The sequence below is a fragment of the Leucoraja erinacea genome, chromosome 14 (assembly GCF_028641065.1).
Source record: "Leucoraja erinacea ecotype New England chromosome 14, Leri_hhj_1, whole genome shotgun sequence".
Taxonomy (NCBI): domain Eukaryota; kingdom Metazoa; phylum Chordata; class Chondrichthyes; order Rajiformes; family Rajidae; genus Leucoraja; species Leucoraja erinaceus.
Window position 1 is genome coordinate 6453073 of NC_073390.1, and position 72089 is coordinate 6525161.

General features: G+C 43.3%; 1 protein-coding gene across 2 annotated transcripts; it reads left to right on the plus strand.

The window, feature by feature from the left end:
* Positions 1-11924: 11924 nt before the first annotated feature.
* On the plus strand, positions 11925-35901 carry LOC129703223 (adhesion G-protein coupled receptor G7-like). Of its 2 annotated transcripts, none has more exons than XM_055645450.1 (11): positions 11925-12140; positions 15342-15427; positions 17963-18081; positions 19976-20077; positions 21330-21493; positions 22973-23128; positions 26241-26347; positions 27561-27880; positions 32014-32083; positions 33025-33194; positions 33298-35901. In XM_055645450.1, exons 1-10 carry the CDS (start codon positions 12111-12113, stop codon positions 33143-33145), a joined length of 1275 nt encoding a protein of 424 aa, XP_055501425.1. In that variant the 5' UTR covers positions 11925-12110; the 3' UTR covers positions 33146-33194; positions 33298-35901. The 2 variants fall into 2 exon arrangements, 1 of the variants encoding a protein (XP_055501425.1); XR_008724525.1 differs by lacking the exon at positions 11925-12140 and having other exon boundaries at positions 15060-15427; positions 33298-33448; positions 34532-35901.
* Positions 35902-72089: the final 36188 nt, after the last annotated feature.

Below are 72089 nucleotides of genomic sequence, written 5' to 3' on the forward strand. Positions count from 1 at the left end.
GGGTCTCCGGCGCTGCATTCGCTGTAAGGCAGCAACTCTACTGCTGTGCCACTGTGACCGCAAAAGTGATGAAGGCCAACGTGCCAAAAGCGATTTTGACCACTGTAGATTGGCTACAGCATGCTAGCCAATTAGATGCTTAGTAATTATAACCCCGCCTAATTATACCATTCATAGTGTAAGATCCTGCCCACTTTCTACCAGTTAGAGTAGCAGTGTGAACGTGTGATGACCTGCTGTGTAATTAATAACCTCGACAATAAAGATGCCTGTGTTTCAACCCGAGTGAGTTTGAGCTCTTTACATGGTGTCAGATAATCGGGTCTACACTGCCTCTGTTTACTGCGATTTATTTTGTTTACCAGTTGTATTTGCAAGTTTTTTTTGTGACTTGAGGACATGGCTAACTCTTGTCGAAAGCCCAGCCCGCTCGTCTTTGATTCTGATATCGCCGAGCGATAGCGAATGTTTAAGAAGGACTACTCATTATATCCGCACCTATCACCGGAATGATCCTGACGATTTGAAGGCTTCACTGCTGTTGAATTTAGCGGGTCTGGAGGCTATGATCCATGCTGACTCGTTTGAATTTGCACCAGCTCAACTGATGGGAATGGTCTGGTAGTGGTGCCGGCTGAATCTATTGACAACTCGATTGTGTTGCTGATGAAATTTAGAGAACTTTGTGACCTGCCGTCGAACAGAATCATGGAGAGAACAAGATTTTTTGCTCGGATGCAACAGGCTGACGAGCCTGTGGAATGATTCATCAGCGACTTGAGACATATCAGCTCTCGGTGCAGATTTGGTGAATTGACAAATGAGCTAGTTCGTGATAAAATTGTGGGAGGAATGAGCGACCGCAAGCTGCGAGCCGAACTGCTGCGGAACGCTGAACTGACTTTGGAGCAAGCAATTCATGCTTGTTGGATGGCTGAGACTGTAGCACCACTGGCTGATTTTGATAGTGTGAATGCTAATCAACAAATGAATGTGAATCTGGCTAGTTATTCTACACAAAGTCATCTCAATGCGTCCCGCAAAGATCAGAACATGCCTGCCACGAGGTGCACTAACAAACTATTTCCACCCCAGGGGGTGCCAATTTTGCATAGCCCATGGGAAAGTATGTCATAATTGCAAGAAACTCAACCACTTTGCTAATTGTTGTTGATCCAGTTGGAGTACAGCTTCAAGGACAAAGCTGCACCAATACCCGTCTGATTCTGATTCCCATGAACAAGACAAATCTTCCCACGGGAACAACTCTGATAACACAGACACTGAGTCTACCGTACTTTCCCTAAACCTGCGCACCCCAGGCAAAGTGACTGATCCTGCTGTGACCATGATAATCAATAACAAACCCCTGGTCGCCAAAGTCAATACCGGCGCCTGGGTAAATGTCATGTCACTCAAGGTGTTCAACAAGATAAGAACCATTGAGCTCATGAAAAAATACTCCTCCCCTCTACATGCTTACGGAGGAGAAATTCTTCACCTGCTGGGTAAAGCTGATTTCAAATGTACCATCAATGAACAGACCAAGAACTTACTCTTTTACATCGTTCAGCCGAGTTCTGAAACCCTGCTAGGTATCAACGCGTGCCATGACCTGGGTCTGGTCTATTTCGGGCGTGCTATCCACAAACTCTGTTTGACAGAGGAACCAACTAAACAGATGCTATCCAACTACAAAGACCCATTTGACAACAAACTCGGCAAACTACCTACAATATATAAGATCATTGTTGACCCTATGGTCACCACGATCGCACGTGCCCCTCATCGTGTCCCACATAGTATGCTTGAGAAAATACACGATGAACTGAAGCGTATGGTCTCTATCAGAGTTCTTGCCGAAGTCTGCGAACCCTCTGACTGGGTCAACATCATGGTTGTCACCACAAAGAAAGATAAAAATGAGTTACGTATCTGCATCAATCCTAAAGATTTGAACACAGCAATCAAAAGCCAACACTACCCAATGAGGTCCACCGAAGACGTAGCGGCACAAATTGGTAATGCAACAGTGTTCTCAGTCTTCGATGCCAAAAAACTCTTTCTGGCAAATCCCGTTAGACCGTGCCTCATCGGCGTTAACAACCTTTGCCAACCCGTTCGGCCATAACCGATTCCTAAAGGGCCTGTCCCACGAGCATGCGACCTAACGTGGTCGCTTGAGCTGTATGGCCTCGTGGGGCTGATCCCACTTCGATCGCCGTAGCCATATGGAGTTGTGCGGAACTGGTTCCGACATCGCGTGGGGCTCCGAAAAACTGACAGTTCAAAAATTCCATGCGGCAGCGGCCTGCTGGCCCACAGGCTCCTCGATGCCATACGCACCGCCTCAACGGGCAAACGCAGCGTCTCGACGGCGTACGTCACGCGCGAACTTACCGCGGACTTCGCTCGAAGTTCATGTCACTCACATGACCTCCGCACGGCCTACGCTCCCGGTTTGGTAGTGCTCGCCACGTGCAGTCGCATGCTGGTGGGATCGGCCCTGTAAGGGGATCACTCGTCCTCCGCACGACCCCCGGGCGGCCCCAACTTCCGGTTTGGGCGCGCTTGCCGCATGCAGTTGCATGCTCGTGGGACAGGCCCTTAAGAATGCCCTTCGGCATCAACTCTGTTAGCGAAGTTTTCCAGCGTGCAATGGAACAACTGTTTGCAGAATTTCCTTGTGCCATCATCGTTGACGACATCCTAGTTTATGGCCTCGATGCGACCGAGCATGATGCCAACCTACGCAAGGTGCTAGACTGTGCAGAGACATTAATTTAATACTGAACACTTTGAAGTGTAAGTTCAGAGTTCCCGACATCACCTATGTAGGTCACGTGTTCACCAGCAATGGGCTAAAACCTAATCCGCTGAAGACTGCAGCAATCAACGAGCTGCCAGTACCGACTGACGTCACCAGCCTACAACGATTTCTAGGCATGGTCAACAACCTGGGAAAATGTATCCCCAATCTCAGCGAATTGTCAGCCCCTCTGCATCAACTAACCCACAAGGACAGCACCTGGTCCTGGTACCCAAACCACCAGCGAGCTTTCGAGACTTGAAAATTCCAGCTCGCCAGTGCATCCACTCTGTCTTACTTCAATATCAACCTGCCAGTCACAATCACCTGCGATGCATCCCAGTATGGACTAGGTGCTGCATGCCTGCAGACCTCTTTCAACGGCAATGTCATGCTGGTATCCCATCCTTCACGCACCCTGACGGATACTGAACAGCGCTATGCACAGATAGAGAAGGAACTGCTTGCCGTAGTTCTTGCCTACTCCAAATTCAAAGACTTTATTTTCGGCAAAACGTTTATGGTAGAAACTGATCACCAGCTGTTAGTTACCATCCTGAGCAAACCAATCCATGCAGCCCCAGCAAGGCTTCAACGCATGATGATGCAGCTACAACGGTTTGATTTCCGCATTGTCTACAAAAAAGGTAAAGACATGCACATCGCAGACACTCTACCTCGAGCTCCACATGCCGCCAGTGAACAACACCCATTTGAACATGATGAATTCTCCGTTCTGAAAGTCTCCTTCGTCCCAACTGATCGCCTGCGCCGCTTAGCCCAACACACTGCTGCAGACAAAACCTCCCAGCTGCTAACTTCAATCATCAAAGGCGGGTAGCCAAACAAACAGTCCAACACTCCTTCTGAACTGCGACCCTACTTTCTGGTACGTGACGAACTTGTATTACATGACGGAGTGATAGTAAAGGGTCACAAGACGGTTATCCCCCCCTTTTGCGAAATGATTACTACGAGGAGGTCCACGGTGGCCACATGGACCCGTTGCAGTTCACATACCGTCCGAACAGGTCCACGGACGATGCGGTCTCCCAGGTCTTGCACACCGCTCTCTCCCATCTGGATAGCCAGAAGGGGGGCTACGTGAGGATGCTGTTCATAGACTACAGTTCAGCCTTCAACACGCTAGTCCCCACCAGACTGGCCGGGAAGCTAATGGAATTTGGGGCTCAACACCTCCCTGTGTGCCTGGGTCCTGGACTTTCTCACCGCCAGGCCCCAGGTAGTCAAGATGGGAGGGAATACATCGAAGTCCCTCACCCTGAGCACAGGATCGCCCCAGGGTTGCGTCCTCAGCCCCCTATTGTACTCATTGTACACACATGACTGTGTGGCTAGGTTCAGCTCCAACTCAATAATTAAGTTTGCTGATGACACTGTGGTGGTGGGCCTGATCTCAGACAACGATGAGAAGGCCTACCGGGAGGAGGTGGCTGATCTAGCACTCTGGTGCCAGGATAACAGCCTCCTCTTGAACATCAAAAAAACGAAGGAGCTGATCATGGACTTTAGGAGGGCACATCATCCGAGGACGTACACTCCATTGAGGATAAATGGGGATCCTGTGGATAGGGTGAACTGTTTTAAATATCCGGGAGTCCACATCTCCGAGGATATGACATGGGCATCACACGCCTCCGCACTCGTGAGTAAGGCAAGGCAGGGCCTTTACCACCTCAGGCAATTGAGGAAATTCAGAGTGTCTCCGAGGATCCTCCAGCGCTTCTACGCAGCGGCGGTGGAAAGCATCTTGTCCGGGAACATTACCATCTGGTTTGGGAATTGCTCTGCCAAGGACAAGAAGGCTCTGCAGAGAGTAGTGCGTTCGGCCGAACGCACTATGGGAACTTCACTCACCCCCCTGCAGGAACTATACAACAGGAGGTACAACTCCAGAGCAAATAAAATCATGGGAGACCCCTTCCACCCCTGCATCGGGCTGTTCCAGCTGCTACGGTCAGGCAAACGCCTCCGTTGCCATGCGGTGAGAACGGAAAGGTTGAGAAGGAGTTTCTTCCCAGAGGCAATTCGGACTGTAAACGCCTATCTCACCAGGAACTAACTCTACTGAACTTTTTTCCTTCCATTATTTATTATGTAAAAGAATATGTGAGTTATGATTGTGTTTATAATTTGTTTGGTTGTTTTGTTGTTTGTCTTTTGCACAAAAGTCCGCGAGCATTGCCACTTTCATTTCACTGCACATCTCGTATGTGTATGTGACAAATAAACTTGACTTGACTTGACTTGACTTGACAGGTGTGGAAGTTACCCTACAGCGCGCTAAATAAATGATCTATTGGCCTGGAATGACCAAGTACATACGAGGAAAAAACAGAATCATGCGCGATCTGTAACAGACAGGCACCACGCCAGCAAAAACAACTTCTGCTGTCCCAACATGCTCGTTCTTTATCATGGTCGTCAGTGGCTGCCGATATCTTCGACTGGCATGGGAAACGCTATCTCGTGTTAGTGGACTTGGTTTGAAATCGATTTTCTGCCAACCATCTCCTCAGAAATAGTTGTCCAGAAACTCCGACAACACTTCTCCGTACATGGCATTCCTGCTCGCCTTCAGACTGACAACGGGACACAATTCACCAGCCAAAAGTTTAAAGACTTTGCTAAATGGTGGAATTGAAAGTTCCACCAATGTCACCAGCAGCCCAGAACACCCACAGTCCAATGGACTTGCCGAACGCGCTGTTCGGAGCGCCAAACAACTCATGGAACGCTCCTATCTGGCTAAATCTGATGTCTACCTGGACCTGTTGAACTTGAGAAATATTGCGAGAGACAATATTTTAGGCTCTCCAGCCCAGCGCTTGATGTCCTGCCAAACGAGACCTCCACTGCCTGTGACACAGGATCAATTAAAGCCCAACGTTTTCAGCCCTGTTGTAGTTCAAAACCGCGTGCAATCCAATCGAGATGCGCAGAAACGTGCTTACGATAAAAGCAGCAAACCACTTAAGCCACTAATCCAAGGCCAAGTGGTCCGACTACAGACAGACAGACAAAGGACAGACCAAACTGGGGTTCATCCATGGCCCCGCAAAGGAACCACGTTCATACCTGGTCGATGTCTGCGGTACCATCTACAGACGCAACCGTCAACACCTCCTTCCAGTGAAGGAATGATGTCCGGTGCTCCAGGGTCCTGACGCACCTCCACTCAACTTTAAAGAGATTGCTGTTCCAGCCATTCCAGTACCTGCAGCTGCTACTCGGCAACACTCCCCGCGTCGGTCTGTTCCCCCTTCCCCTGTTGTAACCGGTTCACCGGTGCCCCCGTGATGGTCTTCTCCTGTGGTGTCTCCCCTAAGCCCCTTGGGCTCACCGAAACATGCCCTCAACTTGTCGGAGGAAAAGGTTGATGAGGCAGCTCCTTACCGTACGAGGACCGGGCGGGTTAGCAAACCACCTGCTGGATATGGCGATTATATTTAACCCCATTATTATTAGATGTGGCATTTTGCATTTAACAATTTACTTACTCAATGTAGTGATAACGCTTTATCTACTTTTCATTTATAGAAGAAGAGATGCAGATTGGCTATAGCATGTTAGCCAATTAGAACGCTTAGTAATTACAACCCCACCTAATTATAACATTCATAGTGTAAGATCCAACCCACTGTCTACCAGTTAGGTTAGCAGTGTGAATGTGTGATGACCTGCTTAGTAGTTAATGACCTGAACAATAAAGATGCCTGTGTTTAAAACTGTGTGAGTTTGAGCTCTTTACAACCACCTTATCTACCTGTGACTCGACCTTCAAGGGACCCTGCACCTGTATTCCTACATCCCTCTGCTCCACAACACTCCACAGAGGCCTACAATTTACTGTGTGGGTCTTGCCCTTGCGAGTTGTCCCAAAATGCAACACTTCACACTTTTCTGTATTAAATTCCATCAACCATTCATCCGCCCACCTGGCCAATCGATCCAGATCCTGCTGCAATTTTTCACAACCATCTTCACAATCGGCAAAACCATTCACGTTTGTATCATCAGCAAACTTGCTAATCTTACCCTGTATGTGCTCATCGAAAAATGAGTACGCTCTGAGGATGCAGGGTGACTTGGACAGGTTGGGTGAGTGGGCAGATGCATGGCAGATGCAGTTTAATGTGGATAAATGTGAGGTTATCCACTTTGGTAGCAAAAACAGGAAGGCAGATTATTATCTAAATGTTGTCAAGTTGGGAAAAGGGGAAGTACAATGGGATCTGGGGGTCCTTGTACATCAGTCAATGAAAGTACGCATGTAGGTACAGCAGCCAGTGAAGAAAGTGAATGGCATGTTAGCCTTCACAAAAAGAGTAGTTGAGTATAGGAGCAAAGAGGCCCTTCTGCAGTTGTACAGGGCCCTAGTGAGACCACACCTGGAGTATTGTGTGCAGTTTTGGTCCCCTAATTTGAGGAAGGGCATTCTTGCTATTGAGGGAGTGCAGCATAGGTTCACAAGGTTAAATCCCGGGATGGCGAGACTGTCATATGCTGAGAGAATGTAGTGGCTGGGATTGTACACTCTGGAATTTAGAAGGATCTTATTGAAACATAAAAGATTATTAAGGGTTTGGATATGCTAGAGACGGGAAACATGTTCCCGATGTTGGGGGAGTCCAGAACCAGGGACCACGGTTTAAGAATAAGGGGTAAGCCATTTAGAACGGTGATGATGAAACACTGAGTGTGTGGAATTCTCTGCCTCAGAGGGCGGTGGAGGCCAGTTCTCTGTGTACTTTCAAGAGAGAGCTTGATCAGGCTCTTAAAGATAGCTGAGTCAGGGGATATGGGGAGAAGGCAGGAACTGATTGTGGATGAACAGCCATGATCACACTGAATGGCGGTGCTGGCTCGAAGGGCCGAATGGCCTACTCCTGCACCTATTCTCTATTGTCTATAACAAACAGTAACGGGCCTCCCACAGAACCCTGAGGCACACTGCTAGTCACAGGCCTCCAGTCCGAGAAGTAACCTTCCACCGTCACCTTCTGCTTCCTTCCATGGAGCCAATTTGCTATCCATTCAGCTATCTCTCCTTGGATCCTATGCGATCTAACCTGAGAGCAGCCTACCATCCATGTCGAATGTCTTACTGAAGTCCATGTACACCATATCTACAGCTCTGCCCTCATCAACCTTTTTGGTCATGTTTTCAAAAAATCAATCAGATTTGTGAGCCGCTACCTCCCACATTCAAAACCATGTTGACTATCCCTAATCTGCTCTTTCCCATCCAAATGCCTGTATAATCTATCCCTCAGAATACTCTCCAGTAATTTACCAAGCACAGATGTTAAGCTCACTGGCCTGTAGTTCCCTGCATTTTCCCTGCAGCCCTTCTTGAAAAGAGGCACAACATTTGCCACCCTCTTGTTTTCCGACACCTCTCCTGTATTTAAGGATGACTCATAAATTTCAACTAGGGCTCCCGCAATTTCCTCTCTAGTTTTCCGCAATGTCCTTGGATATATCTGATCAGGCCCTAGAGATTTGTCTATCTTCATACACGATAGTACCTTTAGTTCTTCTTCGACGGTAACCCTAACTGCTCTCAAGACACTTCCAGTGACTGCCCCAAGTTCCTCCGTCCTACTGTCTTTCCCCTCGGTAAATACAGAGGAGAAATACTCATTGAGGACTTTACCCATCTCTGGTGACTCCACACAGAGGTGACTGCTTTGATTCCTGAGAGGTCCCACTTTCTTTCTAGTTACCCTTTTCCCTCTTATGTATTTATAAAACATTTTGGGATTGTCCTTCCTGCTACCCACCAGAGCTATGTCCTGGCCCCTTTTTGCCCTTCTGATTTCCTTTTTTAGTATCCATGCCCTTAGCTCATCTGCCTTACCCCTCAGGCCCCTTGCATTAAAATACGTGTAGTTCAAACCAACCCTCCTTCCTCACGCTCCACTTTTCACCTGCCTATTCTGTCCACTAACCTTCCCCTCACCATCCTCCATATCAACTTCTAGCCTCTCAAGTGCCTCTGTCCTGTACAAGATCCCACCCCCCTGCCAATCTAGTTTAAACCCTCCCATGCAGCATTAGCCAACCTTCCTGCTAGGATGTGGTGGGTTGGTAGAGTTACTTCCTTACAGCGCCAGAGACCCGGGTTCGATCCGGGAGTGGAGGTGGGGAATAGAGGTGGGAAAGGAAGGAAGCCAACTAGAACTGTCAAACATGGAGTACCATGGAGAATGGGAGAGAGGTGGAGCAGTGGGAGGGTGAACATGAACAAGGGTATGGACAATGAATGCAATTTTAAGAATGAAAGGAAGGGAAATAATTAATGTCAGTGGAATTTAATGAAATAGATATAGGGACAATTCCAATGTAGTTTTGTTTTGTTTAGTTTAGAGATACAGCGCAGAAACAGGCCCACCGAGTCCGCACCGACCAGTGATCCTCGCACACTAACTATTCTACACACACTAGGGACAATTTTTACAACTATATCAAGACAATTTACCTACATATATATCTGTATTTTGAGTGTGGGAGGAAACCGAAGTTCTCTGAGAAAACCCACACACATCATGGGGAGAACGTACAAACTCCGTACAGACAGCAGCTGTAGCCAGGATCGAACCCGGGTCTCTGGCGCTGTAAGGTAGTACCTGTAGCTCTACCGATGCGTAACCATGCTGCCCTGTGTAAACTGGGCAAAGAATCTCTTTACACAACCATGGTAATTTTCAAAACAACTTTATGATCAGATTCACCAAGACAGTACCGATACACACAAATATTCTTCAACATTGTGCAAGAAATGAGAGGAAGAGCCCCAAATTGTTACCACAATTTCTATTGAACTTTATAATCTTTCAAAAGTGAGAGAAGGCCACCCCTCCCTTTCTCACCCACACCCCACCATTTCTTCCTCCCCCCCCCCTCTTGCTTGTGCCCCACCTGGACATGTACTTATTTCTCCACTTCCCCTCTCCCCCTCACACATTCCTTCCTCTGGCTTCACGCAACTCTTCCATTCGTCTGTCACATACCTTCCGTTTTAATCTTTGGCCTTTATTCAAACCATTTGCCTATCAATACTTCCTTTGCCTGGTCCTACCTATTACCTGCCATGCTTTGTTGTGCTTCTCCTTTCTCCCAGCTTTCTCTCCCCCCTCCCACAGTCAGTCTGAGGAAGGGACCTGATCTGAAAAGTCACCATGTGACCCGCTGAGTTACCCCTGCACTTTGTATCCTTTTGTGTAAACCAGCATCTGCAATTCCTTGTCTCCACTATAAAAACGTGTTTCCCATCTTCCTGATATGTTCAGGCCATTCTGTCAAATGGGTATAATCATATAATCATATGTGAGACATGGTTACAAGTAACCAATTTACTAATTTGCATTTACTGTTTAGAAAGTGGTATATATCTGGCATCTCGAAGTTGTGCTTTAAAAAACCAGACATTATTCCTTACGGTTCCAATTCTGACTGATTGTTCTATGAATCTAGAGACTGTCATGGTAAGTGAAAATATCAATCTATAAGCAGTTAATGAACTGTAAATTTATGATGTTAAATATAATATAAATACCGTACTATCTCCTATCAATGATTATATAAAATGTGATAATGATGTTAACACTTGGTATTCAATGGTCTATTATCATGCTGTAAAATACTTCGTAATATTTTTCCACAATGATAAACATATCGAAATAACTTTTGGGAAATATTCCATTGCTGTGATCAGGTCCCTTTCTTAGCTTCAGAACCAGAGACACTAACATGATGTAGGGAGGTCTATGTTATTCCAGTATTTTGTGTCTATGACCAGAACCTAAATGTATTCCTTCCCCTTAAGGTCCTGGATTCTTCTTCCTTGAAGTGCTGGAAATGCTAGTCCTGGTATTTTCTTGATCTGTTGAAAGGAATTATGGATTTCCTTTTCAAGTGCAAGTGAAATTTTATGTCATATGTTGGTGGTTTGCGATCAGTTTAGTTGAGTTTAGTTTAGAGATACAGCGTGGAAACAGAGTTCACACTGACCAGTGACATTAACATGACCTTACACACACTAGGGACAATTTTACTTTTAGACCAAGCCAATTAATCTACAAACCTGTACGTCTTTGGAGTGTGTGAGGAAAGTGAATATCTCGGAGAAAACCCATGCAGGTCACGGGGAGAACATACAAACTCTGTACTATTGACCCCATTACCTCTATAGGGTATTAACAGACGTGTCAAACAAAAGACTCTAAACCAAGATTTAGTACACTTAATCTTTATTAACACTTGAGTAACTTAAACATGCATGCAAACTATTGAATTCCAATAACTTCTCATTTACTTTACTATTTCAACATCACTTCTTAAACTAAATCACAAAACTCATGACTCAGATATTACCCGTATGAATGAATTGGCCAGATTCACTCTGATGGTAGGGGGTAGTCTTCTCTGAGTTACAAACTCGGGTCCCTTATTGTTGCGATGGTTGTCGCTGCCGATGTCTCGAACCGCCCTTCCTTTATACTAATTTTCCCTTCAAACTCCAAAATGAAGCCTTTGTTTTCACCCAAGGCTCTCAAGGCTCTCATTTCAAGTTGTCACTCATCCAAGTGCTGAATAAACAAAATGCATCTCCGTTCCTTATCAGGCTAGAGAGTTCTTACTTATGTTGCCTGTTCATATTTTCATTCTCAATATAGTTCCCTTGCAAAATGGCCGTTCCCAGACACCTTATCTTCTCAAGGCTACACTGCACGGCCATGAAGTTACCTTCATGCTCTCACCAGATGTCCATCACGTGACCATTTTTACAGTGCTTTTTTCTTCTCCTGGTCCCAGCATTTCTCTCCAACCCACTCTAGCTAGTAGCATGCTCCCAACGCTTGTCGGGATATTTGACATCCAGTCTCTGGCTATAGTGCGGACAAGCACCCGTAGTCAGGATAGAACCGGGGTCTCTGGCGCTGTAAAGCCGTAGCTCTACAGCTACGCCACCATGCCGTCCTTTTCACATGACCTGTTTTACTTCTCACTAGTTTAGTCTATGAAGGGATAACATCACCACCTCATTTTAGTGCCTTTGAAGATCACTGCCTGAATTATTAATCTTTTGTCTATTAATTTTTATTTGTTGTATTCCGGAATTGTGGGTTTATTCCATTTTCTCTTACTTTTCCCACAGAAGGATGTGAAAAAGAATGTGAACGTCGCAGCACAACACGTTTTGCTGCTGACATCAAAGCCGGAAAAGTTAAAAACAAAAGATGTGGCAACAGTCACAGAAATTCTAAATGAAGTCATGAATGATCCTAAACTTTTGGATGCCCCGGTTAGTAGAATCATAGTCATAGAGTCATAGTGATACAACGTGGAATCAGGCCCTTCGGCCCAACTTGCCCGCAACATGTCCCAGCTGCACTAGTCCCACCTGCCTCTGTTTGGTCCATATCCCTCCAAACCTGTCCAATCCATGTACCTGACTAACTGTTTCTTAAATGTTGGAATAGTTCCAGCCTCAACTATCTCCTCTTGCAGCTTGTTCCATTCACCAACCACCCTTTGTTTGAAAAAGTTACCCCTTAGTAAGATGTGGTTAAGTTCGAAAAGAAGCAACTTTTCTGTTCTGCGTAAGAACTAGAAAAGAAGGGAGAAAACATTGTTCTTTTAAGTATCAGTGATGACGAGGAGTGAGAGAACAGTGAATATCCGATGGGAGAAGATCAAGGTGTGGACCCAAATAACAATGACTTTGCTAGAGAGAGGGAGAAAGGAAAGAAGATGCTGGAACTGTAAGATGCGGGTCCAGTGGTTGCTGGAGATCAGAGTCGAATGCTGGAAATACTCAGGATGCCAGGCACTAACTTTGGAGTCAGAAAAGTTGTGACCTGATATTAAACTTGTTTCTCTCTGCACTTTTGCCGCCTGACCGCATGAGTATTTCCAGCATTTTCTGTTTTCTGTTTCATGAAAAGGCTGTCTATTTTGCAATGCACATTATCCAGTCTGCAGCACATCACATATCTTGAGATCCCATTGATGCATTACTTCCAGCCTCTAAAAGATTAGGACAGGCATAGCTGCTTGAACATTCTGTTGTCCCAGTGATGTAAATAAAGTCAAATAGACCTTTGACTTATCTCAGATAGACACAAACTGCTGGAGTAACCTAGCAGGACAGGCAGCATCTCTGGATTTAAGGAATGGGTGATGTTTCTTCGGTCTGAAGAAGGGCCTCGACCCGAAACGGCACCTATTCCTTCTCTCCAGAGATGTTGCCTGTCCCGCTGAGTTACCTCAGCTTTTTGTGTCTATCTTTGGTGTAAACCAGCATCTGCAGTTCCTTCCTGCACATTTTTACATTTGGTGCATGGCAAGTGATTTGTGTCTTCCTTCTTGGGTAGAGAATGTCTGTCTATTTATCCAGTGAACAGTCAACCATGAGATGTCAGACATTACCTGCAGCAGCCGGGAATGATTTTGTATCATTGATGAAAGGGACATTGTGATCTTCACTCCCCTTTCCTAGTATGAGGCTCCAGTTGTAGCTTTATTGCTTGCCAGAGTTTGGTTGTAGTCTCCTCAGGAAAGGATTAATTGATAGTGTAAGAAGGAACTGCAGATGCTGGTTTAAACCGAACATAGACCCAAAACGCTGGAGTAACTCCGCGGGACAGGCAGCATCTCTGGTGAGAAGGAATTGGTGATCTTTTTGGGTCGAGACCCTCTTCAGACTTCAGTTGACTGCCTGTTTCTCAATTTGCTCCTGAAGTCAGTTGAAGTCTCCTTGAAAATGATTCCAAGGAAATTACTGTAGAGTGTCACTATTATGCTGTGCTCCATTACAGCTTTTTATGTTTGTTGCAGGTGTTTTTGGTACTTTTCCGCTCCCAGCAGTCTCAAAGGCAGACTGCAAATGCCATTGAAGACTGAAATACATCACATAGGTGGCAAAAGGTTATCCCCAGAACATTTAAAAAAGAAAGCAGAATTGGAGATATTAGTTAGGAATAGGCCCAGAAGGTGACCTGCATTTCAACTAAATGAACCAGTTATTAATAGACATGGAGGAGGTGATCCCTTTGATTTATGGAAAGATTTATTATGTAGACACAAAAAGCTGGAGTAACTCAGCGGGCCAGATAGCATCGGAGAGAAGGAATGGGCGACGTTTCGGGTCGAGACCCTTCTTCAGAGTTACTCTAGCTCTAGTTGCTCCAGTATTTTGTGTCTACCTTTTACCTTCTGATTTTAACCAGCATCTGCAGTTGTTTCTTACACAAGATTTATTATGTGATGAGTTAGAGGTTGAGACAAATCAGTTTCACACTAGCATCCTGGAATAAGCAACAGCCTTTCAATTTAATGTTACGTGTGACGTGTGACGTGTGAGGTGTGATGTGGCTTTGTGATGGGTATACCTTGCAATCAGTGAAAAAACCTAGTTCAAAATGGAAGGAATCATCCATGATGGACACAAAAAGCTGGAGTAACTCAATGGGTTAGACAGCATTACTGGAGAAAAGGAATAGGTGATTTTTTGGGTCGAGAGCCTTCTTCAAACCTGCAATCTCACGACCAACACCACAGCACTGGTCAAGAGAGCCCAGCAGCGACTACACCCTCTCCGAAGACTACGGAAAGCAGGTCTCCCCACTACACACCTCGGAACTTTTTATAGGGGGACAATCGAGAGCACATTAACCTACGGCATCACTTCCTGGTTCGGGAGCTGCAAGGCGTATGAACGGCACCAACTAGACGGGATTGTGAAGACCGCCAGCAGGATTATTGGTGCTCCACTCCCTTTCCTGCTGGACATATACAGGAAGAGATGTATCAGCAGAGCCATCTCCATCATCAAAGACCCCTACCACCCATCACATCACATATTCTCCATCCTGCCATCTGGGAAGAGGTACAGGAGCATTAGCTGCAAAACCAGCAGGATGCTCCTCAGCTTCTTCTCGCAGGCTATAAGACTGATAAATGGACTTTGCCCCCTGCCAAGGTACTGCGCACAAACCACCAACCTGGACACACTGCAGCAGAGCCACTGTCGTGCCGCTGCCGATCGGAACACTAGTTGATATTTAGTAGAGAGTAGAGTGTTTAATTTGTTCATGATATATGTATTTTTATTTCTATTTATTTTTTACTGCACACTGAGTGGACACTGGTTGAGCAACGTTTTTTTGTTTCCTCTGGGTATGTGAGTACTCAGGAAAATGACAATAAAGATATACTATACTACTATACTATACTAATGTCACCTATTCCTTTTCTCCAGATATGCTGTTTGTACCGCTGAGTTACTCCAGCTCCAGTTTGTCTTCGGTTTAAACCAGCATCTGCATTTCCTTCCTCCACTTCATATTATTGTTCACAGATCTATGCAATGGTAATATCACCTGCTTAATGCATTAACTCTGTGCTGTTTGCTTTATTTAAGTTCCTCTCACTACCTGATGATGTATGTAGTTGCAAATTTAGCATGAAATTGAGCTGTGACCTGAGTTATGATTCGTTGCAGGCTTCTAAATACGCAGTTCAAACATTCTGTCAGACACTGGAAGCGAACCGTTCTATCATTAATGATCTACAGAAAAACCTAACAAGGTATTGGGATTGATACTAAATGTGAAACTGTACGGTAATTGGTACTGTGGTTGGTACGGTAATACAGTAATGCTGCACTTGTGTTTGGGAAAATATATAAATTAATTTTCACAGTACATGGTTGGACGCTTGGACTGTGATCTTTTTGATAATGCAGGCCATATAATTTAGTCGGTCGGTTAAAATAAATACGTTAGCCACAAATACATTGAGGCTTTACCTTGTATCAATCTGCACATTGTTATTTTGTCAAGGGTTACGAGAAGGCAGGAGAATGGGGTTAGGAGGGAGAGATAGATCAGCCTTGATTGAATGGCGGAGTATGGGCCAAATGGCCTAATGGGCCCATTGATTGATGGGCCAAATCCTATCACTTATGACCTTATAATTACTTTATTTCTATGCATCAGACCCCATTTCTAGCTTTGGCCTCCTCTGCAGCATGTTAGTACCAACAATAATACTCCACATTCATTGCAACAGGATATGGCATTGCATTTATTGATGAGAAACCTGTAACCATGCATGAAGATAAGAACATATCAAAAAAGAATGAGAATTTTTTCACACTCGCTCACCCATCAATAACATTATAGCTGCTTTTTTTCCCTTATTACTCATTGCACTGAGCTCATATTTCTTGATTTGTTTGCCCCTCAATAAAATCTATCGATCTTGGCCTCAAATATACACAGTAACAGGGCCTTCACAGCAAAATGTGGAAAAAAAGTCCAAAGAGTCACCACCCACAGATGGAATAAACTATTTATCATCTCCATTTGAGAGGCTAACCCTTTATTTTGAATGTACGTAACTTCAGTTCTAACTGCTCCAACAACGGGAAATATCATCCTTGCATCTATAAAAAACCTTGTAAAAAGATAGTAAGTTTCAATGTGGTCTTCTTCCATAAACTAAGGTACAGTCCGAATCCCATTGTGGACATTGCACGTTGTCTCGAACTGTTGCGCTATAATGAACTATATTCTGAGCCCTGTATCTTTGCCTTCACTCTACCTATTGTACTTGAATTTGGCTTGATTGTATTTATGTGTGGTATTATATGATTTGATTGGATAGCATAAATCTTTTCACTGTACCTCAATACTTGGGACAACAATAAACATAAACCTCTAGCTTTCATTATGTTTCATGAAGGATTTTTAGGTCCAGTCTACTTAATCTCTCTATACTGGGTAATCACTTCATTTATGGAATCAATCTGATGAACCTAATGCATTCCATTCATTATAAGTATATTCTGCCCTAGATGGACCGACAAGACCTTCACACAGTATTGCAATTGTGATCTCGTGAAAGCCCTCTGCCATTGTATTACGTTGTCTTAACTCTTGTCCTAAAGTTTTCTTGCAACAACGGCCTTCTTAATTGCTTGTTGCACATTCACTTTCAGCACTTTTCTATTTTGTTTGACTTTGCACTTTTGCACATTATATTCCAGCTATGATGACATGCCTAGTCTTTTAGCCTGTCAACATCTCTTGCAGTCTTCCTAGATCCTTCTTGCCACTCACACTGTCACCAAGGTTAGCCTGATCAGCAGAAGATCAGCATGATACTTTTGGTTCCTCTCATCCAAATCATTGATACCGATTGTGAATAACTGGAAAGATATTGGAGAAATTAACAGGACCAAAAGGCGATAAATTCCCAGGACCCCCATGCTGTCGAGGGTAGGTGGTTGAGGCAGATACAATAGCGGCGTTTAAGAGACTTTTGGATAGGCAAATGAATATGCAGGGAATAGAGGGAAACTGTATGGTTTATATGCGGGTGACAAATTCTTTCACAAAAAGCCCTCTACTTTTAATGTTTCCATTGAAGCAGTATCACCTCAGTTGAAGCGATATGTCAAGGGAGTAGTGTCGAGATGTTGTCTCTTGTAGGAGGCAATCATGGAAACTTTCTGCCATCGCAGATAGATTTTAAATATCCCATTTTAATACCCTTATTTTAAGATGAGCAAGAGGGTTTGCTCCGTATTTTGCGTGATATTTATCCCTCAGCTAACACCAGCAAAGAACACTTGTGTCTTGTGCAGGAAGGAACTGCAGATACTGGTTTAAACCCAGTCTGGTTCAGACCTAGTCTGAAGAAGGATCTCAACCCAAAACGTCACCCATTCCTTCCCTCCAGAGATGCTGCCTGTCCCACTGAATTACTCCAGCATTTTGTGTCTATCTTCGTATTTTATGTCTTCCCTGTATCTGGGACATCTGCTACAAAGATTTCATGAAAACCAATAGCGTCCACAATTTCAAAATAATGCATTGCATGCCAAATTATTTAGAACATTTTCTGAATATGAAGGATGGCTACAAATGACAGTTATAATTTTTTATTAGATTTGCACATACCTTAGCATATTCACATTTCTAACCTTGTGGAGAAAAATAAGTAATTTTCTGGCCCATGGTTCTTAATATTCATTGTCTAAAGTGAGATGGCTTTTATCAACATTATTTCCCTAAAGTGATTACCAACTTTAATTGACATGTTATTTTCTTTGGGTAGCTTGACAAAAAAGCTTGAAAATCTGACAGTTTCTAATCGTATAAAAGAAACGTGTCGACTAATGGCCGTGGAATCAACTCCAGACAATTCATCTGGCCATGGACTAGTTTCTTATGGAAGTAAGATTTTACATGAATATATTGCAGAATTAAGTACAACCAATAATATAATAACATATAGCTGAAGCTTGAGTGAGTAGTTTTGATCACTTAAAACATATTTCTGAAATTATTTAATGTTAAAGAAAATTACTTTGCCAATAAATAGTTGTATATGTTACTGAGATCGAATGTAGACAATATAGAAAATGAAGAAGGGTCTCGACCCAAAACATCACCCATTCCCCCTCTCCAGAGTTACTACAGCATTTTGTATCTATGTTCAGTGTAAACTAGCATCTGCAGATCCTTCCAATATGTTAATAACATAATGTAATGTCTAGATGAAATGCTACATGACATGTCTAGATGTTCTTCCTATTATATTGCACTTTACAAATTCAATGAACACCAGTAACAATAGAATCATAACCTTGACTGAAATACTACATTGAAAATAAAAAATTACTTCCAATCTAGTCCTAGTTCTAGGTTGTGGAGACCCAGGGTTAGTTACATCCACTTGCACACCAGTGCATCCAAGTACTCACAGATGATTTCATGGCATGCAGCACTGGGTAAAGAATGTTATTGAACAGGCCAACACAGATTAGAATGACTTTGAAGAATTACAAACTCTGAAGGTGAACTGCCACCATTACTGTTATTTGATTGATCATGATTATTCTGCATCTTTAATCCATCCACACAGTCCCAAATTCCTGCAAATTACAATGAAAATCTATCCACTCAAGTACTAAGTTTCTCAATTGACCCAAACACTGCCACACAGTCTGCCTAAACCTACGTGATCTCCAGGTGGCTAAACTCTTTAACTTCTCCTTCCATTCCCACACTCACCTTTTTGTCCTGGGCCTCCTCCATTGTCAGAGTGAGGCCCAGTGCAAATTGGAGGAACAGCACCTCATATTTGCTTACACCTCAGCGGTATGAACATTGACTTCTCTAGCTCCAAGTAAGCCTTGATTTCCCTCTCTCTCCACCTCTACCCATTCCTAATTCTCTGACCAGTCTGACTGTCTCCCTGATTATATTTTATCTGTTTGCTTTGTTGTCATTTTTTCCTAGCTAACAATGATCTATTCTACATTTTCCTTGATCCGTTATCTCTTTTGCTGTTATGTATTCACACCTTACACTTCCTTATCTCTGTGTCTCCCTCTCCTCTGACTCTCAGTCTGAAAAGGGTCTTGACTCGAAACGTCACCCATTCCTTCTATCCAGAGCTGCTGCCTGTCCTGCTGAGTTACTCCAGCATTTTGTGTCTCTCTTCGGTGTAAACCCGCATCTGCAGTTCCTTCCTACACATGACCCAGTACTGTTTCCAGTTTCCAAAATTTCCTTTGAGTGACCAAGTGAAATCTCTCCTGAATGGTCAGGCACTAATTTTACAGTGATGTCTTTTTGAACAGGAATCTTTCACTAATTATGGGCCTCACCGGCTAGGCGATTTTTTTAGGCAACTACAGGCGACTAGTTTGTCGTCACATGTTCACCGGTGGTCGCCAGGAGTAGCCTCCTCAGTCGCGCAATAAGTCATAGCGCCTTTCTGGTCGCCACTGAATTTTCAACATGTTGAACATTTTTTGGCGACATTGGGTTTGACGCCAATGAGCGTAGCTTGACTTCTCCTGACGTAGGTGCTGTCGTAGGTTGTCGCCAGGATGACGTGGGTTGTCACCGGTTTTTTGGCGACCTGCTATGACTATGACAGAGTCCGGCAGTTGCCTAAAAAAATCACCAAGTGGGACCTATTACTAAACCTATTACTAAATTTAATACCCTTTTCCTCTCAGGGAAATTTAAACATAAAATTTGAAACAAAATAGATCGGATGATGTTACACCTGGTGCAAACGCATATTAACAAACTTTTCCCTGTTGCATCCCCATAGATACTGAGAATATTAGTACCGCACTTTTGACTAAAAATGACGACAATCTCATGAGTGATTCCAATGCGGACACATACATCTACATATCGAATGGCTTACCCAGTAAGGATTGTTTTTGGTGATTTTAAATAGGTTTTTATCTTTTTAGTAGAGTAAGTGAAAAATTATAATTTCAAAGAAATATTACTTGAATTGCATTAATAATGATAAACTAGTTATTGGTGATGGGATGTTGATATTATTGATTTTGTCACTCTCTTGAATCCTAAATAATTTTTTACACACAATATGAATAATACCATTATAAAACATAAATACATTGTTTACCATAAGCTTGAATGGTCAATTTCCTTTTGTTTTTTAGTTTAGTTTAGATATACAGCATGGAAACAGGCCCTTCAGCCCACTGAGTCTATGCCAACCATCGATTGCCTATTCACACTAGTTCCATGTAGTCTCACATTTGCATCCACTCCCTACATACATAGGGCAATTTACAGAGTCCAATTAACCTACAAATCCAAATGTCTTTGGGATTTGGGAGGAAACTGGATCACCCGGAGGAAACCCATGTGGTCACAGGAAGGATGTGCAAACTACACAAAGACAGCACCTGAGGTCAGGATTGAACCCAGGTTTCTGGCACTGTGAGGAAGTGGCTCTACCAGCACTGCCACGGTTTATTTTGTCATATTTTAATCCCAGGAATTCGGGAAGAAATTGAGTAAGTGCGTCAAAACATGTTAACAATTGTTGTCCATAAAAATTTACAAAGCGACAATCTGTGATTAAAACTGATTGCAATAAAACTCTGATAATCCACTACTTGAATTTCTTGGAAACCCGATTGTTGGTCATCTTGCTCAAGTGGTTTTATTTCCTTTTTAATCTCGCTGGGTTCCTTTACCCTGCTCCCCTTTCAACTCAGCTAGGCCCCAGTCCATTTAAACCCCAGAGAGCCCTATTCCCGTGCTCCCATTGAATTCACCAGGGCCCTTTGCATGGGTTTCCCTTCAATGTAAAGAGGCCCTATCTCCTGTACTCCCTTTAAATTGTCGAATTTCACTGGAAACTTTGTTATACTACTGTATAAAGTCTAGAAAAATGTAATTAAAAGTGCATTGAGATATTAATATACTAATATCCAATAATCCAGAAATCTGCCAGTGTGATGCCACTAATCTCTGAAAGGTGCTGGATTATCTGGTTTTCCTGTATTTTTATTGTATGTATTTTGCACTGTGATTTGTATCTGCTTTGAATGCTAATTATGTTTAAAGCTAAAGGTACTGTGTTCAATGTTGATGATTACTTGCAATTTCGTGATCCTCTTTATCTGCTGTCCTTAATTTAGGGCCTGCCACTAGCTATGGATTTGTTGTCTACAGGGATGCCTCACTCTTTCCAACTCCTAAGAATAAAAATAGTATTATGTTGAAGACGCAAGTAATTTCAGGCAGTGTTTCTAAATCCACTCGAGACGATAAACTGCATGTAACAGTAAAATTAAAGAAACTGGTAAGATAATTAAAAATAATGGGTGTGAATGCAAATACCAAGTGGATAGGTAGAAGTGCTGTTGTTGTGTCTTTCTTCTGATTTGGAGGTGACATTTTTGAGTAGAAAAAAATTGACTAGCTTATTTGTCTGCCTTTTGCCGGAAAGACTGTTGGTGAAAATTGGATTAATGTGGCATTTAATAATTTTGTGCAGGAAAGAACCGCAGATGCCGGTTTAAGTTGTAGATAGACACGAAATGCTGGAGTAACTTGGCAGCATCTCTGGAGAGAAGGAATAGGTGATGTTGCGGGTCGAGACCCTTCTTCAGACTGACGTCAGGGGAATGGGCAGGACAGAGATAAAATGTGGTCGGATTTTATCTCTGTACCACCCACCCCCCTGACAACAGTCTGAAGAAGGGTCTCGATCCAAAATATTACCTATTCTTTCTCTCCATTTAATAATTTTGTGCTCCTTTCTGAAAGTGCTAACCATTTAATATTTAACACGATGTGGCTACTTTACAACTAGATTTCCCTGTTCTCAAACATAGCCCTTTCGGCATCCACTCACCCAAATAATGTCAGTAGTAATGCAATTACCACAATTTGCCTTTGGTGATATTTTCCATCACATTGGCCCAAATAATTTTATATGCTGCCTCCTTACAGATGAACTCACTTGTACAAATGCTGAGCATTCAAATATTATTTAGAATCTTGGTTTAATGCTTGGACAACAGTCTCTTGCTAGATTCAAACCATTGGACCCAGGGCAAGAGTGCACCAAGCTGCGGCAATAAATTGGTATTCAAGGTTTCAAGATGAGTTTGTTGTCACACGTACCAATTAAGGTAACAGTGAAATTCAGATTTCCACACAGTCGTACCAATAAAGAGCAACAAGACAAATAAATAAATATTTTTTTCACATGAACATCTACCACAACGACTCCCCCACATACCTCACTGTGATGAAAGGTATGAGATGGGGTCGCAAAAGACACCGCACAGGCATTGCTGGCTCTTACGAGAATTGTCAACCTCACTCTCAACTGCCTTGCATCAAAAACTATTCCAGTCTCATAGCAGCTGATTATTTGAATAAATGTACATAGGATTTTCTTCAAAGAAGCCTTGGAAGATATTTTACTTAACCTCAAATTAAATTTTAAGGAAATGAGGTACCATTTTTTCCTCTTGAAATTTCTTTACTTCTTTACTGTTGCAGTGTTCTCGTTTAAAATAAGTGATTGTGTTAAATACCCACAATGTTGCAATAAGCCTTCTAAATGGATAGGACCTTAGTGCCTAGTTACATTTTTGTTTTTGATCATCGCTAGCTTGGAATTGATCAGTACTGTTGGAATATAAATATCAGTTTCCATTATTAATGTTGGTCACAATGCCATGCTGGATACGGAAAAGGGGATTTACATTTCTAGGAAGACGGCAGAAAAGTTTTCTCTAGTTCTGAATATCATTGTTTTAACTTGCAGGAGCTAAATGAAGGGTTTTATTTCGACAAATCTGAATGTGTCAACTGGGATTACAATCAAGTAGAATGGAGTACAAATGGGTGCACTGCAAATAACACCGACAAATCATATTTTACATGTAATTGTAACCATCTGACCAACTTTGCAGTTCTCATGGTGAGACACATTTGACTTTGCTTTTATTTTGGATGATATCAACAGTCATGTAGATACATGTGCAATAGTTATTTGCCAAGGACCTTGATCATGATCCTCATGTAATCAGCTGTGTATAGACACGGAAATTAAGTTTACATTATGCCTACAATCGACCAAAGGAAAGGTTCTTATGTTCACTATGCTCTTTGTCCAAACATAGACACAAAATGCTGGAGTAACTCAGCAGGACAGGCAGCATCTCTGGAGAGAAGGAATGTGTGACGTTTCTGGTCGAGACACCTCTTCAGATACCTGTCCCGACCAGAAAGGTCACTCATTCCTTCTCTCCAGAGATGCTGCCTGTCCCGCTGTGTTACTCTAGCATTTTGTGTCTATCTTTAGTGTAAACCACCATCTGCAGTTCCTTCTGACACATAACATTGTGTGTCCAGGAATGTGTGCCTTGTCACAGACCCATCGTTTTATTCCTCTTCATAAAGATTCTGTGTTCTTGGTATTCCATGAAAATAACTTCAGTCCACTTTTCCATAAAACTGTTTATTTGTGCTTCTTCTTATTTCCCGATGTTGGGGGAGTTCAGAACCAGGGGCCACACTTTAAGAACAATGGTAGGCCATTTAGAATGGAGATGAGGAAAAACGTTTTTACCCAGAGAGTTCTGTATTTGGGGAATTCTCTGCCTTAGAACACAGTGGAGGCCAAATCTCTTGATGCTTTCAAGAGAGAGTTAGATAGAGCTCTTAAAGATAGCAGAGTCAGGAGATATGATGAGAAGGCAGAAACAGGGTACTGAATGTGGATGATCAGGCTCGAAGGGCTGAATGGCCTACTCCTGCACCTATTGTCTATTGTCTATTGACCGCTGATAAAAGGGAGCACATTCGCTTGGCAAAGATAGACACAAAATGCTGGAGTAACTCAGCGGGCCAGGGCAGCATCACTGCATAGATGGAATTGGTGATGTTTTGTGTCGAGACCCTTCTTCAGTCTGCTATCCAGAGAAGCTGCCTGTCACGCTGTTATTCCAGGAATTTTGTGTCCATCTTCGGGGTAAACCATCATGTGCAGTTCCTTCCTACATTTCGTCTGCTCCAATGCGAAATTTCCTCAAGGTATGTCTACTTTGAAGAGGTTCTCCTCCTCTCTTAGACGAGAGTCTAAAGGAGGGTCGCAACTCGAAACGTCACCCATTCTATCCAGAGATGCTGCCTGTTCCTACATGTTAGCTCCCTTTAAATTGACAGAAAGAGGAGGGTCGGTGAGATTCTGCTAGTATTTTGATGCTGCAGAAATTGTGCAATAATTATTGGTGAGTCAACAGCACAAGAAATTGCAATGAACTCTTGTTGCCATTTTTTCATTTAATTCTTCCTTTCAATATTTATTTTATATTACTCGGCAATTCTGGTAGTCAAGATCAGAATTTGAATGGTTAAAGAAACAATTATTAAATTAATAATCTGCATGGAATTATGTATCAAAAGTTCCACCGTCTACAGCACAGCCTTCAATTACCTTTTGGATTAAAAAATTATGTTCATCATTTAGTTCAGTTACAGTCCTGTTTGGAGTGTCTCGGCTAACAATTATCCCAGTTCTCGACACTAAATGACAATCATGGTGAATGTTTGTGGATGGGGGCTTTCATGAGCTCATTAGGGTTAGCTTGCTGTTTAACAAAACACAGCAACAGCAAAGGGCAGCACTGTCACGCAGCAGTAGAGTTGCTGCCTTACAGTGGTTACAGCGCCAGAGACCCGGGATCGATCGTGACTACGGGTGCTGTCTGTGTGGAGTTTGCACGTTCTCCCTGTGACCGTGTGGATTTTCTCCGAAATCTTTGGTTTCCTGCCACATACCAAAGTACAGGTTTGAAGGTAATTGGCTTGGTGTACATGTAAATTGTCCCTGGTGTATGAAGATCATTGTTAATGTGTGGTCGGTGCGGATTTGGTGGGTTGAAGGGCCTGTTTCCGTGCTGTATCTCTAAATTAACCAAGATCGCCTGACAATTGAATTATAATTTTTCTCTCTAGTAACAGGTGCAAAAAAAATGACCAATAGATATAACATACAAAAAACTGCTGGAGGAATTCAGTGGGTCAGGCAGTACCTGTGGAGGTAAAGGGACAGTCGACATTTCAGGTCAAGAGCCTGCATCAAGATGAGAATATAGAGAGGAGGTGGCCGGGGGGTGTAAAGAAGTGAGAGAGGGGGTGAGACGGGGTCAGGCAGGCAGAGAGAACAACCACCTGAGGAAGGGCAGTTGGAACAAAGTGGGGGGAGGAGGAGGGGTGGGAGTGGGGTGGGGGAGGGGTACAGTTAGAGTCAAGGAGAGAAAGTTGGATTTCAGTGACATGTAGAGACAGAAAAGAAAAGAGAATAAAGAAGCACGCAGAGCCGAGAGGGTGAACATAGAGAGAGAGCAGGCAGGGGAAAATGGGAAGTAAAGGCCGCAGATACAGAATCTGATATGTAAATAATGACTGATAGAGGATCTAGGTAGATGTGAGCAAACCAGGCAGTCTATTTCATTATTTGTCCATATCTATCACTCACCAGCCACTGTCTTCTGACTCCATCCCTCCTTCCCACTTATGCATCCTTGCTATTATCTTCCCTCTGCTCTCAGATGTGATGTAGATCTCAAACCAACATTTTCTCTCTCCCTTTGCCTCCAATAGTGCTGCTTGACCTGCTGAATTTCTCCAGTAGTTTATATTTTACACCAGATTCCTGCAATTCTAGCCTCGTGTCTCCGCCACATACAATGTTTTATAGTTTAGTTTAGTTTCATTTAGAGATACAGCGTGGAAACAGGCCCCTTGGCTCACTGTGTCCGCACCAACCAGCGATTCCCGCTCACTAACACTATCCTACATACACTCGGGGCAATTTATTCACACATACACCTAGCCAATTTACCTACATACCTGTACGCCTTTGGAGTGTGGGAGGAAACTGGGGATCTCAGAGAAAACCCACGCGGTCACGGGGAGAACGTGTTCAGTCTTGCAATATTGCCTTCAGTGTGAACCATGAATTGCGTTGATTGTTGACAATTCCAAATTAAATAATGGTTTGAATGAAATAATTTTTTTCCTTCTAGTCTGTTAAAAGTAGCACCATGCAACACTTAGACATCATTTCATATATTGGATGTACATTGTCCATCCTCGCACTTCTGGCAACCATTATTGCACCAATCCTAATGAGGTAAGGAATTTTATTTTATTTAATTTACATGAAATATGAGGATTTTTTTACAAATGGCAGACTAGATGTGTCAAAGGGTCTGCTTCCAAGCTGTATCTATAAACTAAACTAAAGCAAACTAACTACAATACATAGAGCTCGTAGTTAGGGATGTGTTGTTACGAGCAATACTGCCTAACTTTGCTTTGTTAGAAACATAGAAACGTAGATAATAAGTGCAGGAGGAGACCATTTGGCCCTTCAAGCCAGAACCGCCGTTCAATGTGATCATGACTGATCATCCAAAATAAGTACCCCATTCCTGCTTTCTCCCCATATCCCTTGGTTCCGTTAGCCAAGTCATATGTTCTGATATGTTATGCCTTGCCACAGACAATCTCACTTTTTTCTCCCTGGCCCATTTCAGACAAAGGGTCTTCAACCTGACACATTAACTCTCCTCCTCTTTTTACCGATGTATCGTGACCGGTTGAGCATTTTGCTGCATTTTCTAGTTTAATTCCCCACCACTTATTTTGCCTTTGTGACCAAGTAAATTGAAAATGAAAATAAAAAGGACTAATGTGATGTTCCTCTAATGGCCGTTTATTAACTGAGTGATATATTCAAAGTGCTCTCTACTTGATATCACCTGGACTCGGTTGGTTTTTGAGATATGCTTCGACCAGGGGCTTGGTGTGCAGACCCGGTCCTGTGCTTGGAGGGGTAGGCAGGTCCCTCTACTGTGGTCTCTGGAAACAGTGATGGTGGGACATTGCTGGCGAATGGCATGTGCGCTTGCAAAGAAAAATGGTGCTTTCCTTTCTCCAGACCCTTGTTCAATATAAGTCTCATTCCTTTTGTGCAGTTAGACACAAAATGCTGGAGTAACTCAGCAGGACAGGCAGCATTTCTGGGGAGAAGGAATGGCTGATATTACTCCAGCATTTTGTTTCTATCTTTGGTTTAAACCAGCATCTGCAGTTCCTTCCTACACCATTTGCATAGTTCCCAGGTCTGAGGCGTGGAGGATGAATTTCCAAGGAACACCTTTACCTCCATTGCATGGCAGTGTAATTGGGAAAGATGAAATTATCGTTCCATTTTTCCTAAACTCACAAGTTCAATAAGAAAAATGCAAAATGTGGTAATTTCTTGTTCTCGTGTGTTGTTTGAAAATTGGGATTTGTCTGCCTCATAAAGCATTGTCTAATTCATTTAATTTTGAATCAAGGGACTACCGTAGAAGTGTGACTGGGAAACTGCAGATAAACCTATCCATTGCTCTCCTGGGGGTGTACATCGTCTTCCTATCTGGGTCAATAGATACTGCCTGGGCAGAAGCAAAAGCTCAGAAAAGTAACGAAAAGAGAAATGAAGGGAAACAACCAAGCAACTTCTGTACAGCAGCAACATGGTTTTTACACTTCTTCCTTTTGGCTTCCTTTGCCTGGATGTGTGTGCAGGGAATCGCATTGTATAGTTCGTATAAGCGCCTTATTCAGCACATGGAGAGTAGCTACTTTACAAGAGTGGCTACAGGTGTGGCTTGGGGTAAGTTGGTGATACACTTTATTCACACTGATTCACAACCAACCATATAACCATATCCTTAGCCGCACGTCCCCCTCCCTTTTCATCTGTGCATTAATTGCCTTATTATTGTGTTTTGTATTGAATTCTGTCTTTACTTTGTATACTAGTCATGTCTCTACTATTTATTTCATTCCCCTTACATGTTTTTCCTCTACCTGCTAAAGTTTTGTAAGGTGTCCATGAGACTCTTGAAAGGCGCCCATAAATAAAATGTATTATTATTATTATTATATATATATAACAATTACAGCACGGAAACAGGCCATCTCGGCCCTACAAGTCCGTGCCGAAAATGTTTTTTTTTCCCACCTGCCTGCACTCATACCATAACCCTCCATTCCCTTCTCCTCCATCTGCCTATCCAATTTATTTTTAAACTCATACCCAAACCTGCCTCCACCCCTCCACTTCCCTCTCTCATCCCCATATGTTACTCCTAAACTTCTGTCCTTAATTTTATTTTTAAATGATTCCAACAAACCTGCCTCAACTCTGTCTATCACTTCCACTGGACCTCTATCAATTCCACTTCCGCTAGAGAATAAAGACCTAACTTATTCAACTTTTCTCAGTAACTTAGTTGTTGAAACCCAGGCAACATTCTAGTAATTGGGCGACCAAAATTGTACACCATACTCCAGATTTGGTCTCACCAATGCCTTGTACAATTTTAACATTACATCCCAGCTTCTATACTCAATGCTCTGATTTATAAAGGCTAGCATACCAAAAGCTTTCTTTACCACCCTATCTATATGAGGTTCCACCTTCAAGGAACTATGCATGGTTATTTCCAGATCCCTCTGTTCAACTGTATTCTTCAATTCCCTACCATTTACCATGTACGTCCTATTTTGATTTGTCCTGCCAAGGTGTAGCACCTCACATTTATCAGCATTAAACTCCATCTGCCATCTTTCAGCCCATTCTTCCAAATGGCCTAAATCACTCTGTAGACTTTGGAAATCCTCTTCATTATCCACAACACCCCCTATCTTGGTATCATCTGCATACTTACTAATCCAATTTACCACACCTTCATCCAGATCATTGATGTACATGACAAACAACAAAGGACCCAACACAGATCCCTGAGGCACCCCACTAGTCACCTGCCTCCAACCCGACAAACAACCATGCACCATTACCCTCTGGCTTCTCCCATTCAGCCACTGTTGAATCCATCTTGCTACTCCTGTATTTATACCCAACAGTTGAACCTTCTTAACCAACCTTCCATGAGGAACTTTGTCAAAGGCCTTATTAAAGTCCATATAGACAACATCCACTGCTTTACCCTAGTCAATTTCCCTAGTAACCTCTTCAAAAAATTCAAGAAGATTAGTCAAACATGACCTTCTATGCACAAATCCATGCTGACTGTTCCTAATCAGACCCTGTTTATCCAGATGCTTATATATATATTATCTCTAAGTATCTTTTCCATTAATTTGTCCACCACTGAAGTCAAACTAACAGGTCTATAATTGCTAGGTTTACTCTTAGAACCCTGTTTAAACAATGGAACAACATGCGCAGTACGCCAATCCTCGGGGACTATTTCCGTTTCTAATGACATTTGAAATATTTATGTCATAGCCCCGGCTATTTCTACACTAACTTCCCTCAATGTCCTAGGGAATATCCAGTCAGGACCTGGAGACTTATCCACTTTTATATTTTTCAAAAGTGTCAGTACTTCTTTTACTTTGAAACTCATAGTATCCATAGCTACTCTACTAGTTTCCCTTACCTCACATAATTCAATATGCTTCTCCTTGGTGAATACTGAAGAAAAGAAATTGTTCAATATCTCCCCCATCTCTTTTGGCTCTGCAGATAGCTGTCCACTCTGTCTCTCCAATGGACCAATTTTATCCCTTATTATCCTTTTACTATTAATATAGCTGTAGAAACCCTTTGGATTTACTTTCACCTTACTTGCCAAAGCAACCTCATGTCTTCTTTTAGCTTTTCTAATTTCTTTCTTAAGATTCTTTTTACATTCCTTATACTCCTCAAGCACCTCATTTACTTCATGCTGCCTATAATTATTGTAGATCTCCCTCTTTTTCCGAACAAGATGTCCAATTTCCCTTGAAAACCAGGGCTCTTTCCAATTTTTACTGTTTCCTTCTCAACCGAACAGGGGCATAAAGATTCTGTCCCCTTTAAATGTCCTCCATTTCTCTTCTACATCCTTCCCATAAAACAAAATGTCCCAGTTCACTCCTTTTAAATCATTTCGCATCTTATCAAAGTTAGCCTTTCTCCAATCAAAAATCTCAATCCTAGGTCCAGTTCTGACCCTCTCCATAATTATATTGAAACTAATGGTATTGTGATCACTGGACCCGAAGTGCTCCCCAACGCATACCTCCGCCACCTGTCCCATCTCATTTCCTAACAGGAGGTCCAGTACTGCCCCTCCTCTAGTAGGTACCTCTATGTATTGCTGCAAAAAACTACCCTGCACACATTTTACAAACTCCAAACCATCCAGCCCATTTACAGAATGTGTTTCCCAGTCTATGTGTGGAAAGTTGAAATCTCCCACAATCACTACCTTGTGCTTACTACTAATATCTGCTATCTCCTTACATATTTGCTCTTCCAATTCTCGATCCCCATTTGGCGGTCTATAATACACCCCTATAAGTGTTGCTACACCTTTCCCACTTCTCAGTTCCACCCAAATAGCCTCCCTAGATGAGCCCTCCAATCTATCCTGCCAAAGCACTGCTGTAATATCTTCCCTGACTAGCAATGCAACACCTCCACCTCTTGCCCCTCCAATTCTATCACACCTGAAGCAACGAAATCCTGGAATATTTAGTTTCCAATCACAGCCCTCCTGCAACCACGTTTCACTGATCGCCACAACATCATACTTCCAGGTGTCTATCCAGACTCTAAGCTCATCCACCTTTCTTACAATGCTCCTAGCATTAAAATATGCACATTTAAGAAACCCCCCGCCTCTTATTCTCTGTTTATTTCCTTTTTTTTCTTTCTCCTCTTGTGTCCGAGTGCTTCCCTTTTCTGCTTCCTGCCTCCCATTCTGTCTACTAGCTTTCTCTATTTGAGTCCCTCGCCCCAACCATTCTAGTTTAAAGTCTCCCCAGTAGCCTTTGCAAATTTCCCCGCCAGGATATTGGTCCCCCTCAGGTTCAAGTGCAACCCATCCTTTCTGTACAGGTCCCACCTTCCCCAAAAGAAGTCCCAATGATCCAGAATCTTGAGAGAGAGAGAGGCAGAGAGAGAGAGAGAGGCAGAGAGAGTCCGTGGGCGCTGGTCACCGCGTGGGGTTGAGAGTATTGTGAATAATGATTGTAATGTTGTACTATAATGACACGATATAATGTAAGTCCTTTATGTGTATGGCTTGATCTGTTGTATGATTTGATGTGTTGAATAAAGTCTTTGGAAAAAAAAAAAAAAAAAAAAAAAAGAAAGAGAAGAGAGAGAGAGAGAAGAGGAGAGAGAGAGGGGCAGAGAGAGACGGGCAGAGAGAGAGACGGGCAGAGAGAAAGAGAGGGAAGGGAGAGGGGCAGAGAGTGAGAGGGGCAGAGAGTGAGAGGGGCAGAGAGAGAGAAAGGGGCAGAGAGGGAGAGGGAGAGAGAGGGAGAGAGAGAGAGGAGGAAGAGAGAGAGAGGGTAGAGAGAGAGGGGTGTGGAGGGAGAGAGAGGGAGAGAAAAGGTGGGGGGGAAAGAGATAGAGAATGAGTGAGGGGAGGGGGGCAGAGAGAGAGATAATAATTTGCAGGACCACAGAGGAATAAGATGAGGGGCAATTGAACTGCTGGGCGTGTTCTGTTTGCAAGTTGAATAACCCTTTTCTGTGTCACATAGAATATGTGAGAGCTGTAGATGTGTATACATTACCTGAATGATTTCCTTAGGTTTTTCTCTTATAGTCTAATCAGTTCCGACTTACCAGGAAAGAATGTAATTTGTGAAGAGTTACCGTCACTTGTAGAAACAGTATCATCATCTTCTGGAAAGAATGACAAAAGAGAATAACAAAAACAAAACAGTGACATCCAGGAATAGAAAACCTTGTTCAAATAAAAAATCCTCTTCTTCTTTTAGGTGTGCCAGCTCTTATAGCAATTATAACAATTGCTGCAACATATCCAAATAAGTACAGACAAGATAAAATGTGAGTTCAAATTTAAAAAAGTGATAAATAAATAAATAAGGTCCCATTAGATATGTTAACAGATAGCATTTCCTGTTGGGTACTCTGCTAGTGTGCTGAAGTTGCAGGACTAAGGACCAGAGTTTGAGTGTGGCATGGTGGCGCAGCGGTAGAGTTGCAGCCTTACAGTTCCAGAGACCCAGGTTCGATCGCGACTACGGGTGCTGTCTGTACGGAGTTTGTACGTTCTCCCTGTGAGTTGTGCGAGTTTACACCAGGCAGCTTTGGCTTATTCCCACACTGCAAAGGCGTACAGGTTTGTAGGTTAATTGTGTTGGTATACAGTAAATGTAAATTGTCTCTAGTGTGTGTAGAATAGTGTTAGCGAGTGGGGAGCGCTGGTCGGTGGGCTGAAGGGCCTGTTTCCATGCCGTATCTCCAAACAAAACTAAGTTCTGGATCACTGATCTAGAAAGAAGAGTTTGAGTCATATCATGACAGCAGGGGAATATATGAATTTAATTAAATAAAAATTAAATTTCAAACAAACATTGGATAAGATGATAAGATTGCAGACTCCAAAGTGTCTCAAACTCAATGTCTCAGAAAGCCTTTTAAAAGCTTTGACATATTTGACACAGAGCACCACATAGGACCGTGGTCTCCTCTGGTGAGAGTGAAGTGGTCTTTGCTGTATATTAGCTGCAGTGCACGCTGTATAATGACAGAGCACGGCCCAGCACTGCCAAGAAGGTCACACATGGGAACAGGCGGCATGCCCCATAGTCTTCATCATTACTTTGTTTCTGTCTTCAAAATGATCAGAAGGATTAGAAGGGAAGGAATTTCAATGCCACAGTTGCGTCAAATCTTTTTGAATGCTTCCTTAACACTTTACAACACTGAATGTTATCACAACTGGTTACAATGGTTTACTTACTGTGTGAATATCTTATTTTTAGCTGCTGGCTGCATGTTCCCACTGGGAATAGCAATTATTTTAGTGGAGAGAATGTACTTTTATGGGCATTCTTGCTTCCAATCTCTGTGATACTGCTACTGAACATGGTGATCTTGGCTTGATCATGTCCAAGATGGTCTGCAACCCGAAAAGCTTGAAGTCATACAAAGGGTGAGATTGTGAATTATGTTACTTGGAACTGTCTGGTTTGTGTTGTAGCTTTTGGTTCGAAGCAAAGTAAACTATGTAATCATATTCTTATTTATTTTTACAGCGCATTTAAGAAAACGCTTCGGAGGAATTTGGCCATCGTATTCGCAAACACAGTGATGTTGGGCATGTGCTGGCTCATTGGGTACTTCATGCTCATTGAAGCTACAAAAGAATTTTTCAGCACAATTTTTTGTATTGTAAATTCTCTCCAGGTAAGGGAAACAATCAGATTTATAGTGCATATTGCTCTATAAATTATCTTCATATCTTCATAGAAGTTAAAACATAAGCACGCTAAAAATACTCTCTCAGCCCCGGCATTCAGTTGTCAGCTTCTTTTGACATCAACATGCAAGATGCCACATTTCTGCTGCTCTTTACCTGTCCGAGCAAACAGCACCTTACAGCTATTACACTCAAAATTACTCCCGCACAGCTTCCATTGTTGAAAACCACTGGCTTTCATTCTAACACATTTAAAATTGCACTGTGGATTTCCACCAGAAGATAACATGATGCCGCAAACATGCTTCAGAATCTGCAGAGCACTGAATTTGGAGTTCATGAGCTCCTGTTCCATTTTGAAGGCCAGGAAATGTTAGGCTGTTCTGATACCAGGGCGGCACGGTTGCACAGTAGTAGAGTTGCTGCTTAACAGCGCTTGCGGGTTTGATCCTGACTATGGGTGTTGTCTGTACGGAGTGTATACATTCTCCCCTCGACTGTGTGGTTTTTCACTGAGATCTTTGGTTCCTCCCACACTCCAAAGACATACAGGTTTGTGGGTTAATTGGCTTAGTATAATTGTAAATTGTCCCTGGTGTGTATAGAACAGTGTTAAGGCCCAGCGATCATTGGTCAGTGCGGACTCTGTGGGCTGGAGGGCCTGTTTCCACGCTGTATCTCTAAACTAAACTAACTTTTACAAATGTGTGGGAGTAATGAGTAATTTAAGAGCCAATGCATCCTTTAAGTCCAAAATAAGTCTTGTATTGATTAAGAAAATCTTGAGATGATGGTAAACTGTGTGTATATTGATCCTGAGTCACGATTGAAGGTATGTGAAAACTGGGATAAAACTATAATGTTTTGTATAACTCTGACAACTTTACAGCAAAATGTATCTTTATTATTCCCGGTTTAATTCCAGAAAATGAACACTTGAACTTATATTTATTAAAATAGTTAATCGTCATTACATTAGAAAAGCTTGTGTGACATGTGTGATTAATTATGATAAACTACTAGTTTAAGATTGCATAATCCCAATGTCTTGATGTTGTTTTGTATTTTAGGGGGTGTTCATCTTCCTCCTGTGCATTATGAATGTGAAGAATTTTAAAAACAGAATGAAGCGACCACTGAGTATATTAAAAAAAGAAAAGTTGTCCAGCATCTCATTAGGCAGACTTATCGTGAAATGAACACAACTACTCATAATTTTTATCGTTTGGATATAACAGTAGGAGTGCATAGTTCACTTTCTCCTTTAATTATCCTTCGGGATGTATAACCATCTTCCTTCAATCTTAGTACAGAATGATATCAGTGCATTCAAGGCAATGGTGTTCCACATTGAGCAATGTTGGGGTGAAACGCCAACACAGAAAACAAGGATAAGGAGGAAACACAGGAAACCTGAAATCAGGTTACCTTGGTCAAACTTCTCAAGTGTCAATCTTCCAGGGTTAATGCAAATTTTTCCTACTGCTCACAATCAGATATAACTCAAGATAAAAATCATGAGGGTCCTAAAATTAAATAAAAGTACATTAAAAAAATAATTAAAAAATCATATTGTTGGGACAAGTTTGGAGGGATATGGACCAAATGGTGGCAGTGTGGGACTAGTGTAGCTGGGGCACGTTGGCCGGCGTGGGCAAGTTGGGCCGAAGACTCTTTGAGTCTATTATTTTATTTTTGATTGGAAAAATATTTTTGTTTGGTGTGAGGTGGAAAGTGCAAGTGAATATGAAAGAGAGATGTCCCTGGGGTATCTGATGGTGCATTGGCTGGAAGCATGTCATCAGTTGAGCAGGTCTACAGATATAAAGTCAATCGCAGTCCCGAACCCAGCCTTCTGGGCCAGTCCCACTTAGGCAACTTTTTAGGCGAGTGCACGAGACTCTGCCACATGATCGTCACATGGTCACCACATGTTCGCTGGTGAGTCTCCGCAGTCTGGGAACTAGTCAGTATGGTCGCCGCAAATTTTTCAACATGGAGAAAATCGATAATCCTGTAGTCGTAGGTGCAGTTGTAGTGGGGTCGCCTTGTAGTTATAGATAGTCGAGGTAATCATAGGTAGTTTTAGTTAATCGCCTTTTCATTGGCTCATTGGGGGAAAAAAACATAAGCTGGAGTTTTCACAACCACGGATAACCGACCGTAAATGTTAAATGCCCGCCGAACTTCACAGCTGTGTATCTCTGGATTATTAAATGTTGGCTGGCTTCTTAAAAGTGTCTCCCCCTCTTATCCACCCTCTTCTCCACCCTCTTTGAAAGGACTCACCGTACACTGTGCTAACCATCTTAACCTTCCTGTTCATCGCGGTGTGTGCCTGTATCACCTTGGCTTTACACAGTGTGAATTTCAGACAGCGCTCCCCCCGTTTGCCCTGGCCCCCGCCTTTGCAATGTGTGTGCGTGTGCATGTGCGTGTGCGTGTGTGGGTGTGTGGGTGTGGGTGTGCGTGTGTGCGTGTGCGTGTGTTCCACTGACAGTTGCTGGCAGCCCGCTGAAAAATCGCCTGTGGGACAGGCCCATTACGTTCAAGCTGATCTTATATTTTATATATATATGTGATTTCATATTTTTGATACTGGAATGTAATCTCTACTTCTGGTGCCATTTCTAATGCCATTTTATTTATCTGGATGGTTAAATAAAGACATGACAGCATTGTACCTCTGTTTTTGACTCAGTCTTTCCTATTATTGGCAAGGAAAAGATAATACAGGTGCACAACCTTTTATCCGGTGTTCCAGAAACCGTAAAACTCCGAAAACTGGCCATTTTTTCCCAGGATGCTCGCGTTTGGCGCCAAACTTGACCCGAAACGACCCACGGTCAACCCAGGTCTGTACTACTGTAGCGGCTGCCTCCTCCCCGGCGACCGGGGAGACACTTAAACATCTGTAAATCATTGCTTAAATGTTAGTCAGTTAGTTTGGAGGGCTTTTATGTGAAGGGGGGGGTTGAAGGGGTAAACTTTAATTCTTAGTCCCCTACCTGGTCGGAGAGACGGGGAGCAGTCAATGCCTTATCGGGTCGCCGTGCAGTAAGCTCCGCAGCGCTGTGGCCCGTGGGGCTGCGGGCGGCGCCGGTTGTAGCTCTGACCCCGGCAACTCTACCCCTGGCTGCGAGGCGCTCCAAATCCAGCGCGGCCCGCGGCCGGACACCCCCCACCCCAGCTCCGCAAATGTTGGGAGTCGGCGGCGTCGCAGCGCTGGGATACCAGCGGGAAGTGGGCAATGCCTTACCTGGTCGCTGTGCGGTAAGCTCCAGGGCGCGGAGGCCGCCTCCTCCCAACATCCGCGGAGCTGGGGTGGGGGGCGTCCGACCGCGGGCGGCGCTGGATTTGGAGCGCCTCGCAGCCAGGGGTAGAGTTGCCGGGGTTGGAGCTCCAACCGGCGCCGCCCGCGGCTGGACAGATCCCCCAGATCCGCGATGTTGGGAGTCGCCGACCAGGTAGGGGAATAAGAATTAAAGTTTCCCCCTTCACCCACCCACCACATAAAATCCCTCCAAACTAACTGACTAACGTTTATGCAATGATTTACAATGTTTCCCCGGTCTCCGTGGAGGAGGCAGCTGCTCCAGACTTTTCACGCCGCCCGCGCTACCTACCTAATCTACACTAAAAATCTTCCATTCGGAAATCCGAAAATGTCCGATATCCGACAAGTGTCTGGTCCCAAGGCTTTCGGATAAAAGGTTGTGCATCTGTAGGTGGATACAAAACACTGGAGTAACTCAGCGGGACAGGCAGCATCTCTGGAGAGAAGGAATGGGTGACATTTCGGGTCAAGTAAAAGATAATTGTGCTTTACTTACTGAGGTTTTACCATAACTCTGCTTTGCAAGGAGCAGTGGAGCAGAATCCAACTCCGTCAAACAAATTATCAATCCAAAAGAGCCATTTTGAATCCAGGTATTTCGCCTATAATGCTGGAATCTTTGTCTGAAGACGGGTCGTGACCCGAAATGTCACCTGTTCAATCCCTCAACAGACACTGTATGACCCACAGAGTTGCTCCAGCACCATGTGTTTTATTATGTCCCAGAGTACAGATCATCCAGTGTTGTTCAGCCAGATTGCTGGCTCATTATTTACAGTTCAAGTGCAATACGTGACACTATGCCCATTTGCTGTGTTCTTACTTTAGGACGAGACCATCTTATGGGAGGACAGCATGGTGGTCAAGTCAGGCTGCACTGTGCCTGCAGGACGGCTCTACCTTTAGTTTAGTTTAGAGATGCAGCTCGGAAACATGTCTTTCGACCCACTGAGACCGCGCCAAACAGCACTCCCCGCACATTAACACTGTCCCACACACACTAGGGACAATTTGCACCAAGCCAATTAACCTACAAACCTGTACATCTTTGGAGTGTGGGGGGAAACCGAAGATTTCATAGAAAACCCACGCAGGTCATGGAGAGAATGTACAAACTCTGGACAGATAATACCCGTAGTGGGAATCGAACCTGAGTCTCTGAAGCTGCAAGCATTGTAACGCCACAGTGCCGCCCTTTCTATGAGATTAACCTGTGACTGAATCATACAACACATTAACAGGCCCTTCAGTCCACTGCATCTGACTGACCATCAAACAGCAATCGACACTAATCCCATTTGTCCTCTCTCCCTCCCCACCCCATTAGTTTCCTCCTACCACAATTGACTCTCTCACCGCACACCCACATTGGGGTATATTTTACACTCAATTCACCCATCAACCATCATGTCTTTAGATATGGGAGGAAACCAATGTACCTGGGGAAAAAACACAGTGTTGCAGGAAGAAAGTACAAACTCCAATCAGCCAACACATGAGGTCAGGATTAAACACAGGTCATGAGGACAGTTCTAAGTTCTGGACCACAGTGAATCCAATGGTTTTCCTGTGAGCTACATCTTCCCAAAATCGCACCATTACAATTACAATGTGGATTAGAGGTAAAATTTGATAAGGTCCCACATAGGAGGTTAGTGGGAAAATTTAGGGCACATGGTATTGGGGGTAGAGTGCTCACATAGATAGAAAATTGGTTGGTAGACAGGAAAGAAAGAGTAGGGATTAACGGATCCCTTTCAGAACCTGTGGCAGGCAATGAATAGTAGGGAGGTACACAAAAATGCTGGAGAAACTCAGTGGGTGCAGCAGCATCTATGGATCGAAGGAAATAGGCCTAGTAGGGTCCTGCAAGGATCAGTGCTGGGACCACAGCTATTTACAATATATATTAATGATTTAGATGAAGGGGTTACAAGGAAAATGAACAAATTTGCAGATGCCACAAAGCTGGGTGTCAGTGTGTACTGTGAGGAGCATGCTACGAGAATGCATGGCGACGTGACTGGGTGAGTGGGCCGATGCATGGCAGATGCAGTTTAATGTGGATAAATGTGAGGTTATCCACTTTGGTATCAAAAACAGGAAGGCAGATTATTATCTAAATGGTGTCAAATTGGGAAAAGGGGAAGTACAACGGGATCTGGGGGGTCCTTGTTCATCAGTCAATGAACGTAAGCATGCAGGTACAGCAGGTAGTAAAGAAAGCGAATGGCATGTTGGCCATCATAACAAGAGGAGTTGAGTATAGGAGCAAAGAGATCCTTCTGCATTTGTACAGGGCCCTAGTGAGACCACACCTGGAGTATTATGTGTAGTTTTGGTGTCCAAATTTGAGGAAGGACATTCTTGCTATTGAGAGAGTGCAGCGTAGGTTCACAAGGTTAATTCTCAGGATGGCGGGACTGTCATATGCTGAGAGAATGGGCTGGGCTTGTATAATTTAGGATGAGAGGGGATCTTATTGAAACATATATGTTTATCAAGGGTTTGAACACGCTAGAGACATGTTCCAGATGTTGGGGGAGTCCAGAACCAGAAGCCACAGTTTAAGGATAAGGAATAAACCATTTAGAACGGAGATGAGGAACCACATTTTCACACAGAGAGTTGTGAGTCTGTAGAATTCTCTGCCTCAGAGGGCGGTGGAAGCCAGTTCTCTGGATACTTTCAAGAGAGAGGTAAATAGGGCTCTTAATGTTAGCAAAGTCAGGATATATGGGGAGAAAGCAGGAACGGGGTACTGATTGTGAATGATCAGCCACGATTACATTGAATGGCGGTTCTGGCTCGAAGGGCCGCATAGCCTATTCCTGCACCTATTGTCTATTGTTTATTGTCTAAAGTACTAATATGGTTTCAGACTTGGTTAATGAATAAACAAACCACTTTAGATTGTGAGGTTATGACCAGTGGAATGCCACAAGGAGCACTAACTCTTTACGAGCTAGATCAGTGAGTTAGATGAGAGTCAAAAGTAATATGCACAATTTAGAGATAATTCAAAGCGAAATTACAGCATGAGCTCCAAGGAGGATCCAGAAAAGCTTCTGTACAGATAAAATGAGAAGCAATGTCCCATTGTGATGTCATTGTGGCAGTCGGCAGCCAACCTGCGAGCCCATTGTGATTGGCGCACTCTGAGAAGCATTGTCACATCAGTCAGATTTTGTTTCGGCAAAAGTGGTTGAGTTGGGGTTGTTTTTAATATTTCAAGGATCAAAAAGTGCAGAAATATAGATGGAAATGCAACGGGAAGATATTTATCGGCTCCACGTGAGAGAAGTGAGTAGAATGTGCGAAAATGGGAAAGCTGTGGCCTAGTGTTTGGAAGAAAATAGGAATTGACAAGATTGATACCAGATTGACGTACACATATGCATACACTCACACACACAAGACAAAGTGTTTTAGTAATATAGATATACTAGACCAAGTACAGACCCGTTGGTTGGGTCTGCTCCCCCAACGCAGCCGTTCCCTACCCGTAGCCCCCACGGGAGACGTGGTCTTCCAACTCAAGCGGCTCAGGAATCAGCAGTGCGGCTGTTTTTAAATGGCGTCTTTGAGGCAAGATGCGGGCGCCAGCAGCCGTTATGGTCGCTGGCCAGCAGGAGGCAACAAAATTAGTGAGTGGGGGGGGGGGGGGGGGGGGGGGGGGGAAGGATTTGATTAAAATTGTGTACATAAATACGACAAAATTTAATGAGGAGTGAATACAGGTACTTGTAATGAAAAGTGAAATCTGTACCGAAATGGGAAAAATCAGGGCGTTTGTGGGTCGGGTGTTGCCGTGGCAACGAATCAAAGGCTGGCACCACAGGCTGGCAACCACAAGTCAGGCAGGCAGCCAGGCAGCCGGCAGCCACACAGTTTTAATAGTATATATACAGTGGCTTGCAAAAGTTTTCACACCCCTTGAACTTTTCCACATTTTGTCACGTTACGACCACAAACGTAAATGTATTTTATTGGGATTTTATGTGATAGACCAACACAAAGTGGTGCTTAATTGTGAAGTGGAAGGAAAATGATACATGGTTTTCAAATTATTTTACAAATAAATAACTGAAACGTGTGGCGTGCAAAAGTATTCCGCCCCCCTGAGTCAATACTTTGTAGTCTTTTGGGGTATGTCTCTACCAGCTTTGCACATCTAGAGACTGAAATTTTTGCCCATTCTTCTTTGCAAAATAGCTCAAGCTCAGTCAGATTGGATGGAGAGCGTCTGTGAACAGCAATTTTCAAGTCTTGCCAGAGATTCTCAATTGGATTTAGGTCTGGACTTTGACTGGGCCATTCTAACACATGAATATGCTTTGATCTAAACCATTCCATTGTAGCTCTGGTTGTATGTTTAGGTTCGTTGCCCTGCTGGAAGGTGAATCTCCGCCCCAGTCTCAAGTCTTTTGCAGACTCTAACAGGTTTTCTTCCAAGATTGCCCTGTATTTGGGTCCGTCCATCTTCCCATCAACTCTGACCAGCTTCCCTGTCCCTGCTGAAGAAAAGCATCCCCACAGCATGATGCTGCCACCACCATGTTTCACAATGGGGATGGTGTGTTCAGGGTGATGTGCAGTGTTAGTTTTCCGCCACACATAGCGTTTTGCATTTAGGCCAAAAACTTCAATTTTGGTCTCATCTGACCTTCCTCCACATGTTTGCTGTGTCCTCACATGGCTTGTGGCAAACTGCAAACGGGACTTCTTATGGCTTTTTTTCAACAATGTCTTTCTTCTTGCCAATCTTCCATAAAAGCCCGATTTGTAGAGTGCACGACTAATAGTTGTCCTATGGACAGATTCTCCCACCTGAGCTGTGGATATCTGCAGCTCCTCCAGAGTTACCATGGGCCTCTTGGCTGCTTCTCTGATCGATGCTCTCCTTGCCCGGCCTGTCAGTTTAGGTGGACAGCCATGTCTTGGTAGGTTTGCAGTTGTGCCATACTCTTTCCATTTTCGGATGATGGATTGAACAGTGTTCCGTGAGATGTTCAAAGCTTGGGATATTTTTTTATAACCTAACCCTGCTTTAAACTTCTTCACAACTTTATCCCTGACCTGTCTGGTGTGTTCCTTGGGCTTCATGATGCTGTCTGTTCACTAATGTTCTCTAACAAACCTCTGAGGTCTTCACAGAACAGCTGTATTTATACTGAGATTAGATTACACACAAGTGGACTCTATTTACTAATTAGGTGACTTCTGAAGGCAATTGGTTGCACTGGATTTTATTTAGGGTTATCAGAGTAAAGGGGGCTGAATACTTTTGCACGCCACACTTTTCAGTTTTTTATTTGTAAAAAAATTTGAAAACCATGTATCATTTTCTTTCCACTTCACAATTATGTGCCACTTTGTGTTGGTCTATCACATAAAATCCCAATAAAATATATTTACGTTTGTGGTTGTAACATGACAAAATGTGGAAATGTTCAAGGGGTATGAATACTTTTGCAAGCCACTGTAGATACACACACACGAGCACATACATACACATAAAAAAAAATCAATAATAGTACAACAATGACAATAACAGTCTAGTTGTTCAGAGCTTATTTCAAGTTGTAGTGTTTAATAGCCTGATGGCTGTAGGGAACAAACTGTTCCTGAACCAGCGAGAGTGAATGAAGCAAAGATTCAGCTCATTGACTTGAGATAGCAGGTTTGTTTTGTTTCCACTAGTAGGCTCTCCTACTAGTGGAAACATATTCTCCATATCCACTCTATCCAAGCCTTTCACTATTCAGTAAGTTTCATTGAGGTCCCCCCTCATCTTTCTAAACTCCAGTGAGCTCTTTATCACAGATGGCTGTGGAGGCCATCGATGGATATTTTTAAGGCAGTGAGAGATCGATTCTTGATTTGTGCAGGTGTCAGGGGTTATGGGGAGAAGCAGGAGAATGAGGTTAGGAGTGAGACATAGATCAGCCATGATTAAATGGCGGTGTAGACATGATGGGCCGAATGGCTCATATCACTTCTGACCTTCTGACCGTATAAAATATTCTTCATTGATCAGATCCATTTGATGGGAGCTGAGTGAAACATGCTGTTCTACACCGGGTTTAACGCTGGTGAACCTTGAAATGGTTACTTGCTGCTATGGCTTAAAACAAATTTTAGCTGGAAACCCATGACAAACTTTTCATTGTTGAATGGTTCTCTATTTGTTGGTTTGAAATGTAATTTTCTCAACATTTCACTCTCCCCATTGAATGTCAATCATCCAATATGTTGTGAGTGCTTTATTCTCACTGATATCTACTGCAGCTAACTGATATCTACAGCAGCTCAAAAGGTTTAAGATCTTCACCGATGTTTAATTCTGAAAAGTGGCGCTGATCCAGGGGAAGTTTATTTTGTGCTGAAGTGTTGCCAGAAAGAAACCGCAGGAGTAATCAACCAGTTGAGCAGCATCTGCGAGTGTAAAGAAATTGTTGGGGTTTCAAGTTGAGATCCTGCAATAGTCGGGCCGCACGGTGGCGCAGTGGTAGAGTTGCTGCCTTGCAGCGCTTGCAGCGCCAGAGACCCGGGTTCGATCCCAACTGCAGATGCTGGCTGTACAGAGTTTGTACGTTCTCCCCGTGACCGCGTGGGTTTTCTCCGAGATCTTCGGTTTACTCCCACACTCCAAAGATGTTCAGGGTTTGTAGGTTAATTGGCTTGGTAAATTGTCCCTAGTGGGTGTAGGACAGTGTTAATATGCGGAGATTGTTAGTTGTTGCGGACTCGGTGGGCCAAAGAGCCTGTCGAAACCCTTCTTCAGACTCTATGCATGAAGTATTTTACATTTCCTTGATCATCATCTATTTCGATCAATCATTGTCACATTTTGGTTAAGGTTGTTTCCTTAAGGGCCCACATTTCAGCACCTGCCTCTGACCCTTCTGTTTCGGTCCCTTGCCTGGTGGTATTCGACAAGTTTGAGCCTGTGACTATATCGTATTTTTTTTTAATTTTATTTATTTATTTATTTTTTAAAAATTTATTTTTATTAGAAGTACGGTAAATTACAATACTACACAACACATATATCGTAATACATTTTTTGTACCGCTTCATTTTTTTTGAGCTTTAAGAAAAAGATAGAAGTAAGGAAAGTAAAGAAAGTGCGCAAGACTCGTGAAGTGCAAGAGTGTTGGGAAAAGAAAGCCCTTAGAAAAGCAGTTAGAGAAGGAAGTAAAGTGAGAAAATAGACCCCAGAAAAGAAAGAAAAAGAAAGTAGGAACAATCGCTCTATTATAACATTAAACTCCGCAGAAAGGGGACTACCAACCAAGTCTGTTTTTGTTGTTTTACCTCCCGTTACCAGGTCCTGATACCATTTATTTATTTATTTAATTTACTATTGCACCTCATACTTGTAATAGGTCCAGAAACATAGACCACGTCTTTTGGAATTGGTCTGCTTTACCTGCTAAGAGGAATCTCATCTCTTCCAGATGTAATGTTTCAAACATATTTGATATCCACATTTTTATTGTTGGTGTGGGCGCATTTTTCCAGAATTTAAGTATAAGCTTTTTTCCCATTATTAGCCTGTAATTAAATAAATTCTTCTGAAACACGTTTAGTTCAGGGTTACCTTCCGATATTCCAAAGATAATCCATTCTGGTTTTGGTACCTGTTTTATTTTGATTAATTTTGAAAAAATATCAAATACTTCATACCAGAATTTTTGGATTTTTGTACAAAAAACAAAAGAGTGCGCTATGGTAGCTTCTTGACATAGGCATTTATCACAGATTGGTGAAACATTAGGGAAGATTTTATTTAATTTAGTTTTTGAATAATATAATCTATGTAATGTTTTAAATTGAATGAGCATATGCCGTACGTTGATCGAACATTTATGCACCTGTAGCAAATGATTATCCCAGCTCTCTTTTGAGATTTTTATAGCTAATTCTTGTTCCCAATCTCTTCTAATTCCATCTGTTGTGGGTATTTCTATGTTTAAAATGAAATTATATAGGTACAATATTAAATTAGCTGATTCCGCCTTTGTCTTCATTGCTTCATCCAATAAGTCGGAAGGCATATTATGATAGTCTTTTGTGTGTTTTTTCAGATAATCACAAATTTGAAGATATTTAAAATATTGGTTATTTTTCAAATTATATTTCAGTTGTAGTTGTTGAAATGATAGTAATTTCCCCAATTCATACAGATCTTCGAGCGTTTTGATTCCCATTCTTTCCCATTGTATAAATGATTTGTCTATGATTGATGGTTTAAATGATGGATTATTGACTATTGGTATTAAAAGAGATAGGTTTCTTAATTTTAAATTCTGTTTTATTTGTTTCCATGTTCTAATTGTGTTATGTATAATTGGATTTTTATTATAATTTTTATTATTCAAATTTATTGGTGAGAGGATGGTCGCTCCTATATTACTCGGGGAGCAGTCCCCTTTTTCCATTACCATCCAGTCCGCCTGCTGGGCAGAATTGTCCAGCAGGTGAATCATATTTTTAATATTTACTGCCCAATTATAATACATAAAATTAGGGAGCGCTAGACCCCCCAGCTCTTTTCGTTTATTAAGGTGTGCTATTTGTATTCTATGGGATTATAAATCCCATATAAAATTTGTAATGTTTGAGTCCAATTTTTTGAAAAACTTTTTTGGGAGATATATAGGTATTGATTGAAATAGGTATAGGATTTGTGGTAAGAAAATCATTTTAATAGCATTTATTCTGCCTATTAAGGACATCGGAAGTGTTTTCCAGAATTTAATCAGATTATTCAATTTATTGAGTAAGGGATTATAATTGGCTTTAAACATATCCTGGTAATTTCTAGTAATTTCAATTCCCAAATATTTGAATTTTTCTGTTGCTATTTTAAAGGGAAATTTCCGGAGATGTCTTGAGTCTTTTGGTTTTATCGACATAATTTCACCTTTGTTCCAATTTATTCTATATCCTGAGAAGGATCCAAAGTCCTCAATTAAATTTAGTATGTTTGGTATACTAATTTGTGGTTTTGTGATGTACAGTAGTACATCATCGGCATATAGGGATATTTTATTCTTTGAATATTTTGTATTATAACCATAAATATCCGGGTGTGTTCTTATTTTTTCAGCAAGGGGTTCAATTACCAAAGCAAATAACAGCGGTGATAATGAACATCCTTGTCTATTGCCCCTTGATAGTTCAAATTTCGAGGATAATATATTATTAGTTAATATTCTAGCCGTAGGTTTGTTATATAATAGTTTTATCCATGCGATGAAGTTTTCTCCCAATTGGAATTTTTGCAATACTTTAATCATATAATCCCATTCTACTTGATCAAACGCTTTTTCTGCATCCAGTGAGATGATAGATAACTCTTGGTCGTGAGATTTATGTGAGTGCATTATGTTAAGCAAACGTCTCAAATTATTGAATGAGTGTCTCTTAGGTATAAATCCTGTTTGATCTCCATTTATTAGTCTACTAACGTACCTGCTTAGTCTACTGGCTAGTGTTTTCGCTATTATTTTTTGATCCGTATTTAACAAAGCAATAGCTCTGTTGTATATAGATTCTGGTAAAATTGAGCAAATCTTTTATTGATATCCTTGGGTAATGTTAATAATTCCCCTCTATCTGATTTAATCTTTAGTATTGCATTCTTTTTTTCCCGTTTTTTCAATTGGCGTGCTAAAAGTTTGTGGGGTTTGTACCAGAATTCGAAGTGTTCTTGTTTTGTAACTTGAAATAGTGTTATAACTTTCTCTGACAATAATTTATTTAGCTTGAATTTCAATAATAGGATTTTATTATGTTTATCCATAGTTGGATCTTTAGCATTATCTGTATCTAATTGTTTTATTTGTTCTTCTAAATGTCTTTGTTCTTTCTTATTCTTTTTATTTTGATAAGCTTGAAATGAAATAATGACTCCTCTAATAAATGCTTTAAAGGATTCCCATAATAGCGTGGGGGATATATCTGGTGTATCATTTATCTCAAAAAATAAGTCCATCTGTTTTTTTAGATATATACTCCCTTGTGGGTCTTTTAAAAGTTGCGAATTAAACCTCCAGAACGATTTATTCATAGACATTCCTTCTAATTTTAAAACAAAGGTTAACGGAGAGTGGTCTGAAATCGCATTAATGTGGTATTTAGGGTTCATAGTATGTGGAATTAATTTTGTATCCACAAGAAAATAGTCTATCCGTGAGTATGTTTTATGCACCGTTGAATAAAACGAGTAGTCCCTTCCCGTCGGATTTGCAATCCTCCATACATCTGCTATATTTGTGTTTTCCATATATGTATGTAACAGTTCACTGGTTTTAGATTTCATATTACCTTTTTGTTTTTGCATCGATTTATCTAAATAAGGGTCTAAAACACAGTTAAAGTCTCCTCCAATTATAACATTTTGATAATTAAATTCTGCAATTATATTCAGAATTTTATTAAAAAATTGAAGGTTATCAAAGTTGGGCGCATATATATTTACCAGCGTAATTGGCGTATTATTGATCTCTCCTGCTACTATAAGATATCTCCCTTCCTTATCTGAAATAGTATTCTTTGATTTAAATGGAATTCCTTTACGAATAATGATTGCAGTACCTCTGGATTTGGAAGTGAATGAAGATTAAAATGTTTGGCCTATCCAGTTAGCCCTCAGTCTCGTCTGATCTTGATGTTTAAGATGCGTTTCCTGTAGGAACGAAATGTCTGTGTTGTATGATTTCAACTGAGCTAGTATCTTGCCCCTTTTAATAGGTTCATTAATACCCCTTATATTCCAACTACATTGTGTGACTCCTCCCATTTTCCTTTGATTGTCGTCATACATTTTTCCAATTTTAATGACCTTACTTATTATGGTGCATCCATACCTCAGGACTCTGGTTATTTTGGGAGCATTTATATTATAGACTTCCTTGGTAGTTCCCCTCCGCGATTGTCCTTGAAAAAAAAACACATGAATGTGACATATTGTGATAAAAAAAAAGTATATAAAATAAATGTACGGTGTCTGGGTTTCCGACACCGTAGTGAGTGGCCCACTCGTCTGTGGGATACGACATCAATATCGCTTCCGGCGTAGATGTTATGAGGTTAGCCCCGCTGCCTTTATTACCCAAAACCTAGGGGGTCGGTACCATTTCCAAATCAGTTCTATTTCACCCCATTGCAGTATATATATATATTTTTCATTCCGACTTATCAAATCTAATCATGTATTCAGTTACATATATTCCTCTCTCTTTATCTCTTAACTATTTGTAATTGGTTTTAGTATTGTTAAAAGTGAGCTGTCCGCTGAAAGGGTTAACCAGAGTCAGGCTCCTGGAATTGTGCCAGGTGCCTGAGTCTCCTCCCCTCCCCACTCGAGCTGCAGAACCTGTGTAATTACCTTGTTGTCTGCGTTATAACACATTTTTATCAGTATCAGTTTCTGTATTAGTATTGTTAATTATTAATTACTAATAAATTCTCTATACTTTGTAAGACTATGTAAGACTATGTAAGCCATGTGATGTTTTTCGCTCTCTCTCAGCTCAGCAAATCGTCATTCTCGTGTTATCAGTCTTTCCTCGTTTGAGTACCGAGTGTCCTTGAGTTAGGTTCCACAATGTTCAAGAGAAGATTATACACGTCTCATGGAAAATTTGTTGCATATAATAATTTTTAAAGCTTGGTGTTATTCACTTTTTTCACTTTTCTACTAATATTCTTGTTGGGGGACTAAGCACATTAATTTGTTCATGACGTCTGGTGATCAATCTTCTTTTGTTGCTGCCTTGGCCACGATTTCTTGAGCGTATTTAAGGGATTCTACCGGTTTAGTAAATGTTTTTGAGATTCCCTTGAAAGTAATACGCATCCTGGCCGCATAAAACACTCCACATATGACGCCCTTGACACCGTAAAGAGCTTCTCTGGTCTGTGAGAACTTTCTTCTCTTTTGCACAATCTCATAAGGGTAGTCCCATAGGAGTTTAATAGAATCATTTCCATACATCATCTTCTCTCCGTGTTTAATTTTTTTCCCATCAGCGCTTCCACTGATGGGATATCCCGAAGTTTGACTATGATCTGTCGTGGGTATATCGTATTTAAAGGATGTGGTTTCCCATATTCAGCCATCGGGTTCTCCTTGTGATGCGGTCCCTCCACATCTTTTTAAAGAGGTTTTCCCTAGTATAGGGCAGTCGGTTCTTACCATTATTAACACCAGCTTGTGTTCTGGGGTTGTCCCCGTGTGTTTTAAACATGCGGTAGTGCACCACTACTTAAGAAACCTGGCCTGGATCAATCTGTTCTGGCCAATTTTAGACCCATCTCGAAATTGCCTTTTATTTCTAAATTACTGGAGAGAGTTTTTTATGCTCAGCTGAAACTATTCCTGGAGGAGCATGATATTCAGGAGATCTTACAGTCTGGATTTAAAACCATGCACAGCAATGAGTCAGCATTGCTAAGGGTTTTTAACGACATCCTCCTGGCTAATGATTCTGGGGATTGTGTGGTTCTTGTCCTGCTGGACTTGTCTGCCGCCTTTGATACGGTGGACCATAATATCTTGTTATCTCGGCTACAGCAGTTAGTGGGCATCTGCGGCAGTGCCCTGGGATGGTTCAGGTCCTATCTGGCGGGCAGAACCATGTGTGTTAGCCTTGCTGGGTTTGAATCCTCTTCCGCTCCCCTGTCATATGGGGTTCCACAGGGTTCGATTCTGGGGCCCCTGCTTTTCTCGCTGTACATACTTCCTCTGGGTTCCATCCTTAGAAAGCATGGCATCTCTTTCCACTGTTATGCAGATGATACCCAGCTTTATTTGCCGCTGAGGGGGGAAGACGCCTTTTCTGTAAAATCGCTTCTGTCTTGTCTTGATGACATTAAGTCCTGGTTGGCCCTAAACTTTCTTGGATTTAATGAAAAGAAGACAGAGGTGATTTTATTTGATCCCAATGGCTGCCGTGAACCTCCATTTGTTGATTTAGGTCCATTGTCAAGGTACGTGAAGCCAACAGTTGTGAACCTGGGTTTTAGGATGGACAGTGACTTTAAATTAGATCGCCAAATATGCGCGGTGGTTAAGTCCAGCTTCTTTCACCTAAGGAAGCTGGCGAAGGTGAAGCCCATTCTCGAGTGGCAGCATTTTGAGACAGTAATCCATGCCTTTATTACATCTAGGCTGGATTACTGTAACGCGCTCTATTTTGGTGTTGCTCGTTCTTCACTGGCTCGTCTCCAGTTGGTTCAGAATGCTGCTGCTCGCCTTTTAACAGGGACTCGAAAGAGGGAGCACATATCGCCAATTCTGGCCTCCCTACACTGGCTCCCGGTGCACTTTCGAGTTCATTTTAAGATACTGTTATTTGTTTTTAAATCTCTGAATGGGCTCGCCCCGCCTTACCTCTCTGAGCTGCTCCACCCATACGCTCCTGCCCGGTCCCTCAGGTCAGCTGGTCAGCTGCTCCTGGAGGTACCGAGGTCTAGTCGGAGGCTCAGAGGGGATAGAGCCTTCTCTGTTGCTGCTCCGGCACTCTGGAACACCCTGCCGTTGCACATCAGACAGGCCCCCTCACTGTCCATCTTCAAATCCAGTGTTAAAACACATTTGTACTCCCTGGCTTTTGACCATGCCTGAGGCTTTGCTTCTGTTTTTGGTGTTTTTGATGTTTCTTTATTTCACATGTCTTTTCCTACTGTTTCTTTTGATTGTTATTTTTGGTGTGTATTAACTTTTTTGTCATTGATTAGTGATGTACAGCACTTTGTTGCAGCTATGTTTGTTTTTAAAGTGCTCTATAAATAAAATTATTATTATTATTATTATTATTATTATTATTTTACCCTTCCACATCTCTAGTTTCCCTCTATCCTGACTCCTTCACTCCAGAGATGCTGCCTGTCCCAATGAGTTACTCCATCATTTTGTGTGCATCTTTGGTGTAAACCAGCCTTCCTACACCTGAATTCCATAGACTGTTCAACGAAGAAAGATAAAACTCAGTTGTTTTCTTAATCAAGAACTATAGCTAAATGCATAAGGGAATGGAGATTTATAATACCTTTATCCCAATCAGGAGTGGTGGTGGTTTCCACCGTTCCATTTATATTTCAGATTTCCAGCCTCTGCAATCTTTTGTTCTTCAGTGACCTCTGACCTGTTCTTGCATCTATAGACTTTGCGGAACTGATCCAATTGCGTTTCTGGCCAATGGAGCTCCCAGGACTCGCGGGGAGTGATGGGGAAATTGGGAATGTTATTGAATGAGAAAAGCAGCTTGCTTGTTGGAGATTACACGCCACTTGTCGGTCCACACCTGAGTGTTATGTAGGTCCACTGTGTAGAAGTCCCAAAACCTGTTGTATGCAAGATACTGTGTTACATATTTAAATCATAAGATCATGTTGTCATGTGGTAGGAGTAGAATTAGGCCATTCGGTGCATCAAGTCTACTCCGCCATTCAATCATGGCTGATCTATCTCTCCCTCCAATCCCTATTCTCCTGCCTTCTCTCCATAAACTCCGACACCCGTAGTTCGTCAATGACCTTTTATATCATGTAAAATAGAGTTTTCTGTTTAAATATACTTTATTCATCAAACTAGCAATAAAGGTGACTCCAGCATCCCGGTAGAGGGGTGGGGAAGGGAGGTGTAGAGTTCATTAACGTTAAATCAAGAAGTTGTGAGCCGGTATCTATTCATTAACATATTGAGCTAATCAACCCTTAAGCATCCGGAGTCATCTCCTTTGTGTACAACGTGCAGAGCTAGTGGCTATCACCATTGTACATCACAATGAATCGTCTTTTTGTATAAATATAAGGTCATAAATTCACAAGTGAGAAGGGTAGAATTAGGCCATTCGACCCATCAAGTCTACCCCATTCCCCCGGTGGCGGTCCCTCTACACAGGGATTCTCCCCCTCTACATTGGGGACCTGGGATGGAGGGTATTGCACCGAGGTGTTCCCTGCAACCTGTTTCTCTCGCGGTTCACAGACTCGCCAGCCGCCTGCCACTTTTGCGGGCTGGAAGAGTCTGTGTACCACGTGTACATGGAGTGCCTGATGCTGCAGCTACTGTTTGAATACCTAAAGGGGCTGCTCCTTACCTTCTGGCTGCATTTTCCGCCCACCATCCTCATCTTTGGACACCCTGTGCGTAGGGGAGAGGGTTGGGCTGAAGATGTCCTGGTTGGGTTGCTCCTGGGCCTGGCCAAGTTGGCCATCCGCGAGTCAAGGCGCCAGACGGTGGAGGGCTCTACCCGAGCTGGCTGCCTGTTCCTTTTCCGGGGATACGTCCGTGCCCGGATATGGTTAGAAAGGGAATACGCCCTGTCTACGGGCACCCAGAGGGTGTTCCACGACCGCTGGGCTCCGCAGGATGTAGAATCTATCCTCAATAAGATTGTATCATAATTGTATAATAGTTTACTATGGATATATATATATATAAAATTGATAATACTTGAGTATAAATGGGGATCCTGTGGATAGGGTGAACTGTTTAAATATCTGGGAGTCGACATCTCTGAGGATATGACATGGTCATCATACGCCTCAGCACTGGTGAGTAAGGCAAGGCAGCGCCTTTACCACCTCAGGCAATTGAGAAAATTCAGAGTGTCTCTGAGGATCCTCCAGCGCTTCTACGCAGCGGCGGTGGAAAGCATCTTGTCCGGGAACATTACCATCTGGTTTGGGAATTGCTCTGCCTAGGACAAGAAGGCTCTGCAGAGAGTAGTGCGTTTGGCCGAACGCACTTTGGGAACTTCACTCACCCCACTGCAGGAACTATACCACAGGAGGTGCAACTCCAGAGCAAACAAAATCATGAGAGATCTCTTCCACCCCTGCAATGGACTGTTCCAGCCGCTACGGTCAGGCAAACGCCTCCGTTGCCATGCAGTGAGAGCGGAGAGGTTGAGAAGGAGTTTCTTCCCAGAGGCAATTCAGACTGTAAACGCCCATCTCACCAGGGACTAACTCTACAGAACGTTTTTCCTTCTATTATTTATTATGTAAAAGAATATGTGTGTTATGATTGTGTTTATAATTTGTTTGGTTGTTTTATTGTTTGTCTTTTGCACAAAAGTCCGCGAGCATTGCCACTTTCATTTCACTGCACATCTCGTATGTGTATGTGACAAATAAATTTGACTTGACTTGACTTGACTTGACTTGTTTGGCCGAAGGGCCCATTTCAGCTCTGTATCTCTAAACTAAACTAAACACAACCTTACTGTAGTTTGTTGGTCAGATCTGTACACAATACTCCAAGTATATTAACTGGCACATCTCCACTGTGTTCCTAGAGTTTATCTGTAGTGATGATAAAACGTTGGGCCATCAGAAAATACAAACACTTACGTGTTTTGGAGAATGAGGACTATTCCCTTATATTGAATCAGAGATGGAAATAGTTAAAAGTGTCAGTAAAGCTCACAGCTGGATTCCCATTAGTTTTGATATCACTGTGCTTACTTTCACGTTGTTTAATACTGTATCACATGTCAGGATTTAGTTGTAGGTATTTATTTTACCAATTAAATTTTACAGCTTGTTCCACTCAGAATTCCACACTATCTAATAATTCTCATGTTTCTTTCAGGCGTGAGAGGCCACTTGACCCATGGAGCTATGGTTATCTCTCAGAGCAAAGCCATTCCTCCACCTCCCTCCTTGTCGTCAACTCTCCCCCACACGCACATTAACCTCCCCAGTTGCTGGAATGCATACAAGGTCTCGACCTGAAACGTCACCCATTCCTTCTCTCCAGAGATGCTGCCTGTCCCGCTGAGTTACTCCAGCTTTTTGTGTCTAACCCCATACAAATACATCTACATACACAAGCACTAACACACTTGCAATTTTTATATGAACAGGGGAATGTGAATTTTACAAATTCACAGCTGCAAAATCCATTGGACTCTAGTTTGGCAGCAAATTGAGCTGATTTTTTGTTTGAGGGGATAATAACCAGCAATAGAAACTACAATAAATTGAGATAATTCACGCAAACATTTAAGATATCAAACATGCAATAACACATTGATTACGTTTCCCCTTGTGGTTTGATAGCAATATCTTTACCCTATTTGAACAATGTTTATTTGAGGTCAATAGTACATTTCCAAAATATTGCAGTTGGACTTATGAAGGGTTCCTTTGTTGTTATAGTCTAGTGTAGAGATACAGTGCGTAAACAGGCCCTTCGACCCACCGGGTCTGCGATCCCCGCATATTAACACTATCCTACACATAAGAGGGACAATTTTTACATTTACCAAGCCGATTAACCTACATGCCTGCATGCCATACCCATTGTTTGCCTATTTATCACATCACTTGCATTTGTCTTGATTGAAATTACGGGGTGGTTTAAATCAGAAAATTTAGATTGGACAGGAAATGAACAGATGCAGAAAAAATGTTCGCCATGTTGGGCACCTAACTGCTTCTGACATCTGGTGCCAGTACTAATATAATATTTATCTTCAGGATGGAAATTAGACATTAGATTCAGAAAATTTTGATCCAGAAATTCGATTCAGAAAACTTCAAATTGCCCTTGCTTACCTTCTCTATCCCCTCCCCCTTCCCAGTTCTCCCACCTGTCTTACTGTCTCCGACTACATTCTATGTTGTCCCCCCCACTCCCTTGACATCAGTCTGAAGAGGGATCTCGACCCGAAACGTCACTCTTTCTTTCCCTCCAGAGATGCTGCCTGTCCCGCTGATTTACTCCAGCATTTTGTGGCTACCTTCAGAAAACCAATCTATGTATATATCTAAAGATAGATACAAAATGCTGGAATAACTCAGCGGGACAGGCAGCGTCTCTGGATAGAAGGAATAAGTGACATTTTGGTCAAGTCCCTTCTTCAGGCTGAGAGAATGCGTGATATATCTATATTACTAAAAATCTGATCTTGACCACTTCCTGTTGTTCTGTATATTGATTTTTGAAAAAACGCTGCCACTTAGATGTAGAAAGACTCCAGCAGTTTAGCAGACAGATGGGCCTTCCTCAGTGTTCTGAGGAAGTAAAGTCTCTGTTGCGCCTTTTTTACAACTGCAGCAGAGTTCACAGACCATTTAAGATCCTCACTGATGTTGATCCCCAAGGAGCTCCAAGGAGGATCCAGAAAAGCTTCAGTACAGATAAATGTAATATAAAAAAATATATAAATAGCTCCAGGCAGACAGCACCTGGAACACTGTGCACAGGTATACAGTATATACTAGACTAAGTGGGACCCGTTGGGTCCCAGCATCACACGTGAGGGCTGGTCACCCAACGCAATATTCCACCTCTCCACTCATTCCAATATTGCTGGCCAGTGTGTGTGTGGGGGGGGGGGGGGGGGGGGCAGGAAGTACAGTCCTGGCAGTACAGTCACTCGGACCTGGCTGGCTGGAAGCTGAGAAACTGCCGGAAATTCTGCCCAAAGCAGGTGACAAACAGTGAGAGAGAAGGGGGAGAGGGTGGACTGAATAACACACACACACACACACACACACACACACGCACACACACACACACACACACACACACACACACACACACACACACACACACACACACACACACACACACACACACACACACACACACACACACACACACACACACACACACACACGCACACACACACACACACACACTCATTTACACACACACACAGACACACACACATTCATTCACACACATACACACACACACAGACACACACACACAGACTCATTCACACAGTCCTGACCTAATAAAATGTCTATTCACGCTTTATCCATCCAACAACTGTTGCAAGCAAGCCCTTTAAAAGCCAAGCCAATTGGGGAAAAACAATTTGCAAGCCAACAAAACACATTTGCTGAAAGTCCTTTAAAAAGCCAACCTAATTGGGCAAACACTTTGCAAACAACAAACACATTTACTGAAAACCACATCCCGGGGACTCACTGTGGAGTAGACGTGCGTTCAGTGTTATTGCAACTCAGAGAACCATGACCCTCTCGCTTCCTCCATCTGGCAGAGACTGAGTGAGCCACGACACTTCCAGGTTTTATAGTCCCTCACTCCTGCCGCCAGTGAGGACAGCAGAGAGAATAGCAAATTTTTAAAAAACGATAATATCTCTCTGATTTTTCATTGATGGGAAAAATCCTCCAGTCCAGTCCGGCGGAGGTGGGCTCTGAGCGAGGTGGCCAAAAATGATGGCTGTAGGTGGCGGCATTATCTCAGAAATCACATCGCAGTGAGTCAAAAGCGGTCTAGATCTTACTTTTAGTAATATTTAGATAAGGGAGACAAGAGTCAAGAGTGTTTTATTGTCACATGTACCAGATGGAACAATGAAATTCTTACTTGCAGCAGCACAACCGAATACGTAAATATAGTACACTATAAACAATATAATAAATTAAAAAAAGGTTTGGAGTGTATATATACAGCACACGCGCACACACACACACACACACACACACACACACACACACACACACACACACACACACACACACACACACACACACACACACACACACACACACACACACACACACACACACACACACACACACACACACACACACACACACACACACACACACACACCCTTAAACCATTGGACTCTAGTTCTGGACTCTGATGCCCTGGGAACAAGATTCTGACTATCTCCCACCACACATCGCCTCGTCCCCAGTCCACCCACCTGCCTTCCTCCGGCCCCAACCCCTATCCCTGTCGTGTGTTCACCATCCCCCCCGACCTCCCCCTCTCCAACACCGAACGGTCTGTCCTCCACAGAGGTCTTACCTTTGTCCCCCTCCGTCCCCACCTCAATGAATTCTGTGCCCACCACGACTTGGAGCGCTTCTACCGTCGCCTCCGCCTCACAGCGTACTTCCATGGGAAGGAGTCTTCGCCTCCCACTGATGACCCCTTTTCCCGTCTCCAACGCACCCCCTCCTTGTGGAACCCCCCTCGTGGCCAATTTCCGGCTTTAGAACTTTTCATCAATAACTGCCGTCGCGACATCAACCGCCTCAATTTCTCCACTCCCCTGTCTCACTCCAATCTCTCACCACATGAACGTTCTGCCATTGACTCACTCCGCAACAACCCAGATTTGGTTATCAAACCCGCTGACAAGGGAGGTGCCGTGGTAGTCTGGCGCGCCGATCTCTACAAAGTTGAGGCCACGCGCCAACTCTCGGACACCTCCTCCTACTTACCCCTGGACCATGACCCCACTGACGAGCACCAGGCCACCATCTCCAGCACCATCACCAACTTCATCCACTCCAATGCCCTACCCGACCGAGCCTCCAACCTCATCGTTCCCCAGCCCCGCACAGACCGATTTTACCTTCTCCCTAAAATCCACAAACCTGACTGTCCCGGAAGACCCATTGTCTCGGCCTGTTCGTGCCCCACCGAACTCATTTCCAAATACCTTGACTCCATCCTATCACCCTTGGTTAAATCCCTCCCTACTTATGTTCAAGACACCTCAGACACTCTCCGTCGTCTCCGCGCATTCAATTCTCTAGGCCCTCACCCCCTCATCTTCACCATGGACGTCCAGTCACTCTACACCTCCATCCCCCACCACGATGGTCTCAAAGCCCTCCGGTTCTTCCTCGACCAGAGAAGCAACCTATACCCAGCCACTGACACTCTCCTCCGCCTAGCGGAGCTGGTCCTTACCCTCAATAACTTCACGTTCGACTCCTCCCATTTCCTCCAAATACAAGGCGTAGCTATGGGCACATGCATGGGCCCCAGCTATGCCTGCCTATTTGTAGGTTTCGTCGAGCAATCCTTGTTCAATACATACCAAGGCCCCATCCCCGACCTCTACCTCCGCTACATTGACGACTGCTTTGGTGCCACCTCCTGCACCCGCACACAACTGACTGACTTCATCCACTTCACCACTAACTTCCATCCGGCACTCAAATACACCTGGACCATTTCCGACACTTCCTACCATTCCTTGACCTCACTATCTCCATTGCAGGTGATAGACTTCTGACCGACATACACTATAAACCCACTGACTCCCATGGCTATCTGGACTACACTTCTTCCCACCCTGCTTCCTGTAAGGACTCCATCCCCTACTCCCAATTCCTCCGTCTACGCCGCATCTGCTCCACGGATGAGGCGTTCCACACCAGGACATCTGAAATGTCCTCATTATTCAGGGAATGGGGGTTCCCCTACTCCACCATAAATGAGGCTCGCACCAGGGTCTCTTCCATACCCCGCAACACTGCTCTCTCTCCCCATCCCCCCACTCGCAACAAGGGCCGAGTCCCCCTAGTCCTCACCTTTCACCCCACAAGCCATCACATACAAAAAGTAATCCTCCGTCAGTTTCGCCACCTCCAACGTGACCCCACCACTCGCCACATCTTCCCATCTCCCCCCATATCTGCCTTCTGCAAAGACCGCTCCTTCCATAACTCCCTTGTCAATTCTTCCCTTCCCTCTCGTACCACCCCCTCCCCGGGCACTTTCCCTTGCAACCGCAAGAGATGCAACACTTGTCCCTTTACCTCCCCCCCTCGACTCCGTTCAAGGACCCAAGCAATCGTTCCAGGTGCAACAGAGGTTTACCTGCATCTCTTCCAACCTCATCTATTGCGTCCGCTACTCTAGATATCAGCAGATCTATATCGGTGAGACAAAAATGAAATGAAATGAAATGAAATGAAATGATTCAATTTATTGTCAATTTATTGTCATTGTCAGTGTACAGTACAGAGACAACAAAATGCATTTTTAGCATCTCCCTTGAAAGGGAGACACAGGGCGTCGCGGTGTGCCCGCGCCTGCCGCCGTAACATTCCATTACAGGCAAAGGTGGGTGAAGTGTCTTGCCCAAGGACACAACGACAGTATGCACTCCAAGCGGGATTTGAACCGGCTACCTTCCGGTCGCCAGCCGAACTCTTAGCCCATTGTGCTATCTGTCGGCCATCTGAAGAGACCCTGGTGCGATCGTTTCGCCGAACACCTCCGCTCGGTCCGCAATAACCAAGCTGACCTCCCGGTGGCTCAGCACTACAACTCCCCCTCCCACTCCGTCTCCGACCTCTCTGTCCTGGGTCTGCTCCATGGCCACAGCGAGCAGCACCGGAAATTGGAGGAACAGCACCTCATATTCCGTTTGGGAGGTCTGCATCCTGGGGGCATGAACATCGAATTCTCATAATTTTGTTAGTCCTTGCTGTCTCCTCCCCTTCCTCAGTCCCCCTGCTGTCTCCTCCCATCCCCCAGCCTTCGGGCTCCTCCTCCTTTTTCCTTTCTTGTCCCTGCCCACCCCCGCCCCCGATCAGTCTGAAGAAGGGTTTCGGCCCGAAACTTTGCCTATTTCCTTCGCTCCATAGATGCTGCTGCACCCGCTGAGTTTCTCCAGCTTTTTTGTGTAACCTTCTGACTATCTCTCCTGCCTATGCTTCTCATAATTTTATAAACCCTCATAATGTCATGCCTCAGGCTCCTACATCATAGTGAGAATAAATCCAGTCTATCCATTTCTCCTTATCAATACAGCTATCCATTCCAGGCAATATCCTGGTGAATCTCTTCTGTACACACTCTATTGCTACCACACCATGGGTGCAGCACGGCGGCATAGCGGTAGTGTTGGTGCCTTACAGCGCCAGAGACCTGAGTTTGACCCTCACTATGAGTGTTTGTCTCAATGGAGTTTGTACGTTCTCCCCATAACCGAGTGGGTGTGCTCTGGTGCTTTGGTTTCCTCCCACATTCCAAAGGCGTACAGGTTTGTTGGTTGACACAAAATGTTAACTCAGCAGAACAGGCAGCATCTCTGGATAGAATGAATGGATGATTTCGGATCAAGACCATTCTTCATTTTGGTTATTCGGCTTCGGTAAGATTGTAAATATGGGACGTTGATTGACGCAGACTTGTTGGGCCGAAGGGCCCGTTTCAGCTCTGTATCTCTAAACTAAATTAAACACAACCTTACTGTAGTTTGTTGGTCAGATATGTACACAATAGTCCAAGTATATTAACTGGCACATCTCCACTGTGTTCCTAGAGTTTATCTGTAGTGATGATAAAAGGTTGGGCCATCAGAAAATACAAACACTTACTTGTTTTGGAGAATGAGGACTATTCCCTTATATTGAATCCAAGATGGAAATAGTTAAAAGTGTCAGTAAAGCTCACAGCTGGATTCCCATTAGTTTTGATATCACTGTGCTTACTTTCACATTGTATAATACTGTATCTCATATCATGATTTAGTTGTAGGTATTTATTTTACCAATTAAATTTTACAGCTTGCTCCACTCTGAATTCCACACTATCTAATAATTCTCATGTTTCTTTCAGGCGTGAGAGGCCACTTGACCCATGGAGCTATGGTTATCTCTCAGAGCAAAGCCATTCCTCCACCTCCCTCCTTGTCGTCAACTCTCCCCCACACGCACATTAACCTCCCCAGTTGCTAGAATGCATACAAGGTCTCGACCTGAAACGTCACCCATTCCTTCTCTCCAGAGATGCTGCCTGTCCCGTTGAGTTACTCCAGCTTTTTGTGTCTAACCCCATACAAATACATCTACATACACAAGCACTAACACACTTGCATTGTTTATATTAACAGGGGAATGTGAATTTACAAATTCACAGCTGCAAAATCCATTGGACTTTGTATCGTGTAATTCGAGTTTTGCAGCAAATTGAGCTGATTTTTTGTTTGAGGGGATAATAACCAGCAATAGAAACTACAATAAATTGAGATAATTCACGTAAACATTTAAGATATCAAACATGCAACAACACATTGATTACGTTTCCCCTTGTGGTTTGATAGCAATATCTTTACCGTATTTGAACAATGTTTATTTGAGGTCAATAGTACATTTTCAAAATATTGCAGTTGGACTTATGAAGGGTTCCTTTGTTGTTATAGTCTAGTGTAGAGATACAGCGCGGAAACAGGCCCTTCGACCCACCGGGTCTGTGATCCCCGCATATTAACACTATCCTACACATACGAGGGACAATTTTTACATTTACCAAGCCGATTAACCTACATGCCTGCACGCCATACCCATTGTTTGCCTATTTATCACATCACTTGCATTTGTCTTGATTGAAATTACGGGGTGGTTTAAATCAGAAAATTTAGATTGGACAGGAAATGAACAGATGCAGAAAAAATGTTCCCCATGTTGGGCACCTAACTGCTTCTGACATCTGGTGCCAGTACTAATATAATATTTATCTTCAGGATGGAAATTAGACATTAGATTCAGAAAATTTTGATTCAGAAATTCGATTCAGAAAACTTCAAATTGCCCTTGCTTACCTTCTCTATCCCCTCCCCCTTCCCAGTTCTCCTACCTGTCTTACTGTCTCCGACTACATTCTATGTTTGTCCTCCCCACTCCCTTGACATCAGTCTGAAGAGGGATCTCGACCCGAAACGTCACTCTTTCCTTCCCTCCAGAGATGCTGCCTGTCCCGCTGATTTACTCCAGCATTTTGTGTCTACCTTCAGAAAATCAATCTATGTATATATCTAAAGATAGATACAAAATGCTGGAGTAACTCAGCGGGACAGGCAGCATCTCTGGATAGAAGGAATAAGTGACATTTTGGGTCAAGTCCCTTCTTCAGGCTGAGAGAATGCATGATATATCTATACTACTAAAAATCTGATCTTGACCACTTCCTGTTGTTCTGTATATTGATTTTTGAAAAAAACGCTGCCACTTAGATGTAGAAAGACTCCAGCAGTTTAGCAGACAGATGGGCCTTCCTCAGTGTTCTGAGGAAGTAAAGTCTCTGTTGCGCCTTTTTTTACAACTGCAGCAGAGTTCACAGACCATTTAAGATCCTCATTGATGTTGATCCCCAAGGAGTTCCAAGGAGGATCCAGAAAAGCTTCAGTACAGATAAATGTAATATAAAAAAATATATAAATAGCTCCAGGCAGACAGCACCTGGAACACTGTGCACAGGTATACAGTATATACTAGACTAAGTGGGACCCGTTGGGTCCCAGCATCACACGTGAGGGCTGGGCACCCAACGCAATATTCCACCTCTCCACTAATTCCAATATTGCTGGCCAGTGGGGGGGGGGGGGGGGGGGGGGGGGGGTGGGGCAGGCAGTACAGTCCTGGCAGTACAGTCACTCGGACCTGGCTGGTTGGAAGCTGAGAAACTGGCAGAAATTCTGCCCAAAACAGGTGACAGACAGTGAGAGAGAAGGGGGAGAGGGTGGACTGAATGACACACACAGACAGACACACACAGACAGACACACACACAGACACACACACACACACACACACACACACACACACATACACACACACACATACACACACACACACACACACTACACACATACACATACACACGTACACACGCACACACACACACGCACACACACACACACACACACACACATTCACACACACACACTCATACACACACACACAGACTCACACACACACACACACACTCATTCACACACACACACACACACACACACACACACACACACACACACACACACACACACACACACACACACACACACACACACACACACACACACACACACACACACACACACACACACACACACACACACACACACACACACACACACACACACACAGACACACACACACAGACTCATTCACACAGTCCTGATCTAATAAAATGTCTATTCACGCTTTATCCATCCGAAAACTGTTGCAAGCAAGCCCTTTAAAAGCCAAGCCAATTGGGCAAAAACACTTTGCAAGCCAACAAAACACATTTGCTGAAAGTCCTTTAAAAAGCCAACCTAATTGGGCAAACACTTTGCAAACAACGAACACATTTACTGAAAACCACATCCCGGGGACTCACTGTGGAGTAGACGTGCGTTCAGTGTTATTGCAACTCAAAGAACCATGACCCTCTCGCTTCCTCCTTCTGGCAGAGACTGAGTGAGCCACGCCACTTACAGGTTTTATAGTCCCTCACCACTGCCTCCAGCGGGGACAGCAGAGAGAAATGCAAATTTTTTAAAAAACATTAATATCTCTCTGATTTTTCATTGATGGGAAAAACTCTCCAGCCCAGTCCCGGCGGAGGTGGGCTCTGAGCGAGCTGGCCAAAAATGACGGCTGTAGGTGGCGGCATTATCTCAGAAATCACATTGCAGTGAGTCAAAAATGGTCTAGATCTTACTTTTAGTAATATACTAGACCAAGTGCAGACCCGTTGGGTCTGTTTCCCCAACAGCGTTTGCGGGGGGGCGGGGGGGGGGGGGGGGGGGGGGTGGGGGGGGGGAGTAGGGGCTGCGGCATCACACTCAAATTAACCACCCCCCAAACTAACAGGTGGGGGGAGGGGGGGGGGTGGGTGGGTGAGAGAGAGAGGGGAGGGAGGGGAGAGGAGGAGGAGGAAACATGACAGATTTGGGAGGGAAAGGAGAGCGGGGTAGGGGGTGAGAGGGGGGATGGGGAGAGAGATGTGGGGGAGGGGGGGATGGGGAGGGAGGGGAGGAGGGGGAGAGGGGTGGAGGGAGAGACGGGAAAGAGTGGGGAGTGAGAGGGAGGAGGAGAGAGGTAGGGGGAAGGGGGCAGGTGGAGAGAGGGAAGGGGTGGGGTAGAGAGGGAAGGGGGTGAGGGAGAGAGGGAGAGGGGTGAGGGAGAGGGGTGAGGAGAGGGAGAGGGGTGAGGAGAGGGAAACATAGAAATTAAGTGCAGTAGTAGGCCATTCGGCCCTTCGAGCCTGCACCGCCATTCAATATGATCATGGCTGATCATCCAACTCAGTATCCCGTACCTGCCTTCTCTCCATACCCCCTGATCCCTTTAGCCACAAGGGCCACATCTAACTCCCTCTTAAATATAGCCAATGAACTGGCCTCCACTACCTTCTGTGGCAGAGAGTTCCAGAGACTCACCACTATCTGTGTGAAAAATGTTCCCCTCATCTCAGTACTAAAGGATTTCCCCTTTATCCTTAAACTGTGTCCCGCGTGTCCTGGACTTCCCCAACATCTGGAACAATCTTCCTGCATCAGACAAATGCAATTCAGGGCTTTTCACTTCACAAGCAAAACCAGAATGACAGTTAGTGAAGAATTTGAATAATCACTGAGCGTTCTCTATGGCAACAATGTATTTGAGCATTGGGCATTGTGACATCACACGATGGAACGTTGACCATGGGCTGGGCTCCTGCAACGGCATATGTAAATGAATTCATTCCGATTGGACATATGTGAACATTGGGCATTGTGACATCACACGATGGAACATTCACCATGGGCTGGTTCTGCTTGTGAGGGTGAGAATCCAGTTTATTTTTGAAATATTGAGGTGGTTGGGGGGGGTGAAGGATTTGGTTAAAAAAATGTACCTAAACACGACGAAATGTAATGAGGAGCGGATACTTAGAAAGAAAAACGAAATCTCTACCGAAATGGAAAAGACGTCGGCGATTCTGCGTCCGGTTTCGGAGTTGCGGAGAATCAAAGGAAGAAACGCGGCCGGAAAGCCGTACATGCAAATGGATCCATTCCGATTGGACGTTCGCGAGCATCGGGCATTGTGACATCGCACGGCGGGAACGAATCGAAAGGCAGGAAGGGATCCGTACTGCAGGCAGGCGGACGGATTTTAGTTTTATATAATAGATAGATAGATAGATTAGGGAGACAAGAGTCAAGAGTGTTATTGTCACATGTACCAGATGGAACAATGAAATTCTTACTTGCAGCAGCACAACCGAATACGTAAATATAGTACACTATAAACAATATAATAAATGAAAAAAAGGTTTGGTGTGTATATATACAACACACACACACACACACACACACACACACACACACACACACACACACACACACACACACACACACACACACACACACACACACACACACACACACACACACACACACACACACACACACACACACACACACACACACACACACACACACACACACAGAATTCCACACTATCTAATAATCCTCATGTTTCTTTCAGGCGTGAGAGGCCACTTGACCCATGGAGCTATGGTTATCTCTCAGAGCAAAGCCATTCCTCCACCTCCCTCCTTGTCATCAACTCTCCCTCACACGCACATTAACCTCCCCAGTTATCTTTAACCTATTTATCTTTACCGTATTTGAACAATGTTTATTTGAGGTCAATAGTACATTTTCAAAATATTGCAGTTGGACTTATGAAGGGTTCCTTTGTTGTTATAGTCTAGTGTAGAGATACAGAGCGTCTTGTTGAGTCTCATTGTCTGTACTCGTTCTCACCTAGCAACCAGCTAACAACCACCCGTTTCCTTTATCATCATTACTTTTTTACATATCTTTCACTCATTTGTTCTATTTCTCTCGACATCACCGTCGATGTCTCTCGTTTCCCTTTTCCCTTTCTCTGGACTCTCAGTCTGAAGAAGGGTCTCGACCCGAAACATAATCTATTCCTTTTCTCCAGAGATTCTGTCTGACCCGCTGAGTTACTCCAGCTTTTTGTGCATATCCCACTCAAATTAACGCAGAAAGGTAAAGCCTCTCCACCTCTGGAGAGAGAAAAAGTAGAAACAGTTATCTGAAATTGTTAAATTCAATAGTGGGTCCAAAGGGCAGCAATGTGGCTGTGAGTAGATGAGGTACTGTTCCTTAAGCTTACATTTGGAATCATTGGAGCAATGTAGTACATGAAGGTCAGAATGGGAGTGGGATGGAACATTATCTTACACATTATCTTGCGTCAGATGAAAAGTGAATACAAGCATGTCCAAGGTAGTTCATAGTGTGTGCCTGTAAACACATGAAGCACACTTGATGAATGTGCTGAGCTGCAGACATAATTAATCACGTAGAATTGTGGTGACAAACACATCAGAAAATGGGCAAGAATGGGTTTTAAATAATCTGGAAACAAGGTGTTGGGGAAAGGGTGAGAAGGTGGGTGGGGTGGATGAGTGGCTGTATTGATTAAGGAGTGGGTTGCAGTTTTGAAGGAGAGAAAATATTGTAAAACAAAACAACAGTCCTACAATTACAATGGTGGGTGATTCTATGGAATAATAATTATAGGGCGGGATAGTGAGGAGCAAAGTTTCAGGGAACTTGCAGAAATATGCAGAAGTCATATGATAGGAGCAAGTACCCGGGGCCTGAAGTGCCACACATAGAAACATGTGGGGCAATAGTGTGTATCTGCGTCTCAAATCAATGCAGCAATGGGGATAGTGAATGAACATGGCAGAAGATGAGGACACAAAGAGGCCTCTGGAGGAACAGAGTGATTAAAGATGATTAACTTTCTCCTGTGCCATCTCCTTGAGAACCAAGGCACTAGAAGAATGCATCAAAGGATGCTCTTGGCATGAGATCACCAGAGCCTGGCTTCCCTGGTAATGCAGGGAAGATGTTGTCAGGTTTGTGAGGACGTGGCATGTGAACAGTCACACATCGGGGAAAGTGCCTCACCATAACTCCGAGGTGCATAAAATGCTGTGCATCATATAACTGGACAGTGAGCACGGACTATCCCCATAAAGGTGTTTGGGCCCCTTTCCCTCTAGCTAGTGTTAGATTATTAATAAATCTATCTCTGTTTGATCCAGTATAAACTAGTGTGCAGGTGATAATAGTGTGCAGATAATATGAAGGTGGATATTTACGTAAAAGGAAAGAATTTTCAGGCTTGTTTGGAGTGGGCTGGAAATTGGACGTCATTGGGCTGATTTTACATAAAGCTGGTGCGGAGTGGAAGGATCGAATGTCCTTCTTCTGTGCTGCAATCATTCTGTGGTTCTGTTATTTATAAGGAGTATTCAAATTCATGAACCATTTAAGAAGAGAAGAAAGCTTGTGCACATCAGTTTAGTTTAGTTTAGTTTATTGTTGTCATGTTACCGAGGTACAGTGAAAAGCTCTTTGTTGTGTGCTATCCAATTAGAAAAAAAATTACAATCAAGCCATCCGCAGTGTACAGATACAGGGTAAAGGGTATAACGTTTAGTGCAAGATAAATTTCAATAAAATCAGATGAAAGATAGCTCAAAGGTCCCCATTGAGTAGATGGGAGGTCAGGAATGCACTCTAGCTGGTGAAAGGACGGTCCAGTTGCCTGATAACAGCTGAGAAGAAACTGTCCCTGAATTTGGAGATATGCTTTTTCAAACTTCTGTGCCTCTCGCCTGATGGAAGAGGGAGAAGAGGGAGTGACCGGCAGTGAGGCTGATCCTTGATTATGCTGGTGGTCTTGCTGAGACAATGTAGATGGAGTTAATGGAAGGGAGGTTGGTTTGTGTGATGGGCTGGGCTACGTCCACAACTCCTTGTAATATATAGTGATCTTGAATGGAGTTGTTCCCAAACCAAGCTGTGATGAATTTCTGATAAAGTACTTTCTATGGTGCAGTGAGGGTTGTGGGAGACATTGCAAACTTCTTAAGCCTGCTATGAAGTAGAGGCATTGATGTGCTTCTTGGCAATGGCTTCAATATGATTTTTCCAGGACAAATTACTGGTGATATTTATTCCGAATATTTCTAAGATTCCTAAGATCAAGTCAGTTAATTCTGCTTCCTCTCGGTCCTGTTATCTCCTTCTGAGCGCTGCCACTGGCACAGTTCAAGGTGTTCAAAAGAGATTGAAAGATGGAATCAATATTCGTAGCAGAGTATCGCAAGAACTGGACTTCAATAACCTGAAGTGGATTGCGTGCAATGTTGAATAAACTAATTTAAAAAAAAGCTTTATAAAATGGGGACAAGGTACAATTAATGCTGATTGTAAACTTTAACACATTCTTCTGAGCCTCACATGGTTCTTCAGTCCTGCCTCACCTATAATTACATTAGATAGTTCTACTATTATATCTGTTATTACTTTGATCCATCTCTACCAGGGTCTTGTTTGGTTTAATCACACAGTCCAAAGTCATGCAACAGCCAGGAATTAGTTTGTAATCATGCACCAGGTGCAGATAAAAAGAAAAATTACACATATCATTTTTGTAAGTTCTGACTGTTATCAAAGTGCAATAGCTGACAACACAAAATTCATCCCAAAGCAATAAAACTAACTAGCGGAAAAACCTAGTATACCAGTCAGCATCTGTGTAGGGAAATAAACCATCAGGTCGAGACCCTTCATCTGGACTTACTCTAATGCAGTTCTCCAAGGACTTTCCTATTTATACTGTTAGCTTAGAAGGCATTTAGTTTAAGCACCAATTTGCGAATTATCATTATCTTTAGTGATCCAAAAAAGCACTAGAAAATTAGGAAGAATCATTCACTAATGCTTTCATAATTTTTATTTCAATTTTCTGGAAGTTCTAAGCATAGGGATTTCTCAGGAGTTTACTAAAATAATAACAGATTAAAAAGGACACGAACAGGTGCATTAATTTCAAAATATTTTATATTCACAGGTATTATAAAGCCTAACAATGTGTAAGAATGACAAAATTATTTAATGTAAATAGAAAGATCATCAAGGATTCTTACGAACAGCACATTTGCCAATGGGAGATATAACCATATAACCATATAACCATATAACAATTACAGCATGGAAACAGGCCATCTCGACCCTTCTAGTCTGTGCCAAACACGTATTCTCCCCTAGTCCCATACACCTGCGTTCAGACCATAACCCTCCATACCTTTCCCGTCCATATAACTATCCAATTTAATTTTAAATGATAAAAACGAACCTGCCTCCACCACCTTCACTGGAAGCTCATTCCACACAGCCACCACTCTCTGAGTAAAGAAGTTCCCCCTCATGTTACCCCTAAACTTCTGTCCCTTAATTCTCAAGTCATGTCCCCTTGTTTGAATCTTCCCTATTCTCAGTGGGAAAAGCTTATCCACGTCAACTCTGTCTTTCCCTCTCATCATTTTAAAGACCTCTATCAAGTCCCCCCTTAACCTTCTGCGCTCCAAAGAATAAAGCCCTAACTTGTTCAACCTTTCTCTGTAACTTAGTTGCTGAAACCCAGGCAACATTCTAGTAAATCGCCTCTGTACTCTCTCTATTTTGAGGAACAGATAACAGAAACACATTATGGAAAGATGAAAAAACAACAATGTTAGACAGAGATTGCTGGAGTAATTCAACGGGTCAGGTAGCATCTCTGAAGAGAAGTAATGGGTGATGTTTCAGGTCAAAACCCTTCTTCAGACTCGAAACGTCACCCATTCCTTCCCTCCAGAGGTGCAGCCTGTCCTGCTGAGTTACTCCAGCATTCTGTGTCCATCTTTGGTGTAAACCAGCATCTGCAGTTCCTTCCTACAGAAAGCAACAATGGTGTTGTGGTGGGTGGCTTTAACTTCTCCAATATTGATTAGGATTTGCTCAATGCAAAAGGATTAGACGGGGCAGAATTTGTTGGTTGTGTCTGTCACATCTTCGCATCAGATGTGGAATAATAATGATTCTGACACAATATTTACAGGTTACATTCCTTGGTCTCCGTGTTTATTATCTCACCCAGCCATGGCCTCCTGCCGTGACTTACACAGCCCACGTGCAATCTGATCTTCAAGTCAGCTGATACAAAAGTCAAGATATTTACATCACATCATCATGACTCATCGTCATGACATCCCTCCTTTACCAGAATTAAACTTTAAATTAATATGTTCTTTCTAATATACTTTCCAATTAAATTCCTACAAAGCATATTTGTGTTTTCATTTGTGTTCCACTAACTCACAAAGGAGATGCATTGCAACTATCTTTTTTTTCCAAACCCTTGCATCCTATTTCTTTAAATGCAACAATGCAACTTTTTACATTCTTGTAACCTTAATAAACTCATTGATCATAATAAACACTATTATAATAAACAGTATGCAATTGATACAGCTGCACAATTAAACTGTTATTTACCCTTAAGAATTATTATGTTGGCTTTATTAGCCAAATACACCATAGTCTATGAAATTAACTAAATACTTGTACAAATACAAACAAATTATTTTTTCCCTTAATACAAATAATAATCTGTAAGCTTCCTTTGCCTTTAACCAAATGTCATATTTATCTGCATAATTACTAAGCAAAACTATAACCTATAACACAAAATCATCGTATTGCTTGGGGGCTCTCCTTTCACATTTTGGTCTACCAGCTGGCGCAGAAGCATCAGAGCCTGTTGAATCTGCCAAGGTTTTGTCACCCAGACACTGTCTCTGCTCACCACCTGTGTTGCAGCGTGCTGCCGCTGGAACTCTGGTCACCACCTCGGAAATGCTGGTTGTCTCAGGAACACCGGTCACCACCTCTGAATCGGTGTCGTCTGGCCCCTCTGAATCGGTAGCTCTTGGTGGATTTTGAGCCACCTCGTTTTGAATGTCTCTGGACATGTACTTTTTGATGCTCGATACATTTCTCTTGTAGATAACACCTTCTGGAGACTTGACTGTCACCATGCAGCCGCTCCCCGATACAACATTGTATCGTTGGCAATGGTAAGGAGTGTCTATCTTAACGCCATCATCTCGCCTCAAGCACGTCATCACCAGGCATTATTTCAGAGTGCCTGGCTTCTTGTTTCAAGTCGGCGTAGCATTTGGCCACAGTCTCTCAGCTCCTGGTCTTTCCGTGATCCCTCACACTTCTGGTACGCCTCATACTTGCTTAGATTGAACTCGATCAGCCATTTTCTGCCCATTTCTGCAGCTGATCCATATCCTGCTGTTTATTTTGAAAGCCTTTCTCACAGTCTGCAAATTTGTCAGCTTTGGTGTCCCCTGCAAACTTACTAATTAAATCATCTACAGTGCATTTACATCCAAGACATTTATGTGTATCCCAAATAATAAAGATCCCAGCCCGGATACCTGCAGGAATCTCGGGCAACATAGTGGCGCTGTAGTAGAGTTGTTGCCTCACAGCGCCAGAGATCCAGGTTCGATCTTGACTACGGGTCATGGATAGATACTGAATTTGTACGTTCGGCCTGTGACCGCGTGGGTTTTCTCTGGGTGCTCCGGTTTCCGCCCACATTCCAAAGATGTGCAGGTTTGTAGGTTTATTGGCTTTTGTAAATTGCCTGTAGTGTGTAAGACAAAGAACGAGTGTATGATTCATCGATTGTCAGCGTGGACTCGGTGGGCCAAAGGGCCTCTTTCCATGTTATATCTCTAAACTAAATTTAAAGGGGATGTCCCACTGCGGTGACCTAATCTACAAGTTTGGAAGAGTTTGCCCTCAACTCAAACTCGCAGCATGGTCGACACGTGGTCCTAGGGTACCCAGACGTGGCGCCGATGGACGAAAAGCCGAAGCAAAGAAGTGGAAGCTAAATAACCGAATGGAAACGAGGCTGAAACGCCAAATAACTGAACGCGTACGAAGCTGAAACGCCAACTAACCGAAAGGGCGGGACGCCTAAAATCCAACTAACTGAAAGGCTGCGTCGCCTAAAAGCAAACTTACCGAATGGCCGCTCTGCCAAAACGCCACCTACACAAAAGGCGGCGGCGCCTACAAGCCAATGAACTGAAGGCCGCTCAACAGAAAAGTTAAATAACGGACATGACGTTGCCGGGGGGTGGGACTTGTCAGCTATTGGTCCAGACCCCCTCGTGCATCACATCACTGTGGAGGGATGAACATTGTCGCACACCTCTGCTCCACCTGACCCACAGCCCATCACAGTGCGGTCACATGGAGGAGACAAGGCAGAGGGTGGCCGTGGGAGAGTGGGAGCTGTCCCGAGGGATGCGCACCTTCGGCCGCTCACAACTTGGTGTTTGGGTTCAGGTTGCCCAGTCACCTATGGCTTGTGTGGGAAAATGACCCCCACCCTCCCACTGGTGGAGACGACCTCGTTTCCATTCGGTTATTTGCTTCAGCTTCTCGTCCGTCGTCACCACGTCCACACATGGGTCCTAGGAGGTCCTATGAGGTCTCTGGAACACTCCTTCATGCTTATCAAGGGGGGGAGGAGTGGGAGGAGATAAAATTGTTTGTTGTCATGCACACTTGTCATCGGCCCGCCACGGAATTTGTGTTCCCCCCATGTTTTAAAAACAATTTACTATGACTGTCAATGCCCTGAGCCATCTGTCCTCATAGCCAGGGTGGGGGGTGAATCACCCAGTGTGGGTGTCGGGGGTGAATAACCCCATGTGTGGGTCGGGGTCTGGGGGTCAGGAGGGTGAATCACCCTGGTGTGGGGGTTGGGGTACAATTGTGGTGCATCATCGTCAGTGACTCTGGGTGGGC

Coding starts and splice junctions, on each gene's coding strand:
- LOC129703223 (XM_055645450.1), top strand. CDS start 12,111: ATGAATGATCCTAAACTTTTGGATGCCCCG. Junction 23,129..26,240: donor CCAACTTTGCAGTTCTCATG/GTGAGACACATT, acceptor TTTTCCTTCTAG/TCTGTTAAAAGTAGCACCAT. Junction 26,348..27,560: donor ATTGCACCAATCCTAATGAG/GTAAGGAATTTT, acceptor TTTTGAATCAAG/GGACTACCGTAGAAGTGTGA.